A 72,089-nucleotide genomic window follows, 5' to 3' on the forward strand; every position below is an offset into this window, starting at 1 on the left:
GAGACAGAGAAATATACCTACTCGAGAAAGCAGATAAAAAATCACTTGACATCTTCGTGAGAGACTATCTCCATTCCTTCCAAAATTAACAATGTAAGTGTGGACTAGATGTGGCTTGAATGTAGAAAAATACTATTGACAATATTTGAGAGATTTATACCAAATAAATTAACAAACGACGTAGCTGATCCGCCTTGGTCACAAATAGGGGTCAGAACAAAGCTGCAGAAACAGCTAAAGAAGTATGCCAAATTTAAACGAACTGACTTCAATGAGAGATATTTATAATAGTTTCCACGACGAAACGTTGTCCCGAAACCTGGTAGAAAATCCTAAGAGATTCTGGTCGTACGTAAAGTATGTTAGCGACAAGACAACAAATGCCTCCTCTGCACGATAGCAATGGATATACTATCGACAACAAAGCTGCCAAAGCATAGTTACTAAAAACAACCTTCCGAAATCCCTTCTCCAAAGAAGATTAAGTGACATTCCAGAATTCGAATTAAGAACAGTTCCCAACATCAGTAACTTAGAAGCAGATATCCTCGGAATAGTGAAGCAATTTAAAAACTTAATAAAACAAGTCTTCTCGTCCAGACTAAATAGCAATTAGATTCCTTTCAGAGTACGCTGGCGCAGTGGCTCCATACTTAGCAATCATATGCAACCACTCTACTCGACAAAAGATCCATACCCAAAGACTGGAAAGTTGCACAGTTCACACCAATGTTCAAGAAAGGTAGCAGTATCAATCCACCAAATTGCAGCCCTGTATCATTAACATATATCTTTGGATACTGCTACAGACATTACGGCACTATTCTGTTCTAATCCCTTTCAATACTCTCTAACTGTAACCTGACAAACCAAACAAATGTGTCTCTTTGACTCCAGTAATCACAGGTACTTTGTCTTGTGTACATGTGGCCCCTCTTACATTTTCTGAAAGAAGATCAACTAATCTATCCTTCCCCCTCCTATTCAGGTGCGTCCCTTGACTAACGTAACCCCCATCTCCCAATTGCATCAACAGGCACAGCACAGATATGAGATTTAGTTTCTGCCAACAGTAACGCCCCGCCCCTTCCACCCTCTTCAGCTCTCTTTTAACACGATTGACAGCCGTATTGACTCAGGGCTGTTCATGGTGCAGCAAAACCTCCACAAACCCCGCACGAGTGTGAGCTGTTGCTGCACCTATTACATCCAGGTCACACCTAGTACTATAGTCCGAATTGTTAGCCAGGCTGTTTCCTGCTCCTCCTACTATAAGGACATGGTCCTAGCCATCAAAATCTTTGCACAAGGCCCCTTGGTTTTCTGTAACCTGTCTGAGCTTAGCACTAGGTTTCACAATGCTTGTGACCTGGTACTCGATTCCTAGCCTATCCTGTAGCAACTGTCCTACACCTCCCCCGTGACTGCTACCTAACAGCAGTACTCATTTTCTTACTGCTGGACTTTACTCCCGACGTAGCATTACAATTGTTACTACGAGTCTGCTGCACCCCACTTTGCTCAGAAACTGTTTGAGGCTCTTCTACTTCAGGTAACAAATCAAACTGATTTCTCACTGGAATCTGAAAAGTGATTTCTGAGGCTATCTCCTTCTGACTACGACTTGTGACCTGTTCCCAGCACCCATTGTCTCTATCGCCCTTCAACCTGTCTAATTCGAAGTACACCATTTCTAGTTCAGTCTGAAGGGCACAAAACTTTTTTCCTGTTCCACGATTTTATTGCCACGGCTACATAATCTACAACTCCATTGGCGGGCCTCTTCTGGCGCTATAACAGCTTCCCCGTTACAATCTCCCCAGTGAAACACTAACCCACAATCCTGACATTTCACTCCCGTGCTCACTAATCTACGACATTTGTCACACAAAACGACAGATTAAACAATACAAATTAAACTACAAACAATTCCTCTACACCAATTAGTAATAAGCAAAAAGTGACTTAGCTTGCGGTGAGATGAGCAGAGAACTTGTGGACGTCAGGCAAATGTGGCAGCAGGCGAATGTAAACAGCGCGAAATTAATTGCTGGCGTAGGTTGTAGAGGCGGAAATGACGAAACGAGTAAGAAACTGAAGAGGCTTGATATTTTCTAACGACAAATTTCGACAGGCACTATCACTGAATTATGTATGCCCTAATGGAAACAGAAACACCACTTAACGACTTTACTGCACAATATGGAAAATTAACTACACGGATGTGTTGAAACACAGAAAACACCAACCGAATGTAAACTATACCCGTACGATACTCTTCACAATAAAGCTACACAGACACTACCCGGAAATTATTTAATCATCACGTAACTTACTGCGGTCAATAACGAAAACAAACCCACGCCAAAGACTTGCACTTCAGAACAGTAATCTTTTCACGAAAACTACACAACTAAAAGCGAAATCTTCAATGTATAGATGTCAATAGATACTAATTTACTTATTTAAGCTACAATATTGCCTTAATAAATTTTTTTTCCACGATAAAACACCTATATTTACGAGTGCACCGAGTAAACCCACACGCCTGCTCCAAAGTGCCTAATTCCATCCAGTGTGTATTTGAAGCAAACCTAATTCGCTTCGTCATATTGTCACTACTAGCGCCACTCTTAAGGCACTGGCGCGAAATTTGAACAGACATCATCTTTCAGATGTAGAAACTTGCATATCAACTTTCTTTTATGTCGCACAACTCCTTCTTGATGTTGCGATTTTTTTCCGTCAGTGTATAACAGAGTGCATGTATCCCTTTGACAGAATGTTCCGACAGATTATTAGGCTGTTTCTCACAGCGTTCGTGGCCCCCACAGGACTTCTGAATTTGTGGATGGATAAACGCTGCCATGCAGAGCAACATGACTTGTAGTCTGTCTCTACACTAAGCTCATCCATTTCTTCACACTGCGTTTGGCAGTCGTCGCTTGGATTTCTGCGGACGGGACATTTTATTCCACCAACTGATACTCAAATCTATCTATGTCTAAATTTCTACAATCGTGTTGGCGTAAGAAGGACCCTGGCAGTTAGCAGCACTTAAGGTGCTGCAATAGAGATGTTTTCACGATAGTGTTTAAGTGTTTTGTTGAGGTAGGCACGCGAAGCTGCCGCGCCCAGCCCACTTTAACGGTCAGGGATCTTACTATGCCGACTCGACTGTAGGGTGTCCCCTATGCTTTGAGGGTACTATAGGTAGCGAATGAATATTTTAGATGGTGTGGAGTCTACGAGAAATAAGTCAGGAAAGTGATTGTAATCTGCTAATATTTCTAACAAATTCCTTCCGCAATTAAATATAAACACATCCGTCCGTAATATTTCTCCAAAATGTTTATGCACAGTTAACAATTCGTGCTTGATTGTCTTCGACTGAGCAGCAGCATCTGCTGTAAACTGGTGGCACGTATATAACGTAGTGATGAGGCATTACATTGTGAACGCCTGATTTGTAGCCTGTTGGGTCATCTTCAAAAAGCAATAAAGCACCGATTTTAGACGGCATAAGTTCCATAAGTCCCTGGTAGGTTTCCGGTGGTATGTGGCAGCAGATGAAACTTGTGTTAGTGGAGCTATAGCAAGATAGTGTTCCAAATGCGTTCAATCAGGTTCGTTTTATGCGAATTTTGTTCTTAATGCATAAACGTGAGCTCAATAACGTGCTCCTCAAACTACTGTAGAACGATTCTAACCTTATGAGAAGGACAATTATCCTGCTGGAAGATGCCACCTTTGTCATGGAAGTCCTGAAGGGATTCAGGTGGTCATTAATGTTGTACCTTGGGGCCGAGTTCGAGAATATTGTACACTGAAAGTCGCACCGGCAGGAAATGTTACGAATTTCATACAGGGTGATTCTGTTATGATGGTACAAATTTTCACGGATGATGTTTCAATTTGTGGCTAGGAATCCCGGTCCGGAAACGACTAAGTCGAAAGTTATAAGCGAAAATCTTTTTGATACCTCTGACAGTGGACCTCTCCTACTGCAAGTTCTTTGCATTTCGTAGTTTTGGAAGAAATAGTATGCATCAAAAGGAGAAAAAAATTGTCTACAAAACATCGGTTTTAAAATATATACCGTAAGAGCAATTTACCAGTAGAACAGACGTGTTTCTAATTAGGAAAGCTGAACTAGCGCTCTCAGCTCTTAAGGTATGCACTTTAGAGCACGTGTTTAATGGACACAGATGGAAAGCTAAGAGCTTGCTGTAGGAGAGGTTAGCTAAGATATGAGAACTATTTCACTAATCTCGTACCTCAAATTGATGCATTTATTTGTCTCCGTTATTTCTGAACACTTGAAGCATCATCACGGAATCACCTTATTTAGCGTATAGTTCAGCAGGATATAGCCCTTGCACTACCAAACGAATGTGCAGAGAAAAGTGTCCCAACAAGCATTATGCTACTGTTGTTGTTATGGTCTTCAGTCCTGAGACAGGTTAGATGCAGCTCTCCATGCTACTCTATCCTGTGCAAGCTTCTTCATCACCCAGTACCTACCGCAACCTACATCCTTCTGAATCTGCTCAGTGTATTCATCTCTTGGTCCCCCTCTACGATTTTTACCCTCCACGCTACCCTCCAATATTAAATTGGTGATCACTAGGCCTCAGAACATGTCATACCAACCGATCCCTTCTTCTAGTCAAGTTATGCCACATCCTCCTCTTCTCCCCAATTCTATTCAATACCTCCTCATTAGTTATGTAATCTACCCATCTAATCTTCAGTATTGTTCTGTAGCACCACATTTCGAAAGCTTCTGTTCTCTTCTTGTCCAAACTATTTATCGTCCATGTTTCACTTCCATACATGGCTACACTCCATACAAATACTTTCAGAAATGACTTCCTGACACTTAAATCTATACTCGATGTTAACAAATTTCTCATCTTCAGAAACGCATTCCTTGCCATTGTCAGTCTATAATTTATATCCTCTCTACTTCGACCATCATCAGTTATTTTACTCCCTAAATAGCAAAACTCCTTTACTACTTTAAGTGTCTCATTTCCTAATCTAATCCCCTCAGCATCACCCGATTTAATTTGACTACATTCCATTATCCTCGTTTTGCTTTTGTTGATGTTCATCTTATATCCTCCTTTCAAGACACTGTCCATTCCGTTAAACTGCTCTTCCAAGTCCTTTGCTGTCTCTGACAGAATTACAATGTCATCGGCGAACCTCAAAGTTTTTACTTCTTCTCCATGAATTTTAATACCTACTCCGAATTTTTCTTTTGTTTCCTTTACTGCTTGCTCAATATACAGATTGAATAACATCGGGGACAGGCTACAACCCTGTCTCACTCCCTTCCCAACCACTGCTTCCCTTTCATGTCCCTCGACTCATATAACTGCCATATGGTTTCTGTAGGAATTTTAAATAGCCTTTCGCTGACTGTATTTTACCCCTGCCAGATTCAGAATTTGAAAGAGATTATTCCAGTCAACATTGTCAAAGGCTTTAAGTCCACAAACGCTAGAAACGTAGGTTTGCCTCTCATTTAACTATTTTCTAAGGTAAGTCGTAGGGTTAGTATTGCCTCATGTGTTCCAATATTTCTACGGAATCCAAACTGATCTTCCCCGAGGTCGGCTTCTACCAGTTTTTCCATTCGTCTGTAAGGAATTCACATTAGTATTTTGCAGCTGTGACTTTTTAAACTGATAGTTCGCTAATTTTCACATCTGTCAACACCTCCTTTCTTTGGCATTGGAATTATTATATTCTTCTTGAAGTCTGAGGGTATTTCGCCTCTCTCATACATCTTGCTCACCAGATGGTACAGTTTTGTCAGGAATGGCTCTCCCAGGCTGTCAGAAATTCTAATGGAATGTTGTCTACTCCCGGGGCCTTGTTTCGACTCAGGTCTTTCAGTGCTCTGTCAAACTCTTCACGCACTATCATCTCTCCCATATCATCTTCATCTACGTCCTCTTCCATTTCCATAATATTGTCCTCAAGTACATCGCCATTGTATAGACCCTCTATATACTCCTTCCACCTTTCTGCTTTCCCTTCTTTGCTTAGAACTGGATTTCCATCTGGGCTCTTGATATTTACACAAGTGGTTCTCTTTTCTATAAAGGTCTGTTTAATTTTCCTGTAGGCAGTATCTATCCTACCCCTAGTGAGATAAACCTCCACATCCGTACATTTGTCTTCTAGCCATCCCTACTTAGCCATTCTGCACTTCCTATCGATCTCATTTTTGAGACGTTTGTATTCCTTTTTGCCTGCTTAGCTAACTAGAAGAAATTATTGCAGTGGAGAGAAACTTACGAGGAACTACTAAGTTCAAGCTACACAAAGCTGACCAACATTCTCGAGAACAGTTATCTGTTGAGTAGAGTTTGAAGAGAAGGGGATGGACAGTATGAGAGAAGAGTCACCAGTAAACATGGCACTACTTGCCGATGTAATGATAACTGCGAAGATAACAGTTTGTACACTACTACTTGTAGAGCTACTGAACTTCTGTTATAATCTTCGTGCGCCTGCGTTGGGGCCGCATTAACTCATGTTTCAGGTCTGGCAAAGGATTACGTTCTAACATTTGTAGTAAGACTTGGTGGTGTCAATTCAAAAAGTTATGAACAGAGCTTATTGCCGTAAAATTAAACTGCTTTCTCAATAAGCTACATCCTGATCATTAGTTCTTAATCTCCAAGTATTAAGTTTATGATCGTCTACTATCCGTATTATTTGACCGTACATGCTTGATAAACAACAGATGCACATCACATTCTAAAATTAATACACACACAGTCAGTCTGGATCTACCATTACCAGTCCACAGTCTGTTTAGACGACACAGTACACGTTGTTGTGAAAGTTTTGTCCTGACTCTGCTCATATTCATTAGAGATAGCTGGAAATCTACACAATTTACAGGTACAACCATCTGTCAACCAGATTTATACGTTTTGACACACTGATATACACTGCTATGGATGTCAATCAAACCAGTAATTCTTGTTGGAAACTTTCAACAGGATTTTGATCCCTTCTTCTTTAGTATTCAGCATTTACAATGGTTCGCAGTAATAAGCCATTTCACTCTTCTGTCAGCGTCGTCCATTTCCGTGTGCGTAGCGTACCCTATAACACTCATCATTTGCCGCATGTGTGACATCCTTGCAGGTCCAACGCTATTATTTCCCTGAGTAGCTCCTTCTGCTATGTTCTCAATTAAGATTTTCTGTCTTAAAAATCTCCTACAAGTTTGTCTCTTGTGTTTGCCTCCTCCGGCAGGTGTGGCCATGCGGTTCTAGGCGCTTCAGTCTGGAACTGCGAGACCGTTACGGTCGCACGTTCGAATCCTGCCTCGGGCATGGATATTTGTGATGTCCTTAGGTTAGCTAGGTTTAAGTAGTTCTAAGTTCTAGGGGACTGATGACCTCACATGTTAAGTCCCATAGTGCTCAGAGCCATTTGAACCATTTTGTTTGCCTCCAGAGAGATCCGATTTCAATTGCGTTTCTCAGCGTCTCTCCAATGCTAAATCTGTTTCTCCGGCTAATCTTCACCGCCCTTCTGTATCACTATATCGTCAGGACTTCTAGCGGTCGTCTCTCTTAATTTCCTGTTTTCCATGTTTCTTACTTTTATATGGCCACACTGTAAACAAACACTTTCAAGATCCGTTTCTTAATTCCAGATCAGTAAACATTAAACTCTTGAAAGCTTATTGAAAATGTTATTCGTAGGATGTCAAGAATGATATTACATCTTCGAATTAAACATTCAGACTTCAGCAATAACAGAGAATTTCAGAGCCTCTGAGTCCCGACAATACACGCATTTCACACCCACCTGTGACGACCAGACACGCTCAGGTATATCTCTGGTGGGCGTGAAGGCTCTCGCAATACATCTGCTGCTGTGTAAAACGGGGCGTGCAGTGCCAAAGTTGCCCGCGCCGTTATTCAACTTAATTAAAACAGCCTCAAAAATAAATTATTTTTAAGTCTTCAACCGTCACCGGCGCGAAATTATTCGCGCGGCAACTCGTTAGCTGGAGCCAGCTAATTGCAATGCAAATCGCCGCTCGCCCCGTTGTTGCTCTCCACGAAACGTAGCAGCTTAATGGAAAGGAACCCCAAATGCTGAACGCGTTCGCTGCTTGTAATGAATAACTAATTTGTCCATGCATTATAGAACGAGTACGGCTTACTTTTGGCATTAAGTTCGCACGCATTCTTAATCGCTCCACCACCTCGCGTCTCCGCTTTGATGGGCCCAACTTACTTTCTTCAGCCACGAGAATCTTATATGTCAGAATAACGTTGTCAGCAGAAAGACTAATAAACGATCAACGTCTGCGGGAATTTCATAATCATGTGACATATGGGCAGATAATTTATCAGCACATTACAGTAACAGATACCAAATATGGGATGTAAACATATAAAGCTGTCATACTCCGCGATGTGGAAGTGTCAAATACACAAGTAAATATGCGTAAATAAGTAGTTAATCGAAGAAAGATAAGAATCGAAGGAAGAAATTGCCCTCTCACTAGATTTCTTGGAAAAATAGTGTTTTAGAAATATAATATACTCAGAAAAATTTGTAAAAAGATTTGCATGTATAACAGAGACAGGAAACGGAGTATAACGTTTTCTGGCCACCAGATACCAAGAAAATGCCTGTAGTTCTATTTAAAACCTCTTAGAAGGATCTGCAAAGCCTTCTCAGATAAAATTATGCAACTCCACTACTAAATATTGATATTATGTATAATCAGATAAAAGTTCCATCCATTTATCCTCATTAAAATTTTCTATGTTCTCTGTGTTTTATTTCAGACGAATAGTTCCACAGATGAGATCATAGTCAGTTTCACAATCCCTTACCAAAAGAGCCACTCTTTTATCGTCAACAACAGTGATGTCAGTGATGAACTACAGTCTTTCTGCTTTTTACAGTCCCAGTCTACAATTTCTTAGTTTAGTGCTTCTCTTGTTCCTTGTCAGTGAAAATTAATATGGTTCGTATCGAGTCATAAAGATATAGTAAATGCACAGAAGGGAACACTGGAACCTCACATAATGAAACGAGTGCAAGTAGATGAATAACTATTTAATTCGGGATGGTATTATAGATAGGAAGCTCCCAATGGCTCTCACAGAACACAGCGGATACCAATTATTAAGCATATTTGATGCTGAGGAGTTTATATCAGAAAATATTTAAAGTTACGCACTGAATGTCCCATTAATGAAAAATGAACCGTATAATTCGTACAAAGTGTTACCGCTACCTTCCGAAGTTCATGGAGGTCAAAGATCACTCATATGCCTACAGTCAGAGAAAGATTATTTTGAATTGATGAATCATAGTGACACATGGAAAACTGAGTAACTACGGTTGTGTAAAGAGACAGAGCGTGTTCGTAAAAATTCTAAGAAAAAGTTTGTTTCAATGTCCGAGTGTAATCACAGAATTGCCAAATTGGTATATTACAACCAGTAACAGAAATTCCCAAGGATTGTATTAAGATGACTAACTACTGTTGTGTAAAGAGACAGAGCACGTTCGTAAAAATTCTAAGAAAAAGTTTGTTTCAATGTCCGAGTGTAATCACAGAATTGCCAAAATGGTATGTTACAACCAGTAACAGAAATTCCCAAGGATTGTATTAAGATGTCGGCGAAACAAGATGATAGAATTTGTACTGTGTTAAGTCAGGACCAGTGTTATTCGTTGCTCCAAAAGAGGAAAGCTTGACAATTTTGTGTAGTGACAACAAACTAACAGGATAGTGGTTAGGGGTACAGCAAACTGACATTTTATGCATATTTAAGGAATATGGAGCACAGATGTTCATACAGTCCGAACAAATAAGAATAATTAATGTGACCAATGAAAAACTAGTGCCGCCTTTAATCATGGAAATTGATTGCTATGTAACAAACAAGAAAAAGTGGTACATTTCTGAGTCAAAGGAAAACATTCCGTTGGAGCATGTAATACAATTTTTAATTACCTTCAAGCACCAGGTCAAATGTAGCAGAAAAAGAAGAGGAATACGCTTTCCAAGAGTAGCATAATTTCTCAGAAACCTCATGGGTACATCTTTAAAAGTAGAAAATACTAAAGCGTTATGTTTTATAAGCATGTAATGTTTAATTTATAGCGTTTTACCTTATTTACAATCCACTCTTAGGAAATACGGTTAAAATAATGCAAAAAGTGTTTTCAGCAACCGTACACGTATTACGAAAAATAGGAGCCAAATTAGTATCCTTGTAACAATAATCAAAGTAGTATTAAGCAAAATTCGAAAAAGGGTTTAAATCAAGGAAAGCGTAATGTAGTTTCTCCTTATTTACAATATACCGTTTTCCAGAGGGATATATAACCTCTGAGTGTTTCCTTTGCTGAACCGAAGAGACCTGCTATGGAATGTTCTATAGGTCTTCCTTCCGACGGTCTGGTTTTGTGACGTTTGAGAAAAAGACAAATCCATTTTCGACAACAAATTTCGTCTTGAAAGGTGGTTCATTATTACTTATCTCTGCCAGCCATACGGCGAATCTTACCAAGTCATTGCGAGAAAGCAAAAAGAAAAAAGTTTCCACTGGAAGAAAACACTGAATGCGCGTTTCTTCAAGATCACTACCAAAAACTGTAGCACTGCTCCTTTCCGATTCTACTGCTTCCTCAAGTGTACTATACTGTGTGTTATACAACTTCACAAGTGTTGTTTTAGGAACAGTAAAACGTTTACTGACCCTCTTCCAGGCCATTTCTCCTTCTTAACTACACCCATAAATTCATTCATTTTAGAAGGACTACATTTTCTTTGACAAACTGCCTATTGGCTTCTGTCTCGGGTTCTTCGGCCGACGTTCATCTAATGATTTTTCTGACGTTTCGCCAGCACGAGTGGCTGGCATTGTCAAAGCTTCACCCTCCATTGCCGGTGGTGAACTGGAGGCGAGCTCGCGGCCGCAGACTATATGTACCTGGCGCGCCAACGTCCGAGGGCTTCTCCGCGGTCATTTCCGGTGCGGTTCTCCTCTTGCTACCTGCGACGCTCGTTCGCTGCAGTACGGGAAGCCAGGATCCGTTTACCTTAAGGCTTTCCTCTTTCTTGTTGAAACTGTTCGCGTGTTTTTGGATTTCTACAGCTTCTCTGAACAAGCGCGTGTGATAGTGCTTCTCTACAGCCAGAACTTCTGTGTCGGCGAATTTTATTACGTGGTCGGTCTCATTCAGTGCGTGCTCTGCCACGGCCGATTTCTCCACCTGCCCCTACCTGCAATGTCGCTTATGCTCTTTGATCCTGGTGTTAATGGATCGTCCAGTCATTCCGACAAACTTTTCCGCATGTGCAAGGTATACGGTATATCCCCGACATTGCAAGTGGGTCTCTTTTCTCCTTCGCCGATCTAAGACACTCTTTGATCTTCCTTGTCGGTTTGAAAATCGTCTTTACGCCGTGTTTGCGCAATATACGGCCGATTCTGTCCGTCACTCTGGGAATGTATGGCAGAAAGGCCGTACCCGACATTTCTTTTTCTGGTTCCTTACTTCGCCGAGTGTTTAGCTCTGTTACACTTCTAATGTAATTTGTGGAGTACCCATTGCTCCTCAGAACAGTTTCCAGGTGTTGCATTTCTCGTTTGAGGTGTTGAGGCTCACATATTCGTCCTGCTCTCGTTACGAGCGTACTAATCATGCCTCTTTTCTGGCTCGGGTGGTGGTTTGACGGTTTGTGCAGGTATCGGTCCGTGTGTGTCGGTTTTCGATGCACGCTGTGTCCCAGGTTTTCGCCGTCCCTTGTGACCAGCACATCTAGAAATGGCAGTTTCCTGTCCTTTTCTACCTCCATGGTAAATGTTATGTTGGCATGGAGGCTGTTCAAGTGTCTCAGGAATTCACCGAGCTGTTCTTCACCATGGCTCCACACCACGAAAGTATCATCGACGTACCTGTACCACACCTTAGGTTTGCAAGTCGCCGAGTCCAGTGCCTGTGCTTCGAATTGTTCAAATGGTTCAAATGGCTCTGAGCACTATGGGACTCAACTGCTGTGGTCATCAGTCCCCTAGAACTTAGAACTACTTAAACCTAACTAACCTAAGGGCATCACACACATCCATGCCCGAGGCAGGATTCGAACCTGCGACCGTAGCAGTCGCACGGCTCCGGACTGCGCGCCTAGAACCGCGAGACCACCGCGGCCGGCTCGAATTGTTCCATGAAGAAGTTGGCCACCACTGGACTGAGAGGACTACCCATGGCGACGCCTTCCAGCTGTTCGTAGAAATCGCCATTCCACGTGAAATAGCTCGTGGTGAGACATGCATGGAAGAGCTTTTTGATGTCTTGCGGGAACATGGAACCGATGTGCTCCAGAGCGTCGCTGAGTGGCACTTTCGTAAATAACGAAACAACATCAAAACTGACCAGGATGTCGTTTGGCGCAAGTTTCAGTTTCTTCAGCTTCTCAATGAAATGTCCTGAGTCCTTAATGTATGTGTCGGTCTTTCCCACGTGTGGCTGGAGCAGAAAGGCCAAGTGTTTCGCCTCTCTGCTCCAGCCACACGTGGGAAAGACCGACACATACATTAAGGACTCAGGACATTTCATTGAGAAGCTGAAGAAACTGAAACTTGCGCCAAACGACATCCTGGTCAGTTTTGATGTTGTTTCGTTATTTACGAAAGTGCCACTCAGCGACGCTCTGGAGCACATCGGTTCCATGTTCCCGCAAGACATCAAAAAGCTCTTCCATGCATGTCTCACCACGAGCTATTTCACGTGGAATGGCGATTTCTACGAACAGCTGGAAGGCGTCGCCATGGGTAGTCCTCTCAGTCCAGTGGTGGCCAACTTCTTCATGGAACAATTCGAGCCGGCCGCGGTGGTCTCGCGGTTCTAGGCGCGCAGTCCGGAGCCGTGCGACTGCTACGGTCGCAGGTTCGAATCCTGCCTCGGGCATGGATGTGTGTGATGCCCTTAGGTTAGTTAGGTTTAAGTAGTTCTAAGTTCTAGGGGACTGATGACCACAGCAGTTGAGTCCCATAGTGCTCAGAGCCATTTGAACCATTTGAACAATTCGAAGCACAGGCACTGGACTCGGCGACTTGCAAACCTAAGGTGTGGTACAGGTACGTCGATGATACTTTCGTGGTGTGGAGCCATGGTGAAGAACAGCTCGGTGAATTCCTGAGACACTTGAACAGCCTCCATGCCAACATAACATTTACCATGGAGGTAGAAAAGGACAGGAAACTGCCATTTCTAGATGTGCTGGTCACAAGGGACGGCGAAAACCTGGGACACAGCGTGCATCGAAAACCGACACACACGGACCGATACCTGCACAAACCGTCAAACCACCACCCGAGCCAGAAAAGAGGCATGATTAGTACGCTCGTAACGAGAGCAGGACGAATATGTGAGCCTCAACACCTCAAACGAGAAATGCAACACCTGGAAACTGTTCTGAGGAGCAATGGGTACTCCACAAATTACATTAGAAGTGTAACAGAGCTAAACACTCGGCGAAGTAAGGAACCAGAAAAAGAAATGTCGGGTACGGCCTTTCTGCCATACATTCCCAGAGTGACGGACAGAATCGGCCGTATATTGCGCAAACACGGCGTAAAGACGATTTTCAAACCGACAAGGAAGATCAAAGAGTGTCTTAGATCGGCGAAGGAGAAAAGAGACCCACTTGCAATGTCGGGGATATACCGTATACCTTGCACATGCGGAAAAGTTTGTCGGAATGACTGGACGATCCATTAACACCAGGATCAAAGAGCATAAGCGACATTGCAGGTAGGGGCAGGTGGAGAAATCGGCCGTGGCAGAGCACGCACTGAATGAGACCGACCACGTAATAAAATTCGCCGACACAGAAGTTCTGGCTGTAGAGAAGCACTATCACACGCGCTTGTTCAGAGAAGCTGTAGAAATCCAAAAACACGCGAACAGTTTCAACAAGAAAGAGGAAAGCCTTAAGGTAAACGGATCCTGGCTTCCCGTACTGCAGCGAACGAGCGTCGCAGGTAGCAAGAGGAGAACCGCACCGGAAATGACCGCGGAGAAGCCCTCGGACGTTGGCGCGCCAGGTACATATAGTCTGCGGCCGCGAGCTCGCCTCCAGTTCACCACCGGCAATGGAGGGTGAAGCTTTGACAATGCCAGCCATTCGTGCTGGCGAAACGTCAGAAAAATCATTAGATGAACGTCGGCCGAAGAACCCGAGACAGAAGCCAATAGGCAGTTTGTCAACAAGTTGCCACGAAAGCCTTAACAATTTTGTACATTTTCTTTGATCAATCTTTCCCATTACCCTCCTAGAATCTGCAACTGAATTCCAGGTGAATAAGACTATGTACAAATACTGTCAGTCCATCAGCACGAAAAAATAAGGGCTCTAGTTTAATGAATTGAAGGGCATACAGTTCACCCATCTACACCTTACATTTAGTTAATAACGTAAATTTTTCAACTAAGCGCGTATATGGAACAGTTTTATCATGAACATTAGTTTTCAAGAAAATCTGCCAACGTCTAAGAGAAATAACAAAACATATAGCACAATATAAAAGTTTTTCTACTGTCAAAACATGTAATGGTTGATTGATAAAGAGAGGGAGAAGCAGGCAACTATTACGCTCCGCTACAAAGTCTTAAGGAGCCGAAACCACCGCTCGTATTTACACTTGGTGGCATTAGAGTTCAGGGTAATGCGGAGCCAAGAGGGCACACGTTTCCACATTCTGTGCGGGAGGGTACTGTACCTAGACGACAGTGCACCATGCAACACACTGTTCTTGGTCGTGTTTTCATTTTAGTGACTTATTTTAGAATAACATGAATGAATAAGCACTACTGACCGTCCAAACTAGTTTCCGCCATTTTCTACAGTGTTTCTTTCTGCTAGACATAATATTGTGTTCTGTGCAGAGACTGAAATCTTTTAGAGACTGTTTCGAGCACATCTGGAAAGGCGTGGAGCACGATTGTTGGGGCAGTGTGTGTGTGAGAATGACTATATTAAACGCATATGGATCCCCAGAGATGATGTGCATTCGTAGTAGAAGGCCCCTTCCTCCAAGTAGAGGATATAGTGAAGAGCGTGATAAAACCTCCATTACGTTTAGAGCCTTGCTACAGGCATTACCTCCACATAGAGATAAAAGCTAAAGGAAGGCACTGCAAAACAACAAATTAGAATTGTTAATGACATGCGGAAAATATACACAAGAACCTTACAAAGATGCGTGTTCATTTCCAGGTTTATCATCGTAATGTTGATAATCAATGTCCTGTAAGTATGTATTTAAGTAACTTAATAAGAAGAAAAGTCAACAAACACATATGTACATATAACGTAAAAATTAAGACGCAAAATTTTTTGCTGTATTTGCGTATTTATAATGTGGAAAACAAAAATTTTTAACGAGTGATTTATATTGATATTTGCATGTGTATGTAAATGTAGCGGAAAATAAATCAACATTTTACATTGATGTTCACAAGTGCGTGCAAAAGTGAAGTGAAAAATGAACTTTGCAAGGCGTACGAGCTAAAGCGGACTAAAGTGATTAACGAAGAATACACATATTTTCATTTTTAGAAGTAAGACGTTTTAACCACAGCAGGACCCAGTTCGTAAATTTATCGTTGCCATGTGACTTGCCTACGAAATTTTTCCATTTGGTCAGATGTAATATTTAAACGACGTACACGCGTGCTCATTGTTAAGCTTAAAGCTTTGGAAGCCAGCAAGGGCACTCTATGATAACATATCAGAGACACAATGCAGAGAGCACGCAAAAGTGTTAGTGTTCAGGTTACCGGAGGTAAAAAGGAACGGCACAGCCCTGTGAATTGCAGGCGCTATGGGCAGTTGTGCCAGGATAGAGGATTCACTTCAGAGAATTAACTGGTAACTTCATAGCATGCCTAAAACGCTGTTGCAAGACGTCACAGTAGAAGATATAGCATTTGCTCCTAACCGCTCGGGAATGGCAAGCTGACTTGTAATCCCCCTACTTCCCTTTATCCCTATATCCTATGATAGGACAAGACAGCATCGATGTTGGTTGCTTATAAATTGACATTTATATCTAAAGAGCTATTAATGAGGCATAAAATTACTAAAAAAGAGTTCCTCCTTTGTTTACGTGGTCTTCCAGTTTTTTAACTACGGAATTCCATACAATTTCACAATTATCTGTCCTGTAAAACCTTGACCATTATCACTACAACCCTACAAGTTATTATTGAATGTTTTGGCTGTCATATTGACTTTGGAATGTTACGGTGACTCAAAATCTCATTCACAGCAATCGTTCTGCTGAAGTCTCTCAATCATTTTCAGATTCTTTAGGAAAGTGTGTTGTACCTAGAAGATAGTGTACCTCGCAACACACTGTTTTTGATAGGTTCTTCAGTCTAGTGACTGACTTTAAGATAACATGAAGGGACGAGAACTAGTGACCACAAGAAGGTGATTCCTCCATTTTCTAGATAGATATGCGGCGTGTTTTGCGCAGCATTTGTAAGTATTTCGCGCTCTACACCCTTCAGCGCTCTGTAATATATTCAAACCATTTTCAATATATTCTTCATTCTTCAGATACAGTATTTTATAGTAAATAAAATGCTATATATATGTGTTTTAGAACTACTTATATAACATCGCTTAAAACTTCAAGGCTAATAAGCCGTAGGGGATGTATGAAACGTTCTCCTTAAGTTTCCACTCCGACTACTGGAGACATCTTCGGAGGTAAAGTGGCGATCTGCAACCAGACGTCGAGGGAGCGCCTAATTTATGGGCAGCGTAGACGGCACCACTATCCATCACGTGACGTCGGCTAAGAGATTATCTCTGGTAGTGCCAACATACTCGACTGAAAGTAGTCGATCGTCATTCCTACGTTGCAATGTTGACATCCAAATTTTATCTGATTTCACACCTCCCTCTTTCCTGTAAAAATTATTACGCTGTTTATAAATCTCAATAGTCTCTCTATACCTAAGGGCAAGACTACGCGACGTTCTCAATATCACACTCGTCTCAGTGAGTTTTATTTCATGATCACCCTCCTGTTAAAGAGGTCCATTTATCCGTATGTCTCAGGCGGCAATTCCTCTTGTGTTGAACCAGACGGGTGTTGTTAACATTCACTTTTGTTGTTCTTATATAAACCAGACCACAACTACAAGAAATTCTATGTGGACCTGGTGTAACAAAAGGACGACGTATACCTTTCGCCGATCTTAAACATTCTTTTCCCTTCCTTGTGTGTCTGAAGATAGTTTCCACACGATACCTGCTCAACTCTTTCCCTTTGGGTGGTCGTCGTTCCTCGTCCTTCATGATTCTCTTCCTAGGGTTAAGTGCTTTATCTGTTTCCTTGTTCGAATAACCATTGTTCTCGAATGTCGACCGTAGATGTCCAAGCCCATCTTTTAAATAAATTGGTTCACAAATTTTGTGCGCCCTGTCCACCAAAGTTAAAATCACCCCCTTTTTTCATCAGGGATGGTGGATAGAATCTATGTACAGGTAACGGTCAGGATGCGTGGCTTTTCTGTATACCCTATGGCACAACGTTCAGCCCCCTCATTTGGTAACAGGCACATACAAGAAATTCAGTTGACTATTATTTATGTAGCACGTGGACAGTTCATCGGTCGTGCATTGTCTTGCCCCTTGAAATAAAAAGTTCCTTTACCATCGAATAGGTGATACTTAAAAATGAGCTGAGTTTTTTAATGTTTTAACAGTTTCATCTGTCTTTTAAATATTGACATAGCTTCCCGTCCCACTCTGCGGCCTGCGGCTATATTTGCCTCCTTCAGAACCTAACAATGCCGAGTCATTCATTGAGCATTCCTGTAGCCGCAGGATTCGTCTGACCGATGTGTTCCTTGATGGAATATTTTTTCACATACGCTACCAGTGTTTGTATCCTTACACACACATACAGAAATATTTTCTTTACTGATGTTGCAGCATTTGACTGCAACAATTTTTATTTTATTGCTATACGGTTCAGATTTCGCTGTATTTCATACAAGTCTGATACCTTTTTAACATACAAATAAGTTATATTGCTTAAAAATGGCCTAAGGCCGACCTCTGGATCGTATAACAATAGAATAAAAATAATTACCGTCACTAAAAAAATTACCATGACTACAAAATAAAAATTATACACAATCAGATTTTTAACAGTAACAAGGCAAAACAAATTTCACAAATAATACGCGTAAAATATCAAATAAGGACGTTACCTCTGTTTTTCATGTGGGAGGACGGAAACACCAAGATCATCGTCATCTGATAGCTCATCTCTCGTCTCGACCACATAGTCATCGGTATCTTCGCTGCTGCTGTCCTCATCGTCTGACAAAGAAAAATACAATATTATGAACGGATTTTTCTCTTACACCTTCTTCTATATTAGAACTTGTTATCTCTCTCGACATGTTTTTCGCGAAGTTCTTAAAATATTTTGGCGTTATTCGTGTGACAGCCTTATTTACCAGCCTCTCTGTGTCTCGTGACGTAAATGTTTTGCTTCGATCCTCAACATCAGCTTTTATTTGAGCCCAGATAAGTTAAACTGCGTAGGAATGGCAGTGGTATGGTGGAAGACGTATAACTTTGGTAATGTATCAATCACATAATGCGTCTTCTGTAGCTTGTATTGTTTCTCTAATTCCTGAAGTTCTGCTTTCCCCATATTCTGTTCAAAGCCTATTTTATGATCTTTCAACCAGCTGGCTATTTAGTCTCTCCTTGCATCAGCCGTTGGTGCCATATTTAATTGTACAGAATAGTACGTCGAATTGTCCATTACAAAAACACTAACAGACCTGGCGTTTTGTAGCAAAAGAGTAACGAACCAGTCTGTGAAATTATCTGCGTTCATTTCCTCGTGGTAGCCGACATTTTTTTGACTGAAACTTCATCATAGCACCATGCACAAAACCGGTCATATAGCCAGCATGAACTGTAATTAGTCGCCCTCTCTTTCCAGTTGGCACACTCATAGTTCCGTGGCGTGTGTCGTCTGTCCATGCGACGGAACGTGCATGACTCACGTTGACCCATGTTTCATCAGTCGATAGGAAATTTTCCGGATTCACTGTAAGCAACTCGCGCAGGAAATGACATCTCCATGCTATGATGTCTCCGCGTTCCATTAATACCATTCGTCCTGAGAACTTTTTCCAACGGAAGTCAATTTTTTTCAAAACAATAGAGACTTGTCGATCTGCCTGTGAACAAAGCACTGTCAGAAAATTATGCCATCAACTTTTGAAGTGCCGCATACTCCTTCCTGCTGTAGTATGCGTAGATGTGTTGCCTGATAGCACGGTAATTTCCAAGAATGATTGCCTCTCGAGGTCGCGGGTTCAAAAGATACATATCGGTCGTGCGATCCTAAATCGATCGCGAGCCTCAGGTGACGGGCGTTATGAGTATGTTTACGGTGGTCACTACAGCAACGACAAAAGAAGAGCATTACAAAAATACTTGTAATTACAAAGGAGACGTCTTACCATACTTGTCGGTGTTGTCGTCATGTGAAAGTCCATGTGATGTGTACGCTACGGGAACAATTCCCTTCTTGCCATTAATTCACGGAGGTGTGTAACTTATAGCGACTAAGGGAACGACGGAGAACAGATATAAATGACTATCACAAATAATTGATCACAACGCCCGCCACCAGAGTCGCGTGATCGATTTAGGATCGCACGTTCGATATGTATCGTTTGGACCCCGCGACTTCTAGAGGCAATCATTCTTGGAAATTACCCATAGCACTTTCGTCAAAGTTGTCTGTTTCAGTCACACGACACTATATCTTCCTTGACTTTCGAGGCGTCACAATAAAAGGGCTCGCAGCTCAATTGCCAGCCTATTCATCACTTGTGACTCTCTTCGCTGTCACTGTAGCTATGTTCAATGCTTCTGCCACTTTTTTCACTGATATCAAAGGCTCACCACTGCCCCTTTCCCTTTCAAAGTAAACACGCAATGTGTACATAAATTCGCTTGTTTGGAATTTCAGCATAGCCCCTTTCCAAAAAGCCCTCTTCTCTGCACTGCAGGCAGCCATTTTCCACTTTACACACATATACACAGTGTTACAGTTATACACACGGCAAGAAACTCACAGAAGTAGCGGAATGCACAAACCTGAACGTATCACGTGGCGCAACTGACAAACCAGCGGTCGCCAAGCACTACGGCAAAACTGAGGCGTTTCCACGGTAATGTGAACCAAAGCTCACGATCTGATTGGTCGCCATGGAAGCGCGGAAGCATGTGTGCCAAGGCCACATCAACTGTCAGAGCTCTTCTCTCGCCGTATGGAGTAAAGGTATATGACAATGTTGTAGCTTGGGAAACTTTTTAACGTTTGGAAAAATCTTCATTTTCCGGAGTATTTTTTTACAATTTGAAGAAAATAATCTGCAGCACTTTAACTGCTAAATTAGAATTAAAAAATGTAATAGCAATGTATATTAAACTCCTATTACAGGGCTGGCTAGAGGTGAAATCGTGAAAAGTGTACCAAGGTACTACAAATTCCCCTACTCAAATGTTCCGAGGCATCAATTATTGCTCAAAATTCGGAAACTGCAGAACCTGGTATGCATTCAGCGTCTCGTGCTTCGAACCTGTGATACTTCTTTGGCAAATAGGCCCGGAATACTTTTTTCAATTGTTTATTTTTTGTGTAGTTACCTGGCGTCGAGCAGGTTGACTTAGTGATGGTTGATTAGATCTTCATTCGGGAGAAGGGGGTAAAAACTCCGTCCAGGCATTAAGACTCAGATCTCCGACAGTTTCTCTGCATCTAGTTTCAGAAAGATATGGCAGTTCTTCTTCACAATTACAGCTTGTGAAGCTTTATAAACGACTGTTCGCAGTGGGACCTTCAACTTGAATATAACTTCCTTTTCCTTCTATTGGATACCTGAAGCGAACTGTACCTCTTGCGTGGATTTGTCGAGTAACTGCTAGAGAAGGTCTAAATTGCTATTGGAAGTATTATATATTCATCACCTAGTCCGAGGAGGTGCTCAACTACTACCTCACCATTCTACACCTACATATATACTCACCAAGCAGCCGTGCATGTCTTGACGGTGAGTAGATTGTACTAATAGTACTGATTTTCTTTCGTACTCCATTCGCACAATGAGCGAAGGAAAAAATACTTCTGCGCCTGCCCTAATTTCTCCTATTCTGTCTACGTCAGATGTCAGATGATAACATAGTGATCACACAGTCTTCTTCGAATGCAGGCTCCTTAGATTTACATAAAAGGATTTCACGAGGATTACGTCGTCTTTCTTCCTGGGATTTCCACACACTTTCGTGTATTGTATACCGACGTGTCACGACTGTAGCAGCACGTCTTCGAATACAATCAAAGTCTGTTCTATTGTCTACTTGATATTCGAAAATTTTTTTTCAAACGGTCTCACTAGCAAGTGGTATGCTATGTGCACAGAGCTATTCCAACTATACTCCTTCTTCCATAGGTATTTCTTCATACTGATTTCACATTAAAGTCCCGTTTCACATCGCACCTTAGTATTACCCCCAAACAAGCATAAGGGACCAAAAATTACTACCCAGGAGATATCACGCTAATAGCGATGTTTTTTTAAAACTACCACACATCATAATCGAACTCCATTAAACTGCTAAACCCATACAATCTAAATTAATTTCCATCGAGAAATGAAAGTATGAGTTTGGGAGAGTTAACGTCAGTGAGTGTCATGTCTATCTAGTAAACTCTCCAGTTTACAGTGCTCAAATGGTTTAAATCATACCTAACTGTAAGAGTGCAGAAAGTTGAAATAAGCAGTTCACATAATATGCAAAAAAACTGGTGATTTCTCAACCTGGGGAACAATCAAGAATGGGGTACCGCAAGGTTTGGTCTTGGGTCCTCTGCTGTTCTTAATATATATTAATGACTTGCCATTCTAAATTCACGAGGATGCAAAGCTGGTGCTTTCTGCCGACGATACAAGTATAACTATCACACCCAACAGACAAGAATTAACTGGTGAAATTGTAAGCAATGTTTTTCAGAAAATCATTAAGTGGTTCTCTGCAAATGGGCTCTCATTAAACTTTGGCAAAACACAGCATGTACAGTTCCACACAGTAAATGGAATCACACCATTAATAAATATAGGCTTCGATCAGAAATTGGTAGCTATGGTAGAATATTCCAAATTTCTAGGTGTATGCATTGATGAGGGGTTGAACTGGAAAAAACACTTTGAGGATCTCCTGAAACGTTTGAGTTCGGCTACTTATGCTATTAGGGTCATTGTAAATTTTCGCGAAATAGATCTCAGTAAATTAGCTCACCAGACCTATCTTAATTCTCTGCTTTCGTATGGCATCACATTCTGGGTAACTCATCACTGAGTAAAAGAGTGTTCATTGCACAAAAGCGTGTAATCAGAATAATTGTTGGAGCTCATCCAAGTTCATCCTGCAAACACTTTTTTAAAGAGTAAAAAATCTTCACTTATGAAATTTGTTATTAACAGTCCGAACGAGTTCAAAAGTAATAGCAGTGTACATGGGTACAGCACTAGGAGAAAGGATGATCTTCACTACTCAAGGTTAAATCTAACTTTGGCTCAGAAGGGGGTAAATTATGCTGCCACAAAAGTCTTTGGTCATATACTAATAGCATCAAAAGTCTGACAGATAGCCATATAGCATTTAAAAGGAAATTAAAAGAATTTCTTAATGGCAACTCTTTCTACTCATTAGATGAATTTTCGGATATAGTAAGTGGATAATTTACTCAACCCCCTCCCCTTAAAAAATTAAGTGTCTTGTAATATTTTGTGTAATGTAATATCTTGTATAGACACATTTTATTAACCTGACACGTTCCACATCATTACGAAGTGTCGTATTCATGATATATGGAACAAGTTCTAATCTAATCTCTAATCTGTTAATTTTTTCTTCCTGAGGATTACTTCAAAGAGTAGTTAAGAGTCTGAATGACTACGTGCTGTGCGAAATCCAACTGAGCATAGCAAGAGGGCCAATGAGGGACACTAGTCCCGATAGGGCATGGGTCCTCTTCAAAGGCAGGTGCTGACATCGTAGGGGGAAAGGGAAGGCCAGGTAGGAAACCGCTAAGCCCTGTGTATTGTCTCCGAGTAGGTCCTGACAAACAGGCGATACCTGTGCTTTCTCGAATGGGAGGAGTGTTCGTGACACAAGTCATGAGAGGTAACAAAAGACTGCTCTTAAAGTGGCGTATCCACGGGCGCAAGGGGCGTGTAGTGGCTTTATCCGACAAGCTAACAATGATAATGATTCAAGAACCATAAAGAACTGAGGCCAACAGTATTCCCGTATTCTGAGAAACATTTGGTGAGCAACAGTTCAGAAGCAAAATCCATGAGGTGAAATGAGAAGAGGACATCTTACATTTTTGTGCATGGGAGACTCTCACCAGCTGCCGTCAGACTACTACAAGCTAATTGGGGCGGAAAACTTCCCCTAAATGCGCCAGAAACAGCAATGATCAAGAGCATGAGGATGCAGAAGCCAATGGAAACCACTGCATTAAAGACACACAATGTGGATCCACAGAACATATGGCCTGTAGTTGAAAAGTGTCACAGTGATGTCAACATTGGCAAAAGATTACGGAATAGTCCCCACTCCGGGACTGCAAAGGGAAGGTGACCACGAGAAGAAGATTAAATAACCAACGAAGAGATTACGTTCTGCGAGTAGGACGTGAGATGTCAGTAGCTTGAACGTGAAGGAAGATAGAAAATCTGAAATCGGAAACTTTAATGAGCAATCTAGATATGGTAGTGTCAGTGAAGTGAAGTGGAAAGAAGACAAGATTTCCTGACCAGGTGAGTACAGGGAAATATGAACAGCAGCAGAAAATGGTATAATAGGGATAGTATTTTTTATGGAAAGGAAGGTACAGCAGAGAGTGTGTTACTGCGAACAGTTCAGTGGTAGGGTTGTTTTTATCAGAATCGACAGCAAACCAACACAGCCAACGATAGTTCAGGTATACATGCCGACGTCGCAAGCTGAAGATGAAGATTTAGAAAAACTATATGAGGATATAGAAACGGTAATACAATACGTAAAAGGAGATGAAAAACTAATAGTCATAGGGGACTGGAATGCAGCTGTACAGGAAGAAAAGGTTACTGGAGGATGTGGGCTTGGGACAGGGAATGAGAGAGGAGAAAGACTAATTGAGTTCTGTAATAGATTTCAGCAAGTAATAGCGAATTATCTGCTCAAGAATCACATGAGGAGGAGGTACATTTGGAAAGGGCCGGGGTTTATGGGAAGATTCCAGTTAAATTACATAATGCTCAGGCAGAGATTCCGAAATCAGATGCTGGATGATGGAGTCCTCTTGGGTAAAATATTCCGGAGGTAAAATAGTCCCCCATTCGGATCTCCGGGTGGGGACTACTCAAGAGGACGTCGTTATCAGGAGAAAGAAAACTGGCATTCTACGGATCGGAGCGTGGAATGTCAGATCCCTTAATCGGGCAGGTAGGTTAGAAAATTTAAAAAGGGAAATGGATAGGTTAAAGTTAGATATGGTGGGAATTAGTGAAGTTCGGTGGCAGGAGGAACAAGACTTTTGGTCAGGTGATTACAGGGTTATAAATACAAAATCAAATAGGGGTAATGCAGGAGCAGGTTTAATAATGAATAAAAAAATAGGAGTGCGGGTTAGCTACTACAAACAGCATAGTGAACGCATTATTGTGGCCAAGATAGAAACAAAGCCCATGCCTACTACAGTAGTACAAGTTTATATGCCAACTAGCTCTGCAGATGATGAAGAAATTGATGAAATGTATGACGAGATAAAAGAAATTATTCAGGTAGTCAAGGGAGACGAAAATTTAATAGTCATGGGTGACTGGAATTCGTCTGTAGGAAAAGGGAGAGAAGGAAACATAGTAGGTGAATATGGATTGGGGGGAAGAAATGAAAGAGGAAGCCGCCTTGTAGAATTTTGCACAGAGCATAACTTAATCATAGCTAACACTTGGTTCAAGAATCATAAAAGAAGGTTGTATACGTGGAAGAATCCTGGAGATACTAATAGGTATCAGATAGATTATATAATGGTAAGACAGAGATTTAGGAACCAGGTTTTAAATTGTAAGACATTTCCAGGGGCAGATGTGGGTTCTGACCACAATCTATTGGTTATGAACTGCAGATTGAAACTGAAGAAACTGCAAAAAGGTGGGAATTTAAGGAGATGGGACCTGGATAAACTGAAAGAACCAGAGGTTGTAGAGAGTTTCAGGGAGAGCATAAGTGAACAATTGACAGGAATGGGGGAAAGAAATACAGTAGAAGAAGAATGGGTAGCTCTGAGGGATGAAGTAGTGAAGGCAGCAGAGGATCAAGTAGGTAAAAAGACGAGGGCTAATAGAAATCCTTGGGTAACAGAAGAAATATTGAATTTAATTGATGAAAGGAGAAAATATAAAAACGCAGTAAATTAAGCAGGCAAAAGGGAATACAAACGTCTCAAAAATGAGACCGACAGAAAGTGCAAAATGGCTAAGCAGGGATGGCTAGAGGACAAATGTAAGGATGTAGAGGCTTGTCTCACTAGGGGTAAGATAGATACTGCCTACAGGAAAATTAAAGAGACCTTTGGAGAGAAGAGAACCACTTGTATGAATATCAAGAGCTCAGATGGCAACCCAGTTCTAAGCAAAGAAGGGAAGGCAGAAAGGTGGAAGGAGTATATAGAGGGTTTATACAAGGGCGATGTACTTGAGGACAGTATTATGGAAATGGAAGAGGATGTAGATGAAGATGAAATAGGAGATAAGATACTGCGTGAAGAATTTGACAGAGCACTGAAAGACCTGAGTCGAAACAAGGCCCCGGGAGTAGACAACATTCCATTAGAACTACTGACAGCCTTGGGAGAGCCAGTCATGACAAAACTCTACCATCTGGTGAGCAAGATGTATGAGACAGGCGAAATACCCACAGACTTCAAGAAGAATATAATAATTCCAATACCAAAGAAAGCAGGTGTTGACAGATGTGAAAATTACCGAACTATCAGTTTAATAAGTCACAGCTGCAAAATACTAACGCGAATTCTTTACAGACGACTGGAAAAACTGGTAGAAGCGGACCTCGGGGAAGATCACTTTGGATTCCGTAGAAATGTTGGAACACGTGAGGCAATACTAACCGTACGACTTATCTTAGAAGAAAGATTAAGAAAAGGCAAACCTACGTTTCTAGCATTTGTAGACTTAGAGAAAGCTTTTGACAACGTTAACTGGAATACTCTCTTTCAAATTCTGAAGGTGGCAGGGGTAAAATACAGGGAGCGAAAGGCTATTTACAATTTGTACAGAAACCAGATGGCAGTTATAAGAGTCGAGGGGCATGAAAGGGAAGCAGTGGTTGGGAAAGGAGTGAGACAGGGTTGTAGTCTCTCCTCGATGTTATTCAATCTGTATATTGAGCAAGCAGTAAAGGAAACAAAAGAAAAATTCGGAGTAGGTATTAAAATTCATGGAGAAGAAGTAAAAACTTTGAGGTTCGCCGATGACATTGTAATTCTGTCAGAGACAGCAAAGGACTTGGAAGAGCAGTTGAACGGAATGGACAGTGTCTTGAAAGGAGGATATAAGATGAACATCAACAAAAACAAAACGAGGATAATGGAATGTAGTCAAATTAAATCGGGTGATGCTGAGGGGATTAGATTAGGAAATGAGACACTTAAAGTAGTAAAGGAGTTTTGCTATTTAGGGAGTAAAATAACTGATGATGGTCGAAGTAGAGAGGATATAAAATGTAGACTGGCAATGGCAAGGAAAGCGTTTCTGAAGAAGAGAAATTTGTTAACATCGAGTATAGATTTAAGTGTCAGGAAGTCGTTTCTGAAAGTATTTGTATGGAGTGTAGCCATGTATGGAAGTGAAACATGGACGATAACCAGTTTGGACAAGAAGAGAATAGAAGCTTTCGAAATGTGGTGCTACAGAAGAATGCTGAAGATAAGGTGGGTAGATCACGTAACTAATGAGGAGGTATTGAATAGGATTGGGGAGAAGAGAAGTTTGTGGCACAACTTGACTAGAAGAAGGGATCGGTTGGTAGGACATGTTTTGAGGCATCAAGGGATCACAAATTTAGCATTGGAGGGCAGCGTGGAGGGTAAAAATCGTAGAGGGAGACCAAGAGATCAATACACTAAGCAGATTCAGAAGGATGTAGGTTGCAGTAGGTACTGGGAGATGAAGAAGCTTGCACAGGATAGAGTAGCATGGAGAGCTGCATCAAACCAGTCTCAGGACTGAAGACCACAACAACAACAACAAGGCATACGTAGGAGCAGATACAGATTCACTTCACAAATTAGTAGTCATGAACAGGCTAAAGTTTGAGAAATTAGTATACGGAAGAATCAAGGAATGAAGAGATACGCTGGTTATTCTCTGAGGCTATAGGTACCGCGATAAAGAAAATCTCAGTAGGCAGTTCGATTGAAGTGGAAATGACACATCTAAAAATGGCAGTCACAGCACCTGAAAAGAAAAACATAGGTACAAAGAAGGTAACTGCGAAGAAACCAGAGCTATTTGATAGATGAAAAGGAAACAAAAATGTTAATGAAATTGCGGAATACAGGAATGAAATGAACAGGAAGGGCTGGGCAGTTAAGACGTAATGGCTGCAAGACAAATGTAAGGAAATCGAAAAACCGGTTATTGTAGGAAGAATTCACTCAGCAAATAGAAAATTCAAACCATGTTTCAGTGAAATTAAAAGCAAAGGTGGTTATATTAAGAGCGCAGTGGTAATGTCGTTGCTAAATGCAGAGGAGAGAGCGGATAGGTGGAAAGAGTCCATTGAAGGCCTCGATGAGGGGAAAACATTATCTGATGTGATAGAAGACGATACAAGTGTCGATATGGAGGTGACAGAGGATTCATTATCAGAATCAGAATTTATCTCATGCATCCCAGTTGCTGACAAGAATAGTGTTTGGAAGACTGGAAATAAAACTGAGGATATGATAGGTGACAATCCCTTTGGCTTCAGAAAAGGTAAAGGCACGAGAAAGGCAACTGCGGTTGATAATGGAAGGAAGACTAAATACAAATCGAGACGTGTTCATAGGATTTGTCGACTGTGGAAAAAGAGTTTGACAACTTCAAGTTCTACAAGATGTTCGAAATTCTGAGGAAAATAGGGGTAATCTATAGGGAGAGTCGGATAATACACAACATTTACGAGAGCTAAGAATAAATATGTTGAAGATCCTAAGAAACTGGTACACCTAATACCGTGTACGGCCCACGTGATCTCTCAGAAGTTCCGCAACACGACGAAGCGTGGACTCGACGTATGTCCGAAGTAGTGCTGGAGAGAACTGACACCATGAAACATGCAGAGCTGTCCATATACCCCTAAGAGTATGACGGGGTGGAGATCTCTGCTGATCAGCACGTTGCGAGGCATTCCAAATATGCTCAATAATGTTCTCTTTACCAATTCTGAACTTGTGAGGTGTCCCATTATCCTGCTGGAATTACCCAAGTGCGTCGAAATGCACATGAATAGACACGAATGGATGCCAGTGATCAGACAGGATGCTTACGTACGTGTTACCTGTCAGATTCGTGTATAGACGTAGGAGTCCCATACTATTCCAATTTCACACGCTCCACACTACTACTACGGAGCCTCCACCAGCTTGAATAGTCCCCTGCTGATATACAGGGTCAAAGGAGTCATGAGATTGTCTCCCTACTTGTACACGTCCATTCGCTCGATACAATTTGAAACGAAACTTGTCCGACCAGGCAACATGTTTCCAGTCATCAACAGTCCAATGTTGGTGTTAACGGGCCAAGGCGACCCGTAAAGCATTGTGTCGTGCATTCATCAAGGATACACGAGTGGGCCTACGGCTCCAAAAACCAATATCGATGATGTTTCGTTGAATGGTTCGCACGCTCACACTTCTTGATGGCCCAGCACTGAAATCTGCAGCAATTTGTCGCGTTGAACGATTCTCTTCAATCGTCGTTGGTCCCATTCTTGCAGGATCTTTTTTCGACAGCAGCGATATCGGAGATTTGATGTATTACCGGATTCCTGATATTCACGGTACACACTTGAAATGGTCGTACGGGAAAATCCCCGTTTCATTGCTACCTCGAAGGTGCTGTGTCCCATCGCTCGTTCGTCGATTATAACACCACTTTCATTGTATTTTAAATCTTGATAACCTCCCATTGTAGCATCTGTAACCGATCTAACAACTGCGCCAGACACTTGTTGTCTTATATAGGCGTTGCCGACCGCAGCGCCGTATTCTGCCTGTTTACAAATCTTTGAATTTTAATACGCATGCCTATACCAGTTTCTTCGCTGCTTCAGTGTAATAAGAGTGGAAGACCAATAACGAAGACAGGGATGCAGTAGCAACTGTTCAATCAGTACATCAAAGAAGCAATGACGGAAATATAAGAACGGTTCAAGAATAGAATTAAAATTCTAGGTGAAAGGATATCAACGATGAAATTCGCTGACGCCATTGCTATCATGAGTGAAACTGAAGAAGAATAACAGAATTTTCTGAACGAAATGAACAGCACAATGACTACTGAATATGGATTGAGAGTAAATCGAAGAAAGACGAAAGTAATGAAGTAGCAGAAATGAGAGCAGTGAATAACTTGACACCAGTATTGATATTCACGAAGTAGATGACTCCAAGGAATTGTGCTACCTAGGCAGCAAAATAACCAATGACGGACGGACCTAGAAGGACATCGAAAGGAGACTCGTACTAGAAAAAAGCGTATTCCTGGACAAGACAACTCTTCCAGTATCGAAAATAGGCCTTAATTGAGGACAAAATTTGTGAGTGTGTACGCTTGGAGTAGAGACTGGTATAGTAGCGAAACATGGACTGTGGAAAAACCCAAACAGAAGCGAATCGAAACAGCTGAGATGTTGTTCTACAGACGAATTTTGAAAACTATGTGGACTGATAAAGTAAGGAGTGAGGAGATACTGCACAGAATCGCAGAGGAAAGGAGTATAACGAAAACACTGTCAAAAAGACGGGAAACAATGATAGGACATCTGTTAAGACATCAGAGGATGACTTCCATGGTAGTAGAGGGAGCTGCAGAGGAAGACAGACGTTGGAATACATCCAGAAAATAATTGAGGACGTAGTTTGCAAGTGCTACTCTGAGATGAAGAGGTGGCCACAAGAGAGGAATTATTGGCGGGCCGCTTCAGACGAGTCAGACGACGGATGACTAAAAAAATAGAGGATATTTTCTGCCTTTGTTTGAGCTCCAGCTCCAGCACACTCAACTAAATTAAAACTGAATGTGGAAAGAGACTGCTCCCTTATTAAAACGTACCTGACTGTTCAACACTCAGAAGTAGTACTGTTACTGGTGATCAAAATCATGCTCAAGGCATACTTTCACAAAAGAAAGAGTAATAATTCAGTATCCCCTGAGATCACTCAATAGAGAGCACTTTGATCCAACGACTTGAGGAGGGACTTCTATCCACTCCATGAGGGAGAGCAACACTCGATGCAGGACAAATAACTTTTATGGCCACCACAGCAACCACACGCTGCCGCTGACAATACCAAGTATAATCAGTAAGAGAAACGTTCAAAAACTGAGTTGTTGTCTGCATCGGAAAGCTACAGATTATTGTTAAAAGACTCACATTTCAATTTAAAGCTTATTAGCAATCACAGATTTAATGTGGGCTCAGTCAAGTAATCTGATGCATGCCTGATTCTTTCGGTTTCTCTTTCCTTCCTTCTTGATTAATAATCGGCGTTATTGTGTGGCTGCCGTGAGTTTAGTTGCTTCCGTAAATATTGTGTCTTGGTTAATGTCTGATAATTAATCAAGTATGAATCAGTCATTCATTCCATATCCATTATTGCGATTGCCGAGGTGTTCATACTTTAAATCACTTGTAACCTGAGTTGATATTCTAGTACCTTCCGCCGCAGAAGTCGAACACGCGGCAGAACAAATGGACGTGGTCAGCCCATAGAGGGCTCCACCTCCGCGGCTGCTATTCTGCGCAGCGGCTCTCGCGCAGCGAGGGCGCCACCTCTAAGCCACGTGCAGACAGCGGCCAATAGCCGCTCCCTCCGGTTTCGTATATAGGGACCCGCTCTGCCCTAGTCCATCGACTCGCACACGCATAGTGAACATTCGCGCGCCGGAGATCATCGACATCAGTATCTCGTGTGTATGCTTCGTTTTGTGTTTCGTGCAGTTACGACTCCACTGTTCACATGTGCCATCGCCGTTCTCCGTGTTTTGTGCGCCGTGTCCACAAGTGTTAGTGTTTTTATCTTCCAACGTGAACGGCTTCATGTTTATTGTTTTTTTGTATCTCCATTTTTTGCCCGCTGTTTTTTGTGTTGTCTGTATCACCTCTATGTCGTGTTCTTGTTCCACTTAAGGCTGAAGAGCAGCGTAATGTGCTGCTGCCAGCCCACCTGTATAGGTGATGAAAATTACAATAAAGGAAAAAAAAAACCTAGTCCATCACCCTCTTGCAGGTCCCCCCCCCCCCCATCTGCCTTTGGCTCGGGAGTGTCATCTTTGTGCTGCCACTTTCGTGCAGTGTTCTCCAGTGAGTGTTCTACAGTGCGTGTTTTACAGTGAGTGTTCCGTGTTGTGTTTTTTGGGACTTGTTGCGAACGGCCATCATACTGTCGCTGGGTGTGCCTTTTATCTCTTGCGAACAGAAACCAGACTGTCGCCGTGTTTTTTTAATTGTGTGTCTACTATGTTACTTGTCTGATTCCTGTGTATTTTATCTACATCGCCAACCCCTTTTGCTTTCTGTTTTAACTTTCCGCATCTTTACGCCATTTTACACTTTAAATCGCCATTTTATCGCCTGTTTTACCTTGTTTCTTTCTTCTTCCTTTATTTAAAAAACGTCTGTAGGCTGTAGAGCAGCGTAGTAAGCTGCTGCCAGCCCGCCCCCTTCGGGGGGAATTGAAATTCAATAAAGGGAAAAAAAAACCTAGTCCAGCCAGTCTGGATTTCGTTTCTAACTCGGTGGTACTGCGTTCTGGTCGTTGCTCGTTGTTGACATTTGCCTGGCTCTGGTTCCGAGTGGATTTACGTTTGGTGTTTGGTGTTGTGGTTTCCACAAGCCTCCGTTGTTTATCTCTTCCTTGTTGTGTCGCTCATAGTCGGTCGTAGTCGGTTGTTGTCAGTTGTCATTAGTCTGTCGTCTGACTCGTCCTGTGTTTACCTGGTGCTCCACCGCCGGCGGCTTCCCCGCCTGGCTGCTCCGATCCGCAGCCCAAGGCGTTCCCGCTGTTGGTTGTGGTTACAACAGATATGTCGTGAACATAATGGTTCTCTCTCATTGGTCCCAGTGTTTAATCTGATGTCTACACGGATTTGTAATAATTGGGGCTTTGTAGTGACAATTTCACACTGTGTATCACCTCGTCTAGTCTTGATAGTAGTCTTGTTTCAGCGAGGAAGGGAGTCTCGACTTTCTTTATGTATGCCGTCCACAGACAAAGCCACTGATGATGTACTGTGGGTATACGGTTACATTTGAACCCCTGTTCTACACATTCCCCATAGCATTAACAATGGTTGTTTTGGTGGGTCAGTCCAGTTGCTATTGAACTTTGCGTACATGGTTGTTGTCATCATTGAAGATGAGAGTCTTCCCAGCGTTCACATCATGGGCATGTAGAAGACAGGGCAACACTTGGCCATTGAGGATGTTGAAAAAACACCGTAGTTCACTTTCAAGATAACCTGAATAAATGACTGCTAATCATGGTAGTAGAAACATCCACAGTACATCACAGAAACGTATACAGCTTGAACAACACCTTCCATATACTGTCAGTTAAACGTCTCACTTAGCGGCCAGAGTATTTGGCGCCATACATTATTTGGAAAAACGCAAAATCCTAAGTCGTCTGACAACATACTGCCATACTTGTCATCTATCGACTCCCCCCTCCATCCTCTGGTTCTTGTGACCTATTGTTCAGCAAATTCTCTGTTGTTTGGTCCATCGAAAGAGTGTGACTTTGTGAGTTCACTTGGTAACAAGTTGAGATGAAGCTGCAACCGCTGTCAGATCTTAAGTCAACTGTCAGTGACTAGGCCCGACAATCGTCTCCAATCACTCTGTCAGGATCTCTTTACGACCACTGGCGTTGTAGTACATGGCTCCACGTAGTACATCATTGGGCAGCATCATCGACGGCGTAATCAAGGCAAAATTCGATCATCAAAGACATTTTCTACCATTCACGTCTCCTTAGTGAACCATTTCATTCCGCAGCCCACTGGCACACACACGGCTGTTCACTGCCAAGACATATTGGTCGAAGGAGACATGCAAGCCTCGCATTTGATATGTATCAGCTAGAAGGCTGACGAATGTGGTCTCTTAAGAGAGTGTACAATGAACTGATATGATGTGAAGTGTTCAATATGTATGCCACCAATCTTGTAATTGAAATGTATAATATCAGCATGAACTACAGTTTTTTCTTATCTTCTAGACCACCACGTGCAGCAACTGCTTTAGACAGCAGTAAATACAGAACTTTGTGTGCCTTGCGTGTGAAACTTCTCTGTAAAGCGTCACATAAATCGTGCTTACGAACAACATATCTTAACAAATTGACCCACTCTTCACAGGAAATTAACATTAACACTCACGGAGAACCTACCTCAGTTAAATACAGCTTCGGAAGAAATTTCGATTGCCTTGAATTGCGGTGAAGACGGAGCCCATGAACTCCGTGTAAGAGACAGATCTCGGGAAGTAGTTCTGGAATTGTCGGGGCTGTCTGAGTTGGAGCCGGCTGCTGCTTGATATGCGCAAAGCTGCTCCTGTCCCAGTGGCCCCCAGTGTCTGGACCGTGGTGGTGGGGGTCGAGGAGAAGGGGAGGGGGGGGCGGGCAGGCGAGGCACGTGACGTGCACCCGCTAATGAACGTCGACTTCCTTCCGCGTTTTAAGCTTTCCGCTCATTTGCTGCTCCGCTCGAGAAGAAATAGCGTATCCAGGGGGACAAGGTAGGAGCTAAGGGTCAAGGACAGATTTCCTCGAAGATCGCTTTTGGAATCGGGTTTATCCTTGGCAACTCTGACTTTTGACAGCGACAGATCCTTTCACATCTGGGTGAAAAGAAAAAGATGAATGGCTTTGGTGCCATCTTGAATAAAACATGCCGTTTAATTGCCGCCTGTAAGGAGACTACACTCTTCGGCTCGTTTCTCTGCTCCACGTATTCTACTGTCGGGAATGGAATACCTGCAAACGTTCTTTTGTTTCTTCACAACGCCCGCGTGAAAACGCACCGAAACCGTCATTGTGGCTATAAAGGAAATTAGTCGACGGCGGCTGTAGTGACGTGGACGGAGGTAAATATAGTGACGAACGTGACCGACTGAATATTAGCAAGTGGAAACGGAACACGTCGGTAGTTGCACAACAGGTCCAAGGTAGTTAAGGCCAGCAGTGGCGAAAACTAAAAACGGTTCAAATGGCTCTGAGCACTATGGGACTTAACTTCTGAGGTCATCAGCCCCTAGAAATTAGAACTACTTAAACCTAACTAACCTAAGGACATCACACACATCCATGTCCGAGGCAGGATTCGAACCTGCGACCGTAGCGGTCGCGCGGTTCCAGACTGTAGCGCCTAGAACCGCTCGGCCACATCGGTCGGCTGGCGAAAACTCCTCAGCGGCTTTTGAGGCTTTAGGCTACCCAAAAATTTGAATAAAACGCACAGTAACAAGTCAGAATATAACAATTCGCTCAGATCAGTGAATGTTTGTTACTTATGTTGCTGTAGTTTCGGTCGATCCATTCGTGACCTATGCAGGATGTAGACTTAAACAGATAGCTGGAGGCTGCTAGAAATAGCCTCCAGTTTCCATGCGGCTGCAGGCAGTGCGGCAGGCAGTGCGGCAGGCAGTGACGTGTGTCGTAGAAATATGGCAATTAGTGTTGCCTCAACCGTGAAATTGTGTTACTGCGCGCGCTGTTCATTCCTCGCTTAACGAAACTTGTTGTAGTAGTATAATTGAGTGCAGGTGATTAACCGATAATAGTATTAATTGTGTAGAGGGAACACTTGCGGCTCTATTTCATGAATTAGATGACAAACTATTTTCAAGCTACACTTACGAAACAAAGTGCCCTTAGAGAGATAAGCAATTCACAGCACACTTAAGATATTAAAAAAAGTTGATAGGAACAAAACAAAAAAATTTAAGTTTCATGGTATGAAAGGTACCCTTGACTAACATATTATTCCTTAACTGTTGGTATAGACGTGTTTCGCGGGTCTTGCATTGAAAAAGAGTGGACGCCAGCTTTTTTCGGAACATTTGTGACAAATAACTTACCAGAAAAGGCGAGAAACACCAGGATTCAAGAAGGCACATACAGAATGAAGAGAATTTTCAGTTGCTGGGTCAAGGACGAACTGAACATTGAATTTCTGAAGGAGACAAACTTCTACCCATAACATAACGCGATTTTGAAACAATGTAGATTGGTAATCGAGTGACTTATTGCTGTTGTTTGTTTATTGGGAAAGCAAGGACTTGCATTAAAGGACACTTTTAAGATGAAAGTCCCGACAAGAAATACAGTAACCTTGAGTTATCGGTGCTTTTGTTCAGGAAGGTCCAGTTTGTTCGTGATCATTCGCATAGTACTGCTGGGTTCTTAGGAACATAAAGCACAATTTAAAACGAATCACCTGTGATTTTGGTCACCAGTGACAGTAGTTCTTCTGAGCATTGACCACTCACATATGCTCTAATAAGGCAGCAGTCTCTTTCCATATTATGTTTCAATATAGGTAACTAATGGTGAGGATTTGGAGTGCTGGAGTTCAGAAAGAGGCAACCATTGACGCCTCTTGCTGTCTTGTTCCCATTTTTCTTCCTTTTTTTTTTAATTGTCGGTTTGCTCTTCGGTTTGATGCTGCCCGCCACGAATTCCTCTACTGTACCAACCTCTTCATCTCAGAATACCAGTTTGCAACCTACGTCCTCGTTTATTTGTTGGATATATTCAAATATCTGCCTTCTTCTGGAGCTTTTAATCTCTGCAGCTCCCTATGGTACCATGGATATTATTTCTTGATGTCTTAGCAGATGTCGATTGCCTATGTCATTATTGACTGCGTAAAAGAAGTTTACAGCCATATGTGTTTCTTAGAGAGCAGGCAGATGAAACGCTGGATGTATCTACTAAGTTGCAGATGAGTATAATTCTTCGGCTTTCTACACAAGATGGTCCTACAGAAAAATTTATTGGTTTTCCGAATGTTCCTCGTGACATTACTACTCATTGTTTATCAGAAATTGTTCTCAGTGCACTTGATGTTTGGGGAGTTACTAAGAAATAGTGATCCAAACATTCTTGCCTTCCAGAGTTTCTATAGAAGGTATGAATGACTTTAAAAATGTTACTAGTTATTTGCGGCACTGTTGTTGCAACCACTAAATTTTTTAGAGACGCCTCTCTCTGGAAGCATTTCCATGATTTTATCGTACTCCGTAACTACAGACTGTAACAGTTTAAGTAAGCTCTTCTATCTACTATCCATTTCTTGCTTCAAGTTTGTCGGTATCAAATTCACATCACCGGTTTTGCTCATGAAACGGACAATACCTTTGGCAGCTTAAGTCCGGATATTAACGACTGCAAGCTCATTTATCAAGTAATCTTCACCAATATGAGCTTCAGGATTGCATTCAAAACATGTGCAGTGAATGCATAATGGTGAAAGGATTTTAATGCCTTGCATGTATTAGTGCCCTGGTCAGGCACAATGGAAATCTTATTAAAATACTGGGTATTTCCTCGTAACAATATGAATAATATTTCCTCTATATACTTATTTGTAAATACCACAGATCTTTTTGCGTACTCTCGGAAAATTAAGTTGTCACCAATACCATACTCTGCAGTGACTAATCCTCATAAACAAAGCGTGAAACAATAGACAGTTCACACTTTTTCCAGTATTTATAGCTCAATTTATCCGATTTACATATACTTGCATTAACACCAATGGTCTGTATAATATTGTTCGTCATATTTGTTCGTATCTCATCGGCTTGTCTTTCAGTGTTACGTTCTACTGCTATAGGATGAGGCAAAATGTAGTCTACACGTCTTAAATGTGAACCAACGTTTTGAAGCTCCTGGGATAATGTGCAAAATCTTACACGTAACGATGATATAAATGGATGAAACACCTGACACACATTTCTGTGTGTCTTTCTAATTACTGCAGCTTTCACTGAAACTAGCAAAGCTTCTGAACTTACACTTCGTCATGCTCTGCAGATATGTGGCTTCACATGAGTGACAGGAGAGTAGAGCACCTGTACATCTGTAAGTTTTCCAAAAGCTTCTCTCTGTCCTACTTACGGTGGCCCGTAGCTTGCACTCCAGTATGTGTCACCTGTCCGATTGCTGACTACCACGGCGGGACGCCCCCTAAGAGGTTTTCGTGGTGCCTCCCGTGGTGTGGTCTCTGCTTCTGCTGGCACCTGCTTCCACACAAAAGGTTTCCTCTCGCTTCTTGTTTCACCTTCTGCCCATTGACATTCGTTATATAGGAGTGGTGTGTTAATACCGTCGATTGAGTGTCATCCCTTTTGCATTATACACTTACAGGCAAATCTGCTCATTACCACCAAAGTAAGTTACGTGTCATATTCACCTTCTCATTACGATATATAAAACTCTTAAGTGAGGTGCGAAATTGGCCTTCATTTATTGTGCCACCTTACACATCTAGCCGACAGACTTATCAGCAACTTAACGAAAATATCTCGCAAACATTGTTACGATTGTCGTGTTTCGCACTCAAGATATAAATTTTCGCTGTCGAGCTCTCCTTTTTCCCAGCTTCAAGTGCCTGATCCCACAGCGAGCGAGTGAGTGGCGCTCGGGTATCTGGAGTAGATGGCCAGGGAATTCGAGTACACAAAGCTCGAACGAGCCTTAAGCATCTTGAGTGCAGTTGCTCCCCATGTCCAAAGCCACTATTTTGCCATCTGCCAGACTTAACGTGGAGCTACATGCACCAGCCAGTTCGAGTGAGCGTAAACTTCAGACACAGACATCTAAGTGTATGACCCCTTGCCGGTTGCCAAGCGGCCATAGTGGCCAACGGAGTTTGGGGCGAGTTACATGCACTTGCTGACCTCAAAACTCCTGTGCTGGTCTGGTACAAAGTACATTTTCTTTGGACCTTTTCCTGCATTTCCCTCCACGTAGGTTAAACATATCCTCGACAAAAAAATCTGTTCTTATCAGTTTAGTATGTGATATCTCTTGCATCACTTGTTACTGGAGAAATCAGCAATAACTCATGCCATCTTGGTGTTGTGACCAGGCAACTTTATGCCCATGTCCTGTCCCCAAGTATCTCCCTCTTGAATCAGTTTATTAGTGAAGGCAGTATCAAAATTGCTGGAGTAGTGTTTCAGACTAGCCCTAACGTAAAGGCAGAACTGGTGCGGAGGACCTTATTTCGTCTGTGTATGGATGCCAGAGATTTATACAGAAATCTACCTCGTGAATCAATCTGTCTATTAGTGGAAACCGTATGAAAATCCCTATTGAAGCTCCTAAGATTTAGTGCAGGGAACAAACGTACAAAAACAATCAACTCATTCGGTTGTATTGAACTATTCACTCATTCTCTTGAGTGAAATCAATCTATGAAAGCAACTGAATTAAAACAGTCTACTCATTCGGTTGTAGTTTTACGAATGTCGAAACGCTGAGTGGCGTGGAAATTGAAGAAATTGTGGATAAAAAGTGCTCCTTCAAACGACTCCAATGTGATTTACAGTGTCTGGGAGGACGATTCGTGTTATGAAACCATGTGTGTATATTGAAGACATTGAGAACAATATTGTATAACGATAAAACATTTCTCGCTAACTAATGCTGTATACTGGTGAGAGCTATTGTTTTATAACTAAATGATGAAGTCACCAAATAACAAAAAATTTGTATCTTATATGTTAATGTCATCTCAGCATTTACAGAACTATCGGTGACGGGTACAGACCAGTCGGAAGAGAGGCAGAGTTTCAATAAATTAAAATAAATGGTAATTATTCATTTACTTGAACATAAATTTTTAATGTACCACCTTTTATTATCCTCTCCATATTTTGAGCCAGGACTAGGCAATAATCGTATTTAGGTAAATAGATAAATAAATTTTGAAAATGCTTCAGTCTTTTTTTGGTCTCTCTTTAAAATAAATAACATTAATTGCCTTTAAAAATGTTGGCAATCGGAGATATGTTTCGTATTTAACTGGAAAGACTGAAAGGTATATAGATCTAAGCAGTCAAACCAAAAGACTGAGTGAACAAGTTCATACAGCTGCTATAGGTTTCAGCGAATTGTGCCAATCGGTTAACTCACTTTAGGTGTAACTGCTCAGACCTATAGAGTACGTGAAAACATTCATGGCTGAAGGGACTAGTAACAATCGGTTGTAAAAACCAGTCACTTGTCTCATCACTACCCAGAGTAGCCTTTCCATATAGGCAGAAAAATACAGCAGGAGCGTTCAATTTACACTGAAGAACCAAAGAAACTGGTACAGCTGCCTAATACCGTGTAGTGCCCCCGCGAGCACCCAGAACTGCCGCAACACGACGTGTCATGTACTCAAGTAATGTCTGAAGTAATGCTGGAGGGAACTGACGCCATGAACCGTGCAAGGCGGTCCGTAAATCCGAAAGAGTACGTAGGGGTGGAAATCGCTTCTGAACAGCACGTTACAAGGCATCCCAGACATGCACAATAATGTTCATGTCTGGAGAGTTCGGTGGCCAGCGGAAGTGTTAAACTTAGATGAGTGTTCTAGGAGCCGCTATATACCAGTTCTGGACGCGTGGGGTGTCGCATTGTCCTGCTGGAATTGCCCAAGTCCGTCGGAATGCACGATGGACATGAATGGATGCAGGTGGTCAGACAGGATGCTTACCTACGTGTTACCTGTCAGTATCGTATCTAAGCGTATCAGGGGTCCCATATCACTCCAACTGTACACGCCCCACTCCATTACAGAAAATACCAACTTGAACAGTCCCCTGCTGACACGCAGCACTCATGGATTATCAAGGTCGTTTCCATACCCGTACACATCCATCCGCTAGATACAATTATAATCGAGACGTCGGCCCAGGCCACATCTTTCCAGCCATCAACAGTCGAATGTTGGTGTTGACGGCTCAAACGAGGCGTAACGCTTTTTGTCGTGCAGTCATCAAGGGTACACGAGTGGGCATTCGGCTCCGAAAGCCCATTTCGATGATGTTCCGTTGAATGAATGGTTCACACGCGGACACTTGTTGATTACTCAGAACTACAATCGGCAGCAACTTGCGGAAGGTTTGCACTTCCGTCACATTGAACGATTTTCTTCAGAAGTCGTTGGTGCCGTTGTTATATGATTTTTTTGCCCGTCGCAGCGATGTCGGAGATCTTGTGAGTTAACAAGCATAGCGCTCTCATTTAAATGTATGGCCGAAAGAGTCAGCCTATAGGAATTGTGAAACGAACCCTGTCGTCCAGGACCGCGTGCCACAAAGTACACAGATTCACCACCAGATGGGGAAACTCACAGGCGTCTATTGTCTATTGAGGCCTAAGCGCTGTAGTGTGCGAGTGTGACAGACGACAACTACGTAATAGGGAAACCCAGGGAAGCATAACAGTGTTAAATATGGCAGACCTATGATCTGCCATAAAGGGAAACATTTATGAAAAGTATTTAATTCTGTAGTAATTCAGGGAATTAAGCCACAGCTGTTTTAATCTACCATATTTCATAAATTTTCATGATGATCCCAATAAAACCTGAATGTTGATCATATCTATAATAGTTTAGGATCCACTGTTAAAGTGAAATTAAGAAATTTTGTAACAAAGACCTAAATGCTAAAATCTGAACACTTTGGTCGATCTTGACATTCGACATTTCACTTAGAAGCGCATCATTAGAATAACAAATGTTGTAAATATCACTGCTGTAACTTTATTTGTTTAAAAGATATAGTAAATTTAAATTATCCTCCATGCAAATTATGCTCTACACCAAACACATTGAACGCTGACAGTATGACACCTTATTAAATAACTAGGTAATAGAATCTCTGTTGTAAAGTTTAGTGCATAATAGTTACTTTTGTTCTTTATTTACTTACCGGAAAGCACGTTGGTGCAAGGCTACTGGCCGTGACAGTCAAAGTTAGAAGAAAATTGTATTGGCTTCATGCAGAAGAATTTAACAATGGATGTTATTGTTATTTTACTTAGAACGTGAAAGTGGTCAAGCTTTGAATATTTAAATATGTTAAAATGCAAAATAATGTAGAGTAAGCTGTAGCCAACCAGATGGACGGCTTCAGGAAAGGGAACTGCCCTAGTCAGTTGAGCGAGGATATTCGGCGGGCGGGAAACGCGGCAGGGGACGGGGAGAGGGGTGGTAGAGCAGACGCGAAAGAAGACAGTTCGTCTGGTGACACCAAAGGGTTCAGTTCGGATTGAGACGCGAAAGCGGACAGTCGGTCTTTAGGCAGCTAGAAAGTGATGTGACTTAAAAAATTTCGCGATGTGTGGCACGCGGGACTTTGTTTCAGCGGTGAGCAGCCTTGCGCCTTGTGTGAACTCTAACTTTTCGCATAGTTGACGAGGTGGAGTATCGAATTTGTAATTCGCGATGAGATTGTAAATGATCGAACTGCATCAAATGGCTATGCGCTCGAGTGTCATAGTAATCCTAAATACGACTTTCGCTATTAATTTGCTTTCTGAATAAACATTACTCTAACCAATTCGCAACTCTGTGGCCTACATCATTTATGGGTCATTAATTTAGTTCCCGACATTACTATTATTGTTATTACACGTCATATAAACTTCATACAATTTCAAAAACTTGACATCAGTCAGACAATTTCACCAAAGGGTCACAAGTGAGCAATTTAGGGCGTGTAATGCGGCACGTGCGGTTCTCACCTAGACGAGTTTGAGCCAAGACATTTCGACGAAGAGGAACCGCATATGAGCCCTTACATCCTTGGGGTAGTAGCTCGCAATCTGATGTTTTACCGGATACCTAGCATTCACGCCACACTCGTGAAATGGTCTTACGGGAAAATCGACACTTCATCGCTATCTCGGAGATGCTGTGTCCCATCGCTTATGTCCCTACTACAACGCCACGTTCAAACAATTAAATGTTGATAAGCTGCCATTGTAGCAGGAGTAACCAATCTAACAGCTGCGCCAGATACTTGTTGTCTTATATAGATGTTGCCGACCGCAGTGCCATATTCTGCCTGTTTACATATCTCCATATCTGGATATGCATACTAGTCTAATTGGAGCTTCGGTGAATACGATTAATGTCAAAAGAAGGTATAAATAGATGTATATGTTCACACATGCTAGCCTCTGGGCTCTGGACCAGTGCTTCCCTCATCATCCTTTTGTAATGACTGTCCAGGTGTCCGTTTATGCCCTCGAAAACCGTGGACGTTCAGTGACCTGCATCTGAACCCAAGGACATATCGGTATTGCGCAAAATGAATTTACTGACAGGAAGACCAAACAAGGTATCGTTTAACCGACTCTGGAGACCGGCACACCGGAGACTGATCTTACGTCGTAAAGTTTTCGGGATCTGGAATATCGAATGGCACACCCTAAGTACGCCAAATAACTAGGTGTTGTCAAGGAGACAGCGAATGTGTGGAGGTCATTCACGCAAGCCACTCGCACGGACTCTGTTGTCTGTTGCCGGCTCCGCATCGGCCATACTTGGCTGAGTCATGGTTATGTCCTCCATCGCTAGGACATGCCAAAATGTCGCTGCGGGAATGATCGACACTAATCCGAATTTTGTGGGACTGTCTCAGTCTAGCCGCACAAAGGCTGATCTTTCCAGACCCACTCCGTACGGTGTTAGGCCACAATACCCAATGGTTGATCTAGTTTTACGTTTTTCTCGAGAGAGAGGTTTTTCTCACTTAATCTAACGGTTGGAGTGTGGCCTTCTCTCCCAGGCGTTCACCATACCTAAATCTTAGTTCTTCCTCGGTTCCTCTGGTTCTATGTGTTCGATTAACAGTTCGTCTTTTTATCATCTGTGTTTCTCTTGCCTTGTGCTTTCAGGCTGGAGATTAGTGTGTTGCAGAGTGATTGGCTTATCCGTTTTTATCCTAGTGACCAACGAGCCCAGGCCATCTGCTACATTTTTTTACCACCGACCACCGTTTTTTTCTTTCCACTTAATGTTGTCAGTTTCGGTTTGCTTCTTTCGTTTTCTCCTTCTGTGTGGTCGCGCGTTGTTCCTTCCTCGATTTTAAGTGATAGGTTTCATTTGGGAGGGGAAGTGATTTTCATCCAAGACGTGTGTGACCTTTGAAAAACGGACTGATGACTCAGCAGTGTAGCTCCTTCACTCCCCAATTCAATCGACCAACCAGCTGCGATCCGGCGCTGAGACAGCTGTTTGCTTTACCGTTTTTCCCACCAGATACCGCCTCCGTGGCAGCTTCCCTGCTTGCAGCTCCTGTCATTTGCCACGAGATGTCACTCAAAACGGCAATTAATTATGGAACAGATGACTATACTTACACTACACGTTGATCATTACTTAGCGCTAATAAATGATGTGCATAAACCTTATTCATCAATCAGTCTTATTAGGTGGGTTCTTAGATTTACACCTGGAGGAGCCCAAGCCGATACTAGAACACCTCAAATATTAGATCAGTTTGTTACAACTTGAACAAAATGAAATACTTAACTTTGCAATTATTCATGTCCACAGGAATGTCATGATATTCATTACAGTCGAGGAACATTACTGTATCACGTGATAGAGAACAAAACACTAGCCTTGTCTCACAAAGTAGAGCTGACGAGAAACTTTTATACTGAGTTCTGTCTAACACAATCGTCGCATTGTTGGTTCGATAGAGAGACGATGCTGTCGTGTTTAGCGATGATTGCTGACTCGGCTTAGCGGCACTGTGCTCAAGCAGGCCGGCCGTAGTGGCCGAGGGGTTCTAGGCGCTACAGTCTGGAACCGCGCGACCGCTATGTTCGCAGGTTCGAATCCTGCCTCGGGCACGGATGTGTGTGATGTCCTTAGGTTAGTTAGGTTTAAGTAGTTCTAAGTTCTAGGGGACTGATGACCTCAGATGTTAAGTCCCATAGTGCTCAGATCCGTTTGAACCATTTGAACAAGCAGAAGTAAGCGAGCTGATGTGGAGTCGAATGGAAACTCCATATATACCTGCGACAGCATTTGACCAGCTTACAAAGCATCTAGAAATTTATGACCACTTTCGAATTCTGCCACCCGTTTAGTAACAGTTTCAACTGAAGGCACACATTCTTGTTTTCATTAACGTTGAAGGTATTTGTTTTACCAATAGACCGTCCGAAACAAAGGATTACAGGACGACACTGGATTTCATTGTATAAAATAAACGCTTGTTCATCCTGCCTACTTTAAGAAGCTGTACATCCGAAACTACCCTGTTTATACAGATATTTCTTTCAACGTCTGTTCCAAGCTTTGTCGGCCTTAGTTACAGAAGGATTTGAAAGTAAGATAGTAAAGTTTATGGAACCAAACTAAAACGGATCGAAATGTTTCACCGACGTATGTTATACTCTTTCCAAACCTTAATGTCCAATACAGAAACGGGTGTTCAGAACAGGCTAGAGGATAACTTGGAGAGGAATGTGTAAATGGAATCGACGACGGTATCGTTTCGGTCGCCTCTAAATCAGTATAGCACAACTTCACAAAGGTGACACAGATATTTAATAACTTCAAGGATTCTGAGAAGCATGACGCAAGCAACTTTATGGTTCACCAAACTGCGCAATAAACTGCAGAGAACCGCCAGGCTGCAATATATTAATTATCTTTATTACTTGATTACAAGTTTCGATCCTAAGCTCATTATAAAATCACCCTAAAAGACAAAATCCAAATAATACGTGCTTTTTGTACATTACAAAACAGTGCCACGGTTCAAAGATAAGTAATGGCATCTGAGCTATGCAATAACATCAATTACGGCAACCCAATGACTATTCATTCCAGTTAAGCACATCTTTTAAATGGACTGAATTTCATTCACCTAACTGAGAAATCGCAGTGCGGGAGGTATTAGGGAAACTAGGACAGGGGGTGTTTATGTGAACAGCGTCGTCGAGCAGCAACTTAACGTTTTTTTCCTCTTTTCAGTTTTTTATAAGATGATTAACCGCACATGCATTAATAAACATTACAAAATACATATTTCAAATATAACTACGATCTTTACTAGAAAATATTTAATTAGAGTTTGTAATAGTAGCATAAAGGTGTCTATACGTCATCATGCAACGCCGTACTCGGCAGGCCGATGAAATAAAGCTTTTAGAGACTCAGAGACGCTATTAATAGGAAAACAAGTTTTCAAAACACCAACAAATAGGTCCATAATAGATACGTTTTTACAGACAACGTAACACTATGCGGTATGATAAGAAACTCCAACAATATTGAAACCATACATTCAGATGGAAAACGAGTAAGTCAGACATAAAACAGTGGTACAACAATAAGATAAAGTATAAACCATTACATTCAGTCGGAAATGAAAGACAACTAAGTACGTCACGGCAAGATAAGAAAGTCCAACATGAATAAAATCACGCAAGGAAAGTAAGTTGAATAAAACCTGGTATAAAACACATGAAAACGATAAAAAACAGTGGTAAAGTCACACAGTCAGGTATAAGACCATTACAAGAAATCGGTGGTAAAGTAAAGGTAACGCATGAATATTAGAGGTCCTTTGATATCATGGTAACAAAGCTTTACACACACAACAAAGGGCGTATGTTCACACATGTTGTAAATTATCGTACATAAACTTAGTTTTCTTTCCCGTAATTGAACTCCATTCTTTTATCTCTAAAAATAAGTGTAGACATCAGTAAGAAATAATATCGATATTAATGGAACAGCATATTTCTGACAGAATTTTAAAATATTGCTTGCCCTTAAAATAGCTCCAAGGGGATAGAAATAAGATGCCATAAAACTATGTTCCCATGGAGTATTGACCATGAAGCCGAAACATACCAGTCTCATATTAGCTACCTTGCTTCAGAAAAAAACTTAATTTTCTCCTGTGACAAATCTAATTCGGAAATTGATATTTGGAGGGGGGTGAATTCCGATATCGAGAGATGACAAATTTGTTTCTGGTTTTCTGTGTAGACACCGACATTCTTTCATGTTTGGTTTCATACGCCGAGTTACTGCTGGCGACGCAGATAATACATTGCCATAATATTATTGAGCAATATAGGCAACAACGAAAAGGTGCTACTCGTTGACATAGAAACAAAGATGTCTAAGTTTCCGTATTCCCTTATCCCGGCACGTTTATACGAGTATGTTGCACTGAAATAATGAATTTAAAAATTCGTTTCGACATTTCGAGGAGTTACGGAGCACGGTATTCCGTTTAGGTAAACTAAGCCAATACGTAATAAAAAAGTTATACGCCACCTCGCTACCCCATCATTGTCTCTAATATCTTGGACCAGCAAAGAAAACTACCTGAATAACAGACTCAAATTGGAGAGAGGTTCATATTTCTAAAATAATGTTGCCGCAGGACAGGCTTGCGATGGCGCCGTGTAAAGCAATGCGGTTGTGTATTTGGTCTGCGTCTCTCACGACAGATGTCCTCCAATCGGCACTGAAACGCCATCCGAGAGCCATTTTAGGATGGCAGCGCGTTTTACGAATGTAACCACAGCCGTTTGTCTCAATGTTTACAAATGGGAAGCAGACAAACAAAGAGACAGCCGGGGCTGTTGCAGATAAGCAAGCGCGAATGCACACCGACCTGGGCGGCCGGTGTGAACATCCTATACGGGGACGCCGCCCCCCCTCCCCTTTCCCGTCAACCCTTTCCGAGCCACTACGAGTTGTCAATATTTACGGACGCAATTGCTGTTTGTCGCCGGGGCGCCGCCCCCCACCCTCTTCCACTGCTGCCTAAATAACACATTTTTCAGCGTGCCGTGCGGCTCGACTACGGTGCGACAAAGCGAATTTCCAGCCTTTCTTTCTATTGTAATCGGCGTACGGAAGCGAATTGCTGCCCGGACTGTGAAATTCCGAAACGACTTACTGCCGTTTCACTGCACGCCCCGCGCAAAAAAATACTCTTTCTTTTCAGCAAGAAACAACGCCTAGTGAACGGAACGTATTTCGTTATGGAACCTGCTTTTCCTGGCCGTTTACAAGTTACCCGATTCTAACGACACACGATGACATACGTAGAATGTTCCATTTAAAATTGTAACCTTTTTACTAGAAAGTTCTACATAAAAGGCAGGAGCTGCGTTTCTGTTTCTTCAAATGACCGTGACAGACTTTGTGGAAGGAAGGAATGAATGAAGATTATGGCCTACCAAGCTGTTGATCAGAAGGTCCGTAGAGACTGATTACTTGCATCAGATGCCAGACGGTTGAGGAACACCCAGGGAACCATCCTGGCTGTCATCTGAATCTAATCCGGTTTAAAGTGAATAGTATCATACGGGATCATTTATCCCTCGCTTTTGGTCACATCAAGTGATTGGAATAATGACTGATTGTATCCCTCATATACTCTAGCTGCGGCTGTGGCGCCTCTGGTGCTCACGGTATCGCCATATACAGAGTGAAGAAAAATACGCGCACTCGGACTTGGCAGCTCGATTCCTCACATACTGGCAATACAAAAATATCCGTCACAATATTTCGCAGTCCGCATATTTCAGGCAGCAAATGGACGTCAGAGATTGACAATCTGGCAACAATGCAATCACATGTCAGCTAACTACGGCTGTCAACAGATTCAGTACTGGTATCCAGTTGATGCAGTGGATAGCGTTTTGGATTAGCGTGTAGGAGGCAGATGGTTCGATTGTTGGTCGAGGCTTATTTGGTTTTATTTTGTAATTATTTACTAAAAGCAGACTGCGTGGTATAGTATATGGTACGGTATCTGGCGTCTTAATCGTCATTTAGCGATTACAATGAGTGTTCTATAAAACAATTGTAGTTAAACACCACGAACACATCTGTAGAAGTACAACCGATTTCTTTGGGCGGCTTTTAATGAAGACTTTTGCACGAATTGTTTCCCACCATTCCATATACAAGATTCCAAACCTGTTTTCTCTGTACCCTCCCCCAATGGTCCCACAGAAATTATTTGCGGAGCGCGTCGCTTGCTCTCCTGTGTCGTAAGTCCCGATGAAATGTAATGGACCCGAAAGTGGCAAGAATAGTAGTTGGCAGTAATCAATGGGACCATTAGGGCAGGGTACTCACAAAACGAGTTTGGAATCTAGTAGATGCAGTGGTGCGAAACAACTCGGGTCCACGACATGCAAATGGTTTCTTTAAATGCTGGGTCAATGGAAACGACTGTAGTATATCCATTTCTGGGTTCATAGAGCGAAACTGCAGATATTTTGTAGAAGGCCCGCTGAGCTCGCTATATGACGATTAAGACGCAGCATACCATACCATGCAGACTACTTTTGCAAATAAATAAAAAATAAGCCGCAAACTAGATTCGAACCATCGACCTACTGAAACACTAAATACTGCACTAACTGCACACCACCACTGCTACATCCTGACAGAGGTAATTATTGTACATGTGATTACAGTGCTGCATAGTTTCCGTACACGTGATTACAGTGTTGCCAGGTTGCCAACCTTTAATGTCCATTTACTGCTCGAAAGAAGCGCAGGACGAAATTTTGCGAGAGACATTTTTGTATGAGGAAACGCGCTGCGAAGTCTGAGTGCGCGAAGTTTTCTTCGCCCTATATAAGGCCATACGTTGACTTTTCATTCGATGTGCCCATCTCAATCCCCCAAGATCTCTGCATCCCCCTTTTTGTAATGACCTCGTTGTCGACGGGACGTTGAACATTAATTTTTTCCTCCTTTGGATCCTACAAGCTGCAGACGGCCGTATTTATTAAGAGGATCAACAGTGATTTTTGTTTCGATGGGTTTTCTAATTAGAATGATCAGAAATCGTTAATATGTTACACTTCTATTGTGACAGAAGCGTCGTCAGATTTGATCAGGTGACTTTTCGCTCTATCATGGCGAGATGAAGCAGTTTCATTTTTTCAGTGCTAGCAGCGCAAGACCAGTATTCGTACAAGGATCGAAATGGTTCAACAGGTGTCTGAAATCTGCGATTCATGAACGCGAATCCAGTTACTTAACCTTTCACTACGTTTCTCGGTTTCCGCCATGTTAGGACATGTCCCTCCCAGCGCGTTAGTGAATGGTCGCTACAGTTGACACTGTTTGGATCCTTTAGTGTTCGAACTACCCTATCTAGTTCCACTATCATGACGACTTGCTGGTAGAAGCAACTTACTCAGTTTCGGTACCAAATGAAGTAACTCGCCATGGAACAAATAGATGTGGATCGTTGTTTAGAAGGGTTGGGCAGTTTTGGGGGAGGAGACCAGACAGCGAGGTCATCGGTCTCATCGCATTAAGGAAGGATAGGGAAGGAAGTCGGCCGTGCCCTTTCAAAGGAACCATCCTGGCTTTTGCCTGGAGCGATTTAGGGAAATCACGGAGAACCTAAATCAGAATTGCCAGACGCGGGATTGAACCGTCGTCCTCCCGAATGCGAGCCCAGTTTTCTAGTCGCTGCGCCACCTCGCTCTGTGTTGTTTAGATGTTTGCAGCTTGCAACACCTGTTGAGTCGCGTATGGCGCAGTTTTCCACGTCAAAGGCGACGATCAAACTGATCCCGGAGATTTTCAGTGGTGCCAAGATGTGAGTGCGTTGAAGAACCAAACAGTACTCTTCAAAACTTCATGTTACTCTGTCAACTATTTTCTGAATCTAAGAGAAGGAAAACAACATGAAACACTAGTCGTATACTGTCGACAAGAACTTCCACTGGATGGGAGAAAACAGCCTGATGAGAGAGATCACAGCCATTCCCTCTTCCCTTAATATAATGATATAAGGTCCTATCTGTATTTTACATTATCAACCGATCACTATTGCTAACTCCCAAGCTGAACCCAACTCATAAGGCTATGTTCACACTTCTCACTAGTCGTCAAATAAATGAAGTTTGAATTTCAGTTTACATAGCAGAGCTATGAAATTGGTACGTTTATCGCAACAAAATGTCTCAATGTCTTAGCTAATAATCAGGGTCCGGTGTTATCCCCTCGTTACACTTATTTGTTAGCTTAATATTCTCTGTAGGTAGGAAACTCAAAACCAGGTATAAAAGAATGAGAATTACTCTCCTTACCGAGTTGATGTGTGCAAGTATTGACTCTTTATCCAGCTGAACACTGGATTCTGATTTGAAAATGGATTATGTCTCTGTATATTGGCTGATGAGTATCCAGACTTTACTAACAAGCGTTACTCGTTTATTCCAAGCAATTAGCAAGCGTCGTGCAACAGGAATGTCACTAATGTGGAATTCGGGAACCATCACATAACGTCGAAATGACAGGTATTGAGATAAGTAATCAATAGATAGCTGCCCCCACCCCACTCTCTCCTTCCATTGCAAACATGCATTATATTCTCATACAGGTCAATCAAGAATACATATTTTAGTTTCAGTTGTAAATAAACCTTTGTAGTTAATTTTAGTTTCTGAAACGAAAGTAAGACCTTGAAACTTCATAGTACATTGGAACTCGGGCCCTTTGCCTTTCGCGGAAAACGCGTCTTCCGACTTTTTCTTCTCGCAATAAAGTCACCAAACATGAATCCGACAGTCAGAAAGGAGATGCTTAAGAAACTAAACAGACAGGGCAAGAGACAATGTAACTTTTTTAAGTGTAACAACAGAGAAGGGGAGGTAGATTAAAGATTTTAAAAACTTCTAAAGAATCCGCGAACAAATTTCATAAAGCTTAGCAGCTCCTGAGATGGAAATCAAAAAATCTGAAAATTTCACTATCAACGACACAATAAACTAGCAGAAAACATTGAAAATACAAAAGAGAAGGCAAAATACAGAGTTGTAGATTCGTGAGTGAAACAAGAAATTTTGAATCAACAATGATAAAAGCTCTAGCAATATACTGTAAAATCTCATTGGAGTACGAGCAGTCTCAAGAAATTTTACAATACGGTACAGTATGCGATGCGTACATACTCCCACAAGACTTCACTGTCAAACTAAAATCACTCAAACTGAATAGTTATGGTGTATTAGTCAGTTTCGCTGTAGTGTAGTTCTTCACAAAGATTCCTGTTTCAGAATCATTATTTCTTATTGGCGGAAACTTTGGTACATGGAGTTCAGCTTCGTTTAAACATACACTCCTGGAAATTGAAATAAGAACACCGTGAATTCATTGTCCCAGGAAGGGGAAATTTTATTGACACATTCCTGGGGTCAGATACATCACATGATCACACTGACAGAACCACAGGCACATAGACACAGGCAACAGAGCATACACAATATCGGCACTAGTACAGTGTATATCCACCTTTCGAAGCAATGCAGGCTGCTATTCTCCCATGGAGACGATCGTAGAGATGCTGGATGTAGTCCTGTGGAACGGCTTGCCATGCCATTTCCACCTGGCGCCTCAGTTGGACCAGCGTTCGTGCTGGACGTGCAGACCGCGTGAGACAACGCTTCATCCAGTCCCAAACATGCTCAATGGGGGACAGATACGGAGATCTTGCTGGCCAGGGTAGTTGACTTACACCTTCTAGAGCACTTTGGGTGGCACGGGATACATGCGGTCGTGCATTGTCCTGTTGGAACAGCAAGTTCCCTTCCCGGTCTAGGAATGGTAACCGCGAGACTCCTACGGTCGCAGGTTCGAATCCTGCCTCGGGCATGGGTGTGTGTGATGTCCTTAGGTTAGTTAGGTTTAAGTAGTTCTAAGTTCTAGGGGACTTATGACCTAAGATGTTGAGTCCCATAGTGCTCAGAGCCATTTAAACCATTTTAGGAATGGTAGAACGATGGGTTCGATGACGGTTTGGATGTACCGTGCACTATTCAGTGTCCCCTCGACGATCACCAGTGGTGTATGGCCAGTGTAGGAGATCGCTCCCCACACCATGATGCCGGGTGTTGGCCCTGTGTGCCTCGGTCGTATGCAGTCCTGATTGTGGCGCTCACCTGCACGGCGCCAAACACGCATACGACCATCATTGGCACCAAGGCAGAAGCGACTCTCATCGCTGAAGACGACACGTCTCCATTCGTCCTTCCATTCACGCCTGTCGCGACACCACTGGAGGCGGGCTGCACGATGTTGGGGCGTGAGCGGAAGACGGCCTAACGGTGTGCGGGACCGTAGCCCAGCTTCATGGAGACGATTGCGAATGGTCCTCGCCGATACCCCAGGAGTAACAGTGTCCCTAATTTGCTGGGAAGTGGCGGTGCGGTCCCATACGGCACTGCGTAGGATCCTACAGTCTTGGCGTGCATCCGTGCGTCGCTGCGGTCCGGTCCCAGGTCGACAGGCACGTGCACCTTCCGCCGACCACTGGCGACAACATCGATGTACTGTGGAGACCTCACGCCCCACGTGTTGAGCAATTCGGCGGTACGTCCACCCGGCCTCCCGCATGCCCACTATACGCCCTCGCTCAAAGTCCGTCAACTGCACATACGGTTCACGTCCACGCTGTCGCGGCATGCTACCAGTGTTAAAGACTGCGATGGAGCTCCGTATGCCACGGCAAACTGGCTGACACTTACGGCGGCGGTGCACAAATGCTGCGCAGCTAGCGCCATCGACGGCCAGTACCGCGGTTCCTGGTGTGTCCGCTGTGCCGTGCGTGTGATCATTGCTTGTACAGCCCTCTCGCAGTGTCCGGAGCAAGTATGGTGGGTCTGACACACCGGTGTCAATGTGTTCTTGTTTCCATTTCCAGGAGTGTATGTTGACCTCTACATATTTTTCATTCAACATCAAATTTAAGAAGAAACGGACGTTGTCGCCCTGGGTAGCCCCTGGTCACCCATGGCAGCCAACTTATTTATGAAGGACTTCGAGGAAAAAGGACTGGAATCAGCTGGCTTGAAGTTCACAATATTTTGGAAGTATGTTGATGACACAGTTTTAGTGTGGACCCTTGTTCAAGATAAACTGAAAGGATTTTTAAATCATCTGAATTCGATCCATAGACAAATTCAGTTCACAATGGAAATCTAAAAAGGTGGATGCCTTCCATTTTTGGATGTTTTGATACGACGCAAAGGTGATGGCACTTTGGGATATGCAGTATATCGGCAACCGATCCATACGGATTAATATTTACGTCGAAATAGCTGCCAGCATCCTTCGCGGACAATGAGTGTTCTCAGAACTCCGGTACAGAGAGCACACGTCACTGCCGACGAGATCAGTCTCGAGGACGAGCTTCTACACTTGATAATAGCTTTTGAAGCCAACGGGTATTCCCCACACCAGATACGTAAGGCACTACGAATGAAACAGACAGTGACCATAAGGAATGCAGAAGAAGACACGGAAAGTTTTAAATCCATGGCTTTTCTGGCATACTTGGGAAGTTTATCGTCAAAAATAGGACGAATCCTATCAAACACTAAAGGAAAGTGATTTTTCGACCTCCAGCAAAGACAGCAGCGTTTCTGGGTTGCGGTAAAGATGATCTGGTGCTTCGGAAGCCTGGGGTATACAAGATCCGCTGTGTGTGCCGTCGTTTATACATCGGACGGAAGACACGTAACGCCCATGACAGATGCGCAGAGGACCGTCTCTTATAACCCAACAAATCGGCGGTGGGATTGTGCTGTATTGAAACTGGGCACCCTACGGTGCACGGTAACGTCGAAATTTTAGCCTCGGCTTCATCTTTCTGGGACTCATTAAGGAAAGAAGCAATTGAAATTCGGTTGGCGACAAATATAATTCATAGAGATAGCGGTTTCAGCTTGGAAAAAACATGGAATCGGGCACTTTCTGTAATAAACTCACAAAGACGTAGTAACGGTGCAGCTCGTATTCAGACATCGATACCACCACGTTGATCGACCGTGTAGCCATAGATCTAATTTCATGCATGTGTTATACCTCTCTGCCGCCGACCGACGTCTCTGGCGCCTGGTGTACCTGTTGCCGCATGCGCAGTAGCGCTGTTCGTGGGATAGAAAGAACGGAGCAAGTGCTGGAGCGTTAGTCACTCGGAAGCCGGCTGGACGGTATACAGTCGAAGTACCAAAAGAAAAAGTGGAATTTATGCGATTGCTCGTCCGAAATTTTGTAGGACAATCACTGTGCCGTGAAGAAATGAATATGCAACTCGAGTGTCAATCAAACAGCAGTGACAATCACTCCATATATCGAGATATTCATTGTGGGTGTAAAGAGGGACAAAATTGACACAAAGCGTAAGAGTTTCAAAGATTGCCAATGATCTACTGTGGCACCCTAAAGTTTTTTTTCTTTTCTTTTTTTAACTGGCAGTTAACAAGGAACCGTTCTTCCTGCCCTGAGTTTCATTAAACAATTTATGAAACCGGAAATTCTGAATGAAGGTGCACTGATAAAACTGTTCAAACTGATCGTAAATGCTAGTTAAATTTCTTTGGGCTATGATAGTTGCACCCGACTGAGATACCCGTGCGTGACCTACGAGCCGGCGCGAGAGCCTTATTCCTTATTTCCACCTATTCCTCGTCTCTTACCTCCCAGACATCAAAAACGTTCTGCTGCGAAACTACAGGACTGTCACTCCCGGATGACAGGAAACTGCCGGGATATGGCTTAGCCACAGCCCATTGTATGTTTCTGGAATGAATTTTCCCTCTGCGGAGTGTGCGCTGATTTAAAACTGCTTGGAAGATTAAAACAGTGTGCCGGACCGAGACTGGAACTACGGACCTCTGCCTTTCACCACTCTAGTGACATTTCTCTTTCTCTCCATCTCTCTACCACTACCACCCCCCCACCCCCCCCCCACCCCCCCACTCCCCCCGCCCTCTCACACACTATTTTCGGCATCATTTGGTCTGGGCGTATATGACACCTTCAAGTTCACCGTTGAATACCTCACTCAGTTTCTTTTCGTTACAGAGTTAGCCAGTCCTCTGATCGAAAACACTGAGGCGCCGTGTCGGCCAGAGCACGACTCACGATTCGTCCTTACAGATTTACTTCCGCCAATACCTCATCTTCTATCTTCCAAACATCACGTAAGTTGCGCAGTAGAACTTCTGTCAACTTGGGAAAATAGGAGATGAGATACTGGCGGAAGTAAAGCTGTGAGGACGAATCGTGAATCGTGATTGGGTAACTCAGTCGAAAGAGCAGTTGCCCACGAAAGGCAGAAGTTCCGAAACCGAGTATCGGTCCGACATACAGTTTCCATCTGCCAGGAAATTTCACATCAGCGCACAGGCCGCCGAAGTATGAAAATCCATTCAGTAAGTAAGACCTAGATTAACTGGTTCGTTCCCAGTGGTTTCCTGAGTAGTAATATCCGCATACTTCGTCGTGGCAGGGGCGAGAGCTGGTGCCCTTCAGGTGCGTTTTTAATGGCGGCTAAATCTAAATATGACCTCTGTCGTAAATTACAAAGTGAGCCACATTAATGAAAGAACCACTACGTTTAGAATGTATACAGTCCTTTGCTGTAGCTAGACAAGTGACAGTAATAATGTGACCATTGAATATGAAAGTTAGCCTTGATTTTCAAGAAACATTCCACACAGCACCGCCTAATAATGGGCAAAGAAAATAGTTTATTATGTGTCGGACTAGGTTTGTGATTCTATTGCGAACTTCCCTTCAAGCAGAACACAACACGTCGTTCTTAACAGGATAAATTCGATACACGTAAAGTTAACGTCACGGCTACTTGGAGAGAATGTTTGACATTTATTTAAACGTTTTATAAGACAACCTCGGAGTGCCATGAGGCTCTTCGCGGAAAATCTTGTTTCCTTCCGTAGCAGAAAACTGAAGCAAAATGCTGGAAACCTTGCAGAAGGTCGGTGATTGGCTGCACGAACTGGCAGTTGACACCGAATCTAAATATTTCAAGTTTACTGCACGTAAATAAGCAGAGAGACTGTGGAGTTAAGCTAATTGGCGGTAAACCATGGGAAACAGTAGTAACGATAACTGCCTAACAGTAAATGTCGGCAACGTCCTTAAGTCGAATGATCAAATAATACTAGTTGCGGGATAAACGAATGCCAGGCTTAGATTTTTGGAAGAATCTTACAGAAATGTAAGTCGTCCACGAAAGATTCGTTTCGACCGATTCTTGTGTGTTGCTAATCAGTATGAAATGCTTGCCAGATTGAATTAACAGAAGAGCCAGAGAAGATCTTTCGAATAGCGACGCATTGCATCATGATCTATATAGGTTGAGATGGTTTTCTGAACGTTTTGGGAGCCTATAAATAGTTGATATGCTCCATAGCAAATCTGTCTGCTGTTAACAAGTATTGGAAACAAACTATTCTTCTCACCCTCTACTTAAACATCCGGTTACCAGAGTAAGCTTTATTGGCTGAACGAAGTCGTATCTCTGTACCCAAAGACCACAACAACTACTAAGTGAATTAAATAAACTTAATGCGACATGCCTTTGCTTCAAAGCAGTTTCCAAAATTAAGGGAACGCACCTATGAAATCTTCTGACAGCTAATGGTCAATGCAGTACACAGACACATCCACAATCACTCGTTTCCGAACTGAAGCGCCTAGAACAGCTCGGCCACAGCGGCCGGCTTGTGCACTGCAGAGATATCTCACGACAGAGAGGCAGCGTACGTACGTTGTGTGGCGGAGGATGCTTCGTATCGACGTTGCGTGGTAGAGGGTCCTCCATACCAAATTGCATAACGTATTGCCAATTGTGCGTGGCAGAGAGTGCTTCGTATCAGCACTGCGCAGCAGAGACTGCGCCTCTCAGCAACACAACTATCGTAGGAAGCCCTCTCTGCCACACAACATTGGTACGGAGCACCCTCTGCCAAGAACATTATTTATGGAGCCACTTTATCACGCAGTATGGTATGGAGGATCCACTGCCACACAACATCGTTAGGCAGCTCAACCACACAATATCGGTGCACAGCTCCCTCTGTTATAAAATATTGCTACGAAGCACACTCTGCCATATGACATAAGTAAGAAGCACGCTCCGTTATGAAGCATTGACACGAAGCACCCTTTACAACACAACATCGCTACAAGGCAATCTCTACCACGCAACACTGGAACGAGGCACGCTTTCCCATGCTTTGTTGGTAAAAAGCACTATCTGAAACACAACAATGATAGGAAACACTCTCTACACGCAACAATAATATGTATGGGTGATGGCAGTGTGTTCTGCCATTCATCGCTACATGGCAATGGCATCGTTTTCACACTGGTTGCTGGTCTACCCCATTACAGTTCAGCCAATTTGCAAGAAATAATTATCAGTCAAATACAGAAACCTTCCTTATGAATCTGTCGGCTAGTGAAAGCCATATCAAAATATCCATAAGGGTTCCTGAGTTTAGTCCGAAAGTACATACGAAACCGAAGTGCGTGACTTTGATTTATATACGTGTGGAAGAAGAGGAATATAGAGTAGGATAGGTGGACAGAACTTAGAGGAAGGTGCTTGACAGTGAAATTGTTATGCATCACGTTGAATTACGGAGCATGTGCCGATGGACGGAGCTTGAAACTGAAAATCGGTAGTACAATGAAAACATGAACTCTTCAGACAACGTTCACACAGTTTTGCAATAGTTGCACAGGTTACACCAATATTCAAGAAAGGGAACAAGAGTAATCCATTAAATTACAGGTGCATATTATTAACGTTGATATGCAGCAAAGTTTTGGAACATATTTCGTGTTCTAACGCTATGAATTACCTCGAACCGAACGCTCTATTGACACATAAGTAAACACGAACTTACAAAACATCAATCTTGTAAAACACAGGTAGCTCCTTATTCACGCGAAGGGTTGAGCGCTATCGTCAAGGAATTTCAAATTGATCTCGTATTTCTAGATTTACAGTAGGCTTTGGTACCGTACCTTACAAGCAGCTTGTAGTCAAATTGCGTGCTCACGGAATACCGTATCAGTTTTGCGACTGAATTCGTGATCTTCTGTCAGAGAGGTCACAGTTCATAGTAACTGACGGAGAGTCCTTGAATAAAACAAAAGTGATTTCTGGCGTTCCCCAAGGTAGTGTTACAGGCCCTCTGCTGTTGCTTATCTATATAAACTCTTTAGGAGACAGTCTGAGCAGCCGTCTTAGGTTGTTTGCAGGTGATGTCGTTTATCATCTAGAAAAGCCATCAGAAGATCAAAATCAGTTGCAAAATAATTTATATAAGATATCTTTTTGGCGCGAAAATTGGCAGTTGCCCTTAAATAATGTGAGGTGATAACTGCGGTGGGATCATCTCACGAAATTTCAATAACCAATTCTCTCCTCGGAAGGCAAAAATATTTTGGGAGAAACGATCACGACAACAAAATAAAGGAAATAAGAGTTCTCTCGGAAATATTTAAGCGTCGTTTTTCCCGCACGCTATTCGAAAGGGAGTAATACAGAATGAGTGTGAAGGTGTTCAGATGAACTCTCTACTAGGCACTTAAGTGTGACTTTCGGAGTACCATGTAGATATAGACTTAGATGCAGTCCGGGAAAAATCGCTAGAGAAAGCAATATAGACTGCAGTTAAATGTTGTGGAGGAAGTGAGAACTATTGGTTTGCACCTAAGTCGAAAATACTATTGTTGCATAGCTACTCACGGTGACTACAAACCGCCAAAATGCCTCATTAACTTTGTTTTCTGTGTGGGAAATCCTCCTTACGTGTGGTGGCCTTGAAAAGGCCTGAGGCCTTTGTAGACCGTTTATGCATAAACAGGCGTAAGACACGGTGAAGGCGAATCTTCTTTGGTCAATGTGTCGGAGGTATTTGCTTCTCATGAAGCAATATACAAATAAATAGTAGATAAGAAAGAAGTTTAGTCGTCCTGGAGTAATAACAACGCGAATTATGGTGCCTCCATGCACCTAATTTTCGAATTATCCTATGTGTGAAACTTCCTGGCAGATTAAAACTGTGTGCCCAACCGAGACTCGAACTCGGGACCTTTGACTTTCGCGGACAAGTGCTCTACCACCTGAGCTACCGAAGCACGACTCACGCCCGGTACTCACAGCTGTACTTCTGCCAGTATCTCGTCTCCTACCTTCCAAACTTTACAGAAGCTCTCCTGCGAACCTTGCAGAACTAGCACTCCTATGTCTATTTGTAATGCAGTGGAGTACGTAAATCAGACACACACTTGAAAATATATCACGATGTGGTATCTGGTTGAATCGCTCCATCCAAAAGAAAATGAGAGTAATGTAACACAAAGGAAACCGTGGGCGATTTAAAAATGTGAAATATTCTGCTCTCGTTATATACCAGAATTGCAAGGGGATGAAGCACGCTCGCGTGTTCGTAATGGACGCGAATGTACCCCGAGGTTCACCCATGGGCGTTGGCATTTTCAGAGAATTATATGATCGTCCATAACAAACGGACGCCACGGTCCATATAGTAGCTTCATAGTTCGCCTCAGGCTGACAGGGCGAGAGTTATGTGAGCAAATTCCGAGAGACTTCTCCTGTCCCTCAAAGGTAAGTTGTTAATCATTCTGATAAATGAAAAGCTCGTTATTTCAAACACGACACACGAGTTTGTAATGTGACGAATAAGCGACACTGTCTGTTCGAAGTACGTAACTTAATTTCAATGCAACAGCTTGTCGCTCTGTCGAGAGATAATCTAAATGTTTTACTACTATAGAACAGAGATTACGATACCTAGCGGGGTATACAAAACACCATTATAAATGAAGTTGTCGGTCTATCATGTAATGCCGATAAACGTTATATTTAGAGATTTACAGTCGAGTTGACGTCCTGCTCAGTATTTTTTCCTAAATTCCCCATATGACCTCTAACTTCCTGTATGTTTCGGCAGAGACACAAGTCGTTGTATATTTACAAATGAAACAACAATTTCCTGCATTCTAAATTGTAATAAATTACCTCACCGTCGGCGTTCTTAATTGCTTATTGCCTCAACTAAATACACACATATGTATATAAATAAATTTTCGTTTTGTCTAACAAGTTAGTGACATTGCCGTCGTTGAGAGTGTAATAAAAAATGGTTCAAATGGCTCTTAGCACTCTGGGACTTAACATCTGAGGTCATCAGTTCCCTAGAACTTAGAACTACTTAAACCTAACTAACTTAAGGACATCACACACATCCATGCCCGAGGCAGGATTCGAACCCGCGACCGTAGCGGTCGCGCGGTTCCAGACTGAAGCGCCTAGAACCGCTGGGCCACTCCGGCCGGCTAGAGTGTAATACAATAACTGTATATTGTTTTTCCCTTTATGCCGACAGCTGATCGTGATGCCTCAGCCCGAAAGTCACTCAGATACGGTTGCTGATGCTTGAAAACACTCCATTTTGAAATTTACAGAGGAACAGGCTCAAATATCTGCAAATCATATCTAGATTTTGACTGTAGAACAAGATACGTGACACTTTAGGGGGAAAGCGTTACCAGTTTCACAATTGTCATATTGAGTTTAGGCTGAGTACTGTAGTAGCATGAAGAGTCAAAGTACACGTGGTAAATCAGTTCTTATATGTGGAATAGAGCCCATCATTTTCTGATTTTGGGTGTTGGGTGGAATATAGTCACTACGTGTCATTCATCTGGGCTCTTGATAATGTTGGTGGTGATTGACTTAGCGAATGTTTATACACTCTAACACAAAGAATGACGAGCCTTTAAGGAATTATCCGAACGGGACGGAAATGAGGAAATGTTATGTACATATACAGACAAACAAATCATTACAATTCTAGAAAAACCTGATGATTTATTCAAGAGTAAGTGCTTCACAAATTCAGAGAGTCAATAAAGTGTTGGTGCTTCTCTTTCCATCACGCAAGTATTTATTCGGCTTGTCATTGATTGACATAATTATTGGATGACATACTGAGGGACAGTCGAACTGGTGCATTAGAGCGTCCAAACCCCGAGCTCGTTCGAGGAGCCTGCCCATAATGCTCCAAACGTTCTCAGTTAGGGAGAGATCCGACGACGTTGCTGGCCTACGGGTGGGGGGGGGGGGGGGGGGGTTGGCAATTCCGAAGACAGGCAGCGAAACTCTCGCAGTGTGCGGGCGGAAATGATTTTGCTGAAAGGCAAACCCAGAACATCATGCCATAAAGGGGAACAAAACGGGGTGCAGAATATCGTCAACGTGCCGGTGTGCCGTTACGCTGCCACGGGTGACAGCGAAAATGGCCCTGCTGTGTAAAGCAATTGCACCTCAAATGATTTACTGTTGGTTGTCGGGCCGTATGGTTAGCGATAGTCAGGTTGGCATCCAACCGCTGGCCGGTGCGTCACCAGACGCGTCTTCGGTGGCAATCAAGGCTCAGTTCGAATGGGGACTAGTCACTAGAAGCTGTACTCCAGTCGATGAGATACCAGACGGTAGAAAGTCTGTAGATGGCCCGGACAATGGGAGGATAAGAACTCGATATCGCCAGCCATATGGTCCGACAACCAGGACTGATGGTCTCGGGTGCCATGTCTTTTCATAGCAGGATGCCTTTGGTTGTTATCTACGGCACTCTTACAGTACAATGGTAAGTCGACGACTTTCTCGCTCCTTTTGTGTTCTTCATGGCAAGCCAATCTGCGCTTATATTTCAGCAAGGTAACGCCCGCGCGCACAGGACGAGAGTTTCCACAGAATTTGACACGATATCCCTCAGGAGGACCTATCACAATTCCATCAATCAATCCCAAGCCACATAATCGCTTGCAGGAGAGACAGAGGTGAACGAACATATTACTGACTTGCTCAATTTGTGAAATTCTTCCTCTTAAATAAATCATCAAGTTTTTCTGAAATTGAAGTCATTTATTTGTCTGCACATGTCCATCACATCTACCGATTTCCTTCCCATGCAGGTAATTCCTTCGTGGTGCGTCTTTTTTCTCTTAGAGTGGACTCAGCGTCTTCTATTGTAAACGCTAAGAGTGTTCCGAACCTGATAATAATCTTCCACAGGTAACATCTTGCTCTAGAACTGCATAGTAAATTTTACTTGTATGTCCGAGTATCCGCTTCCGTCGTACGTCTCTCGCTCGTCCTGTCACCGACTTTTTGTATAGGCAAATACTTTAAATATCTCCTAACTGAGAACTTATTTAGGATTTTCATATGCTCCAAAGGATGCCTCTGTGCAAGACATCAGACTCAGGTTGGATGTCACATATCTACTGATGTTGAAACCGTTAGGACCGAGCGAGGTGGCGCAGTGGTTAGCACACTGGACTCGCATTCGGGAGGACGACGGTTCAATCCCGTCTCCGGCCATCCTGATTTAGGTTTTCCGTGATTTCCCTAAATCGTTTCAGGCAAATGCCGGGATGGTTCCTTTGAAAGGGCACGGCCGATTTCCTTCCTCATCCTTCCCTAACCCGAGCTTGCGCTCCGTCTCTAATGACCTCGTTGTCGACGGGACGTTAAACACCACTAACCTAACCTAACCGTTAGGAGACTCGTTGGTAGTGCTCTATGCTATGTGGCAAGACGCGAGGAGTGGCCGCTTGTTCTTAGTTAATTTAAGTGGTGTGTAAGTGTAAGAACCGATTACCTAAGCAGTTTGGTCCCTTAGGAATTCAAAAACATTTTTTTATGTGGCAATGTTGAAACTTTACCGACACTAGCTCAATAAAAATTACTTCCTTTGCGGTGGTAATCTACTTATATCAACAAACAGGAGCTGTTGCCACAGGAAGGAATGAAATATTATTTCAGTTTAACCTCCAGTGGACTTCGAGATCATTAGAGATGGACTACAAACTCGAACTTTCTCAAGGATGGGGAAGGAAATAGGTTAAATCTGGGTGTTCGAATTATGATTTGAACTCCAAAGGGAGTCCACTGTACTAAACGTTCGCCACCTCGTTTGGTTTGCTACACGGTATCCTCTAAGTCAGGCTCATCCAAACTGCGCCCCTGCGGCGCTAGTGCCGCGATTGCCCAAGGCCAGCGCCCCGGGCGGAATTCGTATGTTGTTGCAGTGGCCGAGACGTGTCGCTTAGCTGACAGTGCGGTCCGCCCGCCACGCCTCGACATGCCGCTGTACGCGGGCGCGTCGTACGGAAGACAGACCGCCGCGCCATCGGCGGTCAAATGCATCGACGCGACACAAAGCCGTTAGTCAGCATCCGTATGGCTAGAGTGGATCGAGATGGATGGTCAACAGCAGCAGACAAAAAAAGGAGGAGGAGCGGCGCGTCGGCACTATTAAAATCCGAGTGGGAAATTAATTTATTTTGTACTGCTGTCGAAAATCATGCCAAATGTTTAGTATGTCATCGGAACCTCATATATTTAAAAATAGTACTTGATTGAACGGCACTTTAATACCTGTCACAAAGATCAGTTTGATAATTTGTCGCAATAGGAACGCCCATCAAAGCTTGAAGAATTGAAAGAAAATTTCAAGCAGCATTAGAGTGAAGTAAGTGTTTCCTATCGGATGAGTCTTTTATAATCTGATATGTCACTTAGCAATGTGCTAGATAGCAACAAGAAACATTTCTTTTCGGTTAATATTTGTATTTGGGCTTCATTAAGTCACGTCGCACAGACATAAGAAATAATTCCGAGTGAATATATTTTGCCACTTCTGAAAAGCCTGCGGCGGGTCGTGGTTTCTGAAAATTGAAATTCACCTACCTCAGGACGGCGTCTGCTCAATGTCCCTTCGCTCGGCAACGTAGATACTTACAAGATGATGTAAAACCAGCGTTGATAAAAACACCACCTAATATCCACAATTACTGAGGCCGCGCAACTCTAATTATGAAAGAAAGTTCCGTAGAAATACTGTCATCCAGTTTTATCGGGCAGTAAGACAGTGGACTGGCTTCTGGGAAATAATGTTCGAAATTTCCATACAATAATGTTTATTTTGTCCGTGATAACCAAAGGAAAGGTACTATTCAGTCCACATTTAAAATAATGGTTATTTCCTTCCAGTTCACGATTCATACACACATTTCACACGCACAGCAGCCAGAAATGTGTCCAAAACCGACCCAAATTAAACAAAGTTTTCACAGTCATTAATTTCACCGCTAATATGAGTTATTACATTCGGTCCTTCTTGTGGATTTCTAAAAAAGAAACTGCTCTCCAAAAATGCTCAGTAGTTGAATACTAAAACATGCCATGCGGATTCTATGAAGGCCAATATTTCACATACGAATATCTGTGCAACAGATTTAGTGAAAACCTCCGAAATTTCGCCAAGCAGTCCTCAACAACAACTGCTTTCGACTTAGCTCACCAATAACTCAAACATTAAGTAATTCTTCGTCTTACACATTATTTTTACTGGCACTAGTAACATGACCGACCACCTTCAAAGCTAGCGAGCGACTTCCTTCTTCCAGCCTCACTCCCAGTATAACTATCAGGTAACGAGCGGAAACCGTCTCAATTCTGATTGGCTGACCATACTGTCTGCCAATAAGAATACTCGCTCGTGATCATACTCGCGCCAAAACTCGTCTACACCAATTATTATACACAGTCACATTAGAGCCAATCTGACATACATATATTAAAGTAATGTTTCATAAAAGAAAATGAAAAGACAATAATTCTTTACATACAGATTTGACTCCAACTGATTTTCTGGCTGCTCTGTTACAATAGCAATAACACCTAGACATACATCATCAGCATGGTGGGTAGATCCCCTAGGATCATTTTCCCACAACAGGCTTGTGTAACTCTTGCAGCTTACTTAAGACGGTATATAATACAACATTGAAATTTGACGAATGCCCCACATACACACTCTCATTTACTCACAGGCTCACATAACACATAATAAAATAAATCCTGATTTTAATAGTTCTTTCTGAAGTTATTCTAGCTCTCATACTATGAAAATTGTAAAGTATTTGAAATTTTTAAATTAAATTTCAATTAAATAATTCTATACCCTGATACTTCAGGCGAGTATTTCAGTTGACAACCAAAAACAAGTTATAATGGTTCCCAGGTGAATTTACTTTCTTAAGTGTAGTTTTTCTAGCTTTAAAGCAAATTTTTCTATCTCTGAAAATATGCCCGCTAGAAAGCTGAGATTTACACCACCCTGCTATTACTAAGAAAGTGCACTATAGAAATTTTGAAAGCGACTACACGAAAACCACTATCCTTTATTTAGATTCTTATAGGTCGTGAATGTACTCGTTCAGTAGGAGACAATGGATAGATTTTGCATGCCATGCAGTGACAGATGCACGTGTGTCTCCCGGGTAAGCCGCTAGATGTCAGTCCCCGAAGTTACATACAGCAAGCTATCCTAAAACAAACTTTCGCTCGGAACAATTTGCGACACTAAAAGCCATCACAAATGCTCTCTCGGACCGCAAAGTGTCATTAAGAATAATTCCTTGTTTTTGTGTATTTGTGTTTTCATGGATGGGAAAACATATGTTGTAGTATGATCTATCTTTTCTCTTAATTAAAACGGAAATATTCCAACAGATAAAAATTTATTTTGCGACCACATTTCGCTGATCTTGCTAGCGTCTGTGACCGCCTTTCTGAGAAGCTCGGGGAAAACGCACCTAAAACCAGTCTTTTTTGTTAGTTTTTTATTCTGGTCTCAATGAATGAAACAATTAATTGTTAAAATGATAAAAGTGTTTTAAAAACAGGATTGTACAAAATTAATTGTATGGTTTTTTTGCCGTGGTAGGACGAAGAAAGAGGTGGGCAAAGTTTGCGGGCAACTTACAAATGCTCGCTGAGAACTGCGAAATCTGGGAAACCCTCGGCGGCTGGTACTCTCATCAAGGATTGCCTGGTTGATTCAGCGGCTCGTATTTGTCCAGCAGATCTCACAAAAAAATTTGAAAAAAATAGCTCTTTCGCCTCAAACTGTTGTTCGCCAAATCGAAGATATGGCTCAGATACGGAGCAGCAATTAATTAGTATCATTTTCTATCGCTCTTGACGAGTCCACGGACGTTGGGGACATATCTCAGCTCTTCAAATTCATTCGGGGTGTCGACGACAATATGTGTGTCACCGAAGAATTTCTCGACCTTATCCAAACCTGTGGTAGTGTATTTTAATGGTATATTTTTCTAGCCGTGGAAAACGTGTTCGAGTCAATGGGTTTAAAATGGGAAGGACTGACCAGTGTAACAACGGATGGACCCCTTGCGCTACGAGGGATACGCAGTGTATTCCTGGGTTACGTCAGGTCAAAAATGGCTAAATAGGCAGTTCCATATTCGCGGCAGTCCATTGTCTGATACACCAGGAAGCACTCTGTGCAAAGCTTGTCAACATAAAAAATTTTGTGGGTTCAATTGTTCGAACGGTTAATACTCGCGTGGACTCACACATCACCAAATAAAGAATTTTTGCTGATATAGAAGCGGAATACCACGCAGAACTAAGATACCTGAGCAGAGGAACGATGCTTCATCGGTTTTTCTCTTTGACAGACGAAATCAATACCTTTTCGGAAATTAAAGTACGTCTATAAGAATTACTTGATGATCCTAAGTGGGTAGCGAATTTGGCTTTTTTGAATGACTTAACATTATTTGTTTATGATTCACTTAAATCTATTTTTTTTGTTTAAAATTTTCGCATATTGGTACTATATTTTCTGTAGATGTAAAATAAATTGTGCTGTACTATAGTTTGAAGTTCTTTTCATTGTATGTGAGTAATGTATGTAAATTCCTATGTAAATTGTTTATCATGATAATAATTTTCTGAGGACATTTTGCATTTAGAATACTTGTGTGCATAAATTGTTCATGTTGATTTGAGTTTGACAGTTTAAGAAATGGTCACGCTTAGGGACAATGTAAGAAATAGGTGTTATGTAAAAGCCAGTGTGCTTTTGTTTGAAACGAAAGTGGCTCTGTGGAGTGGAAAAGATGGCAATGGCGAATTGGCGGGCTACCTAGAGCAAGCGCGGGAAGTAAGTCACACAGTCTATACGCAGCAGTGGCTGAGGCAACATCTTTGAGGAGCAGGAGAAGCTTTGTCAGCGAATTCGCACAAAAATGCATCGGATGAAGACTGCAAATGACTTACTGTTTTCCTGCGAGTTCTTGGTCTGCTGTATATAAAATTGAATGACGGTAAGAAGAGAAATTGAGCCCATACAGCTAGTTACTTGCAGGCCATTCTGTAGGTGGTGTTGCCATCATAAATGTTCGCCACACCCAAGCCTACAGTCACAAGATAATATTTTTTTTGTATTTTTACTTTTGTACAGCGTGAACCATTAATTTAAACTGTGTTTTAATAATCATTCCTGAATTTTAAAGAAACTGGTTCACTCTGTTATTTCGTCCTATTTACACACCTATATGGGGTTCCTTCATGGTGTTTAATTAATCCGAGTATCCTGTTTAACAGACTTCTGAAGTGCCAAGTTAATATAAAGAGGCACCATTCAAATTGTTTTTGTTTCTTCTTAACCACTGCAACGTGTTATAGTAAAAGTTTGCTTAGTAAAATTCCATCAGTGCGTATCCAAATTACTTTACTCTGTTAAATGACTATACAGAGTTAATTCAAACAACAATACCTTTTGAAAGTAAATTCCAGTAAGAATGAGTATAAAAAGTGTGTGCTTTAGTATCTAACAATTTTTTTATTTAAGTTTGTTGATTATAGAAAATGCTTTTCTAAAGGTCCTCCGTGGCCAAATGCTTTTTAGCATCCTTGAAGTTATCTACTGGGCTTTTTCTTTTTTAAAAACGTAATGTATAAGTGTTTAATACAACATTGTTGAAGTGGAGTATTATTTATTTGAAGAACCAAATAATACAGTAGCAAGAAAGTAGACAAAATTCATACTTCTGCTTTTCCAGTAGTTCACTGTTTCATTGCCTTGATAGGCTGGCGACCATTAGTACATGTTTTAAACCACTAAATGAACCTGGAGCTGATTTGCCCTAGCTTCATTGTAATAGTATTCATATTGCATTTGTTTCCAATCGCTCGGTAAGATCGTAGGAAAAGAATTGCACAGTCTAATTTACTTAACCACAGGCACAACTCACGGTCAAATCCTGCAAAAAGGGTAACTCTGTTCATTAGCTTTTTCTATTAACAGGACTATCCCCCCCATAGTGTACTTTACTTGGAAACTACACTAAATTTAGTAAGAGGGTTATACGTGGCAACTTATCTGAGAACAGCTGAAGGCAAAGGGAAACTACAGTCGTAATTTCTCGCGAGGGCATATAGCTTTACTGTACAGTTATATGAAGATGGCGTCCTCTTGGGTAAAATATTCAGGACGTAAAATAGTCCACCATTCGGATGATTTCGTTATCAGGAGAAACAAAACTAACGATCTACGGATAGGAGCGTGGAATGTAAGATCCCTTCATCGGGCAGGTAGGTTAGAAATTTAAAAAGGGAAATGGATAGGTTAAAGTTAGATATAGCGGGAATTAGTGAAGTTCGGTGGCACGAGGAACAAGACTTCTGGCCAGGTGAATAAAGGATTATAAGTACAAAAATCGAATATGGGTAATGCAAGAATAGGTTTAATAATGAATAAGGAAATAGGAACGCGGATAATCTACTACTAAAAGCACACTGAACGAATTTCTGTAGCCAAGATAGACACGAAGCCCACAACTACCACAGTACTACAAGTTTATATGCCGACTACTTCCGCAGATAATGAAGTGATCGAAGAAATGTATGATGTGATAAAAGAAATAACACATATAGTCAAGGGAGACGAAAATTTAATAGTCCTGGGGAACTGGAATTCGATATTAGGAAAAGGAAGGGAAGGGAAAGTAGCAGAGGGACTGGAGGTAAGGAATAGTAGAGGAAGCCCTAATACAATTTTGAACAGAGCACAACATGAACATGGCTGACACTTGGTTTAAGAATCATGAATGAAGGTTTTACACGTGGAGAGGTCTGGAAACGGATGTGAAAACTTCCGAACTATCAGTTTTATAAGTCAGGGGTGCAAAATAATAACACCAATTCATTACATACGAATGGAAAAACTGGTAGAAGCCGACCTCGGGGAAGATCACCTTGGATTCCATAGAAATGGTGCAACACACGACGCAAAACTGAGCCTACGACTTATCTTAGAAGGTAGGTGAAAGAAAGACAAACCTACGTTCGTAGCATTTGAGACTTAGAGAAAGCTTTTGACACTGTTGACTGGAGTTCTCTCTTTCAAATTCTGGAGGTGGAAGGGAAACAATACAGGGAGCGAAAGGCTATTTACAATTTGTACAGAAATCCAATGGCAATTGTATCAACCGAGGAGCACCGAAAACAGTGACTGAGAAGGAAGTGAGACAGGGTTGTAGACTACCCCCGATGTAATTCAATCTATATGTAGGGCAAGCACTAAAGGGAAAAAAAGAAAAATTAGGAGCAGGACTTAAAATCCATGGAGAAGAGATAAAATATTTGACGTTTGAAGAAGACAATGTAATTCTGTCAGAGACAGCAAAGGGCCTGGAAGAGCAATTGAACGTAAGGACAGTGTCTTGAAAGGACGACAAGATGAACATCAACAAACGCAAAACGAGGGCAATGGAATGTAGTCGACTGAAATAAGTTAATGCTGAGAGAATTAGATTAGGAAATGAGACACTTAAAGTAGTAAATTAGTTGCTATCTGGGAAGGAAAATAACTGATGATGGTCGAAGCATAGAGAATATAAAATGTAGACCGGCGATGGCAAGAAAAGCGTTTCTGAAGAAGAGAAAGAAGAGAAATTTGTGAACATCGAGTATAGATTTAAGTGTCAGAAAGTCCTTTAGGAAAGTATTTCTATGAAGCGAAACATGGACGATAAATAGTTTAGCCAAGTAGAGAATAGATGATTTCGAAATGTGGTGCTACAGAAGAATGCTGAAGATTAGATGGGTAGATCCCGTAACTAATGAGGAGGTACTGATTAGAATTGTGGAGAAGAGAAATTTGTTGCACAAGTTGACTAGAGGAAGGTATCGGTTGGCTGGAGACGTTCTGAAGCATCAAGGGATCATAAATTTAGTATGGGTGGGAAGTGTGGAGGGTAGAAATCGTAGAGGGAGACCAAGAGTTGAATACACTAAGCAGATTCAGGGGCATGTAGGTTGCAGTAGTTACTCGGAGATGAAGAAGCTCGCACATGATAGACTAGCATGGAGAGCTGCATCAAGCCAGTATCTGGACTGAAGACCACAACAACAAAAGAAACAAGCACATATAAAGAAACATAAAGAAAATTCGTATAATTTTAGAAGTGAACTTCTTAGAGACGAATGAAGTGATAGGCATAATCAGAAGTGGACCTATTAAAAGGGATAACAGGTAATATAAAAGGTAGTCTATGTAAGTTTTGAAATATTGTTCAGGATTGTATTCAGAGCACTTTGTAGGATGTGACTTAGTCTATGGGCGGCATTATTCTTAATAATCAATGAGTATTCTTTCTAAAATGCATTTTAACCATCAGCTGGTTATTTGTCCCATTAGACATCTACCGGTAACTATTAATTTGGCTTTTTCCCTTTATGACTGTCTATTTGACATGATATATGTCTTTCAGTATTTTAAGACAAATTATGTCAGGTAATTTCGATATTGTTCAGCTTCAAAGGAATATGGGATGCTTTTAAGTAAATTGTTGTACTCTACATCCTGGATTATGCTTAATAACCGAGTTCGGTAGATGAGTAATGGGACGAACAAACAGCTGACAGTTAAAGTTAATTTTGTAAAATAGTGAAACAAATAAACAGCTGACGGTTAAAATGCATTTTGTAAAATACTTTACGGTTGTTGAACCTCACGTTATTGAAACATTACAAATCAGAAAGTCATTGGTCCCGCTTCCATCCCATTTGCTGCTCGGAGTATGAATAAATATCATCAATAAATATCATCAACTACATTCGTTGAATACTGAGGGAATTAGATTAGGAAATGAGACACTTAAAGTAGGAAAGGAGTTTTGCTATGTGGGGAGCAAAATAACTGATGATGGTCGAAGTAGAGAGGATATAAAATGTAGACTGGCAATGGCAAGGAAAGCGTTTCTGAACAAGAGACATTTGTTAACATCGAGTATAGATTTAAGTGTCAGGAAGTCATTTCTGAAAGTATTTGTATGGAGTGTAGCCATGTATTGAAGTGAAACATGGACGATAGCTAGTTTGGACAAGAAGAGAATAGAATCTTTCGAAATGTGGTGCTACAGAAGAATGTTGAAGATTAGGTGGGTAGATCACGTAACTAATGAGGAGGTATTGAATAGGATTGGGGAGAAGAGAAGTTTGTGGCACAACTTGACTAGAAGAAGCGATCGGTTGGTAGGACATGCCCTGAGGCATCAAGGGATTACAAATTTAGCATTGGAGGGCAGCGTGGAGGGTAAAAATTTTAGAGGCAGACCAAGAGATGAATACACTAAGCAGATTCAGAAGGATGTAGGTTGCAGTAGGTACTGGGAGATGAAGAAGCTTGCACAGGATAGAGTAGCATGGAGATCTGCATCAAGCCAGTCTCGGGACTGAGGACCATAACAACAACAACAACAAGAACAACATTGGTTGAAGATTGTCACAGTAACGAGTTATCCTAGTTCTCCCAACGACCTTGTCAATGAGCACAGAAGGCCCAGTTCTCCTTGGGATG

This window comes from Schistocerca nitens, chromosome 8 (assembly GCF_023898315.1).
Source record: "Schistocerca nitens isolate TAMUIC-IGC-003100 chromosome 8, iqSchNite1.1, whole genome shotgun sequence".
In the NCBI taxonomy this organism is placed as follows: domain Eukaryota; kingdom Metazoa; phylum Arthropoda; class Insecta; order Orthoptera; family Acrididae; genus Schistocerca; species Schistocerca nitens.